Source organism: Hyperoodon ampullatus (genome assembly GCF_949752795.1).
Source record: "Hyperoodon ampullatus genome assembly, chromosome: 2".
In the NCBI taxonomy this organism is placed as follows: domain Eukaryota; kingdom Metazoa; phylum Chordata; class Mammalia; order Artiodactyla; family Ziphiidae; genus Hyperoodon; species Hyperoodon ampullatus.
In genome coordinates, this window is record NC_136915.1 from 152,314,966 (window position 1) to 152,368,675 (window position 53,710).

A 53,710-nucleotide genomic window follows, 5' to 3' on the forward strand; every position below is an offset into this window, starting at 1 on the left:
GCTGGAAAATTGTCCTGTTCCGTCTCATCAACACCTCCCGACTCCGCCCACTTCTGTCCCCCAGGGCCACCCAGGTTCGGGGCTCCCCGACTCTGCCAGGATTAAAGCAGTGGCTTCCTGGAGGATCCCGTGTCTGCAGACAGCCCCCTGCCCATCAACTCTCCACCCTGGAGCCAGAGAGATCTTACTCCCATCAGCCTCTGGCCTTCAGTCGTTCCCCAAGTGCCAGACACTCAAATAGTACCCCAGGCTCCCCAAGACCCAGCTGCCTGATTCTCCAGCCTCACGTCGCTCCTCTCTTGCCCTCCAACCAGTAGTACTGAAATACTTGTAGTTGCTCAACACAGCGTGGTGTGTCAAGCCTTTGTACTTTGCACACGCTCTTTCCTGTGGCCTGATCATCTCCCACCCCTCCCCCACCTTTACCCTTGCTCCTCATACTTCCTTCACCTGGCTGAGCCCTATGCATCCTTAAAAGTGCCAATTCCCCTGTGAAGCCTTCCCTAACCCACAACTCCTTCCCATGCCCCAGAACCCCTCCTCTGAATAGATCCAGTCCCCAAACACACGTCTCTCATTGTATTTGTCACTCAGAGTTGTGATCATTACTCGTGCTGTCCTGTCTCCTCCACCATCTGTGTACCTCTGTGCGGGACCGGGGTGGCACACTGTCTGAAAGTTGTTGCACCGAGGTAGCTCCCTCTCTGCACCATCACCTGCCACCTTGAGCAAGTCCTTTAAATGCTCTGAACTTCCGTTTGCTTATCTGCAAAATGGAAAGACGTGAGAATCGGAAGGGGGCACACACATTCAAGAACTTTATAAACAGCTAAGGGCTATGCACGTGTTTTGTTTTGTTTTTTTGTAAATTTATTTTATTATTTATTTTTGGCTTCACTGGGTCTTCGTTGCTGCGCGTGGCTTTCTCTTGTTGCGGCGAGCGGGGGCTACTCTTCGTTGCGGTGCGCAGGCTTCTCTTGTTGCGGTGGCTTCTCTTGTTGGGGAGCACGGGCTCTAGGCGTGAGGGCTTCGGTAGTTGTGGCTCATGGGCTCTACAGCGCAGGCTCAGTAGTTGTGGCACACGGGGTTAGTTGCTCCATGGCATGTGGGATCTTCCTGGACCAGGGCTCGAACATGGGTCCCCTGAATTGTCAGGTGGATTCTTAACCACTGCGCCACCAGCGAAGTCCCTATGCACGTGTTTTTAATGCATTTTCTTCCTTCAGACTAGTGTTTCCCTGCACTTGCCTGTGTGGAAATCATAAGATCAAAGGAATGTGATGTGACCTTTTGGTAATTTCTCCACCTTGGGTCCAAGGAAAAGCTGGTGGAGAGTAAACCATTAATTGTGTCTCACTGCAGCTCCTAGTCTTCTCGGAAGCTCTGGGTTAATCCTGGGGTCAGGAACCTTGTTTGGCCAGGGGAAACAGTGAATATGTGTAGGTCTTGGGCTGTCTCCCTTTCTCATCAGTGCTCGCCACCAAGTGCCCACCATTCCGTCCACCAACAGAAGAGACCTCTCCCCACCGTCCCGTGATGAGGTCTGTGGAAGTCACAAACTGAAGGTCCAATCAACAAGGATGCTCTGACCTAACAAATACTCTCCCTCATGTGAGGTTTAAGGATTTGGTTTTGGAGCCCCAAGAAGAAAAAAGTTCCTGCAGATTTGGCATGGAGAAACCCTTCTGAGCAGGGCATTCAAAAGTCTAATTAGTGGCTGCAGGAGGACTGGATGCTGGACGTTCCAGGAGTGAACGCTGGAATTCCAGGTGGGAGCCTGTTTCTGGCTGCATCCCGGGTCATGCCAGAGGCTAGAGGTAGAAGCCTGGGAGCCAGAGCCTGGCTGCTCTCGAGATAAGGCCAGCTAAGAGCTGTGAGCTCACTGAAGTTCGAAAACCGGCTCCCAGCCCCCACCCCTCCCTCCCCTCAATCTAGTAAAATTGATGCTCATCTCTGTAGTTTTGGAACATGATGGTAAGGATGCTGGTGCCTCGGGTTCTTGTGCTGGTCCTATCTCAGGCTTGTTTGCTTGCTTCCTTCGCATACTACAGACAGGGCTTTGCATAGAGAAGTGGGCTGGTGGATCACTGTTCCGCAAAGATCCCATTGTGCGACTGGAGCAGGTTACCTTCTCTGAGCCTCAGTGTTCTCATCTGTAAAGTAGGCATATTGTTCCTTCTTTTCCTAATAACCAAGTGTTCTTGTACTTTACCTTAAATAAATGTACTTTAAAGATGCCAAGGCTTTCTGACATCACTTTTGTGCATAAAGAAAAGTGAAAAAAAGAGAAAGGCATTGGCAGTAACTTCATCACAACTGCCACGGTGATTGTAGGACCATCTTGATTTCAGAGTTAGTAAAATGTGAAAAATACAACATCTGTGTACCTACCATCTTGCTTAAGAGACAGAACAATTCCCAGCAGCACTAACAGCCTTGTGTCAACCTCCTTGACCTAGCCTTTCCACCCTAGAGAAAACTGTCCTCAATTTTGTGTTTACTCTTCCCTCAGTTTTAGCTACCGTTTTTTTTAAAACGTGTACCCTATGCAATCCGTTGTTTGGGCTTGTTTCAGAATGGTTCCATGAGTGGAATTGTATCCCATTCTTTTGATGTTTTTAAAAATCATGAGTTGATCTCTGCTAAAGTGTGTAGCTCATTTATTTTTCACTATTGAATATTCCAGTCTCTTCATATCCTACTGTGTTAATTCTGCTGATGGAAATTTGGGCTGTTTCCTGTGTTTTGCTGTTAAGTTATTTTTGCTATAAGCATTCTCAGAGTTGTTTCTTAGAACATGTGTGTTTCTCCAGGGTATATACCTGGGCAGGGAACGGCTAAGTCTAGATGAGAGTGCTTGCTGTTCTGATTGCTAGCTCATACTGCCACCCTTATTTCTGTCCACTGAATAGCCCGAGGGGACATGAGTCCTGTTCTGGCTGTGTTTACAGACCTTCAGGGGGAATAAGCGTTTATAAAAAGAATAGGGGGATAGTGAAGGAGAGCTTCCCAGACCATAGTCTGACTTTGAGCCATGGCCCTGGGGGGCAAAGCCAGAAAGGAGTGGAAGCCAGATGGAGCACTGCTGTTGGCTCTGAGCATGTGTGTGAGGTGGGGCTGCCCTTGCCTGGACACTGGGTCTCAGACTGTGGCACAGCTGACATCACAGAATCCACTGTGAGGCTATGGCTGGGCTTCGGGACCTAGAAATTCAAACAAAACACTGCAGGCATTCTCAGATTCTATGGTTTTTTATTTAAATTGCAGTAAGGAAGCTGAAATGGGCTCTCCAGGGGTATTTCCCAGAGCCCTGGTCCCCTTTGCAGCTCCCAGCTCTAGGTCCTATTGATGGGCTTCAGCAGCCACTGGCTCCATGGTCTCAGATGTCACACCAGTGATTTCCAGCCCTTGGCCACTCTCTGCTGTCTCTATGATGGCCTCCATTCAGGTCCCTTCCACTGGCTTCGTCAGGTTTCTCACATATTTATTGTGTGATGAGGCCCCTGTCTTTGCTGTAAATCTGGCTCTCATATTCCTTAAGAAAGAGCTGATCCTGCTGAGTGTCTTGGTGGTGGGACCTGAACTCGCTGAAGATAAGCTCCTGCCCGATTTGTGCGAGGTCCTGGACTCACTGGTGATGGGAGCACGGCTGATGCCTTTGGGAGCAGTGCCCTGCTCGCTGCCCCCCGGGCTGCCGTGGCCTTTGGCCTTTTGGTCATCTCTAGTGGCTCTGCGGCCGCCTGAGCCCGGGCCAGCTGCTTTGGGGATTGTCTTGCTCCCCGCTGCCTTGTGGTGGCTTTCCACGGAACTGCAGAGCGAGGGGCTCGTAAGAGCTCTGTCCTCTCCCCAGTGCTCCCTCCTCTCCCTTCTTCCCTTGTGGGCCTGGGACACTCTCTGTGAGCTGCCATCCTGTTCACTCACTTTGCCTTCCTGTGGCAAGCTTGAGACGAGGGTCCCCTCGTCCTCCTTGTCGGCTCTTCCTTTGACAGTCTTGCTGGTAGGTTCTGCTCCGACCACAGTCATGCCGGCCCCTGGGGAGAGGCTGGTGGACGTGCTGGAAGCATACTGTGGATTGTTCTCAGCACCTGCCAAGGCCGTTTTCCCGCTCCTCAGGGATGTTCTGGCAGTGTCCCCAGTGGCTATGTTGGTTTTGCTTCCTCCAGGCCCGTCGCTGGCTGTGGCTGCTATGGCCGTGCTCTGCTCTTCAGCGGCAGGAGACTTGATCACTGCCGAGCTCAAAGCACCCGCTGCGGTGCCTCCTGCCACCCCTGCTGTCTCCACCTTTGTCGTTGCCCGCGATGCGGACGCTTTGTCAAGCCCTGTAGTAGGTTTTGCTTTCGCAGTGGCCACATCGGGCATGGTATCGGGCTTGTGGGAGTCCAGTTGGATCCCTTCGCCCCCCGCAAAAGCTGCAGACGTGGCCCCGGCCACCTCAGGGCACGTGTGGAGGCTGCTGACGCTCACCTGGTCCTGACGCCCCTTTCCTTGGAAATCCTCCACGGCCGGGCTCCTCCCGTCCTCCTCCTCCTCGAACACAGGCACGCAGGTCATGTCCCAGACGGGAACGGCATAGGTGTTGCTTTCACTGTCCACTGGTGGTCGCAGGAGGTCAATCAGCTGTTCCCACTCGGCGAAGAGGTCTTCCCGCGCGTCCAGAGGGGGACACAGCTGCAGGTAGAAGCAGCGGCCAGTGGCAAGCTTCACGCGCAGCTGTTGTTTCTCACGATTGTGAGTGGAGATCCTCACAAACTCCAAGGGAAGGAGCCTGGTGAGCTCTAAGGTCTTTGCAGCCTTGTGGCTCTTGCCCTTGGTGGCCTGGCTGCGCTCGGCGTGCTTTTCACAGCCGGTGGTCCGTCGGGCCAGCAGCATGATGTCTGGGAGCGGGAGGACGGGGCTGGTGGATGTGATGCCCATGGTCACCATGCCGCCCCAGTTGTGCACGTCAATCGCTTCTCCCCTCTTTGTGACCTGGATGAAGTCGCTCTCGAATATTGCTGCGTACTTGAATATGTGGTATTCGCCCTTGTGCAGTTGCTGCTGCAGCTTCCCCGTGGTGGTGTTGAACAGGTCCACCCAGGTGCTGCTCCGGGCCGTGTGATACGGGAGCAGAGAGTCCCCACTCATGGCTGTCTTTGATCACGACAGGCAGCACGGTTAAGGCGGGTCCCTGGCTCTTCCCTCCCTCGACCTCACTGGCAGAAGAGCGAGCTGCGATGCTCCTGCGTCACACAGGCAGCCCTATGGCAGGTCTTCCAAGCCCGCCCCACAGGCCTCCACGTTTGCCTCAGGGTCTCCCAGAGGCAGGGGTGTGGGTAGGGGCACAGATGATCACAGTGGGGATGCTGTAGGGCGCCTGGAGCCCAGGCTGACTCTCTTCAAGTGTGTCGAGAGGTACGGTAGGCTCCCCCTCCGCCTCACCTCACTTCTGCTTCTGGGTTTTTATCTCCCCAAGAAGCTGTGGTGAACTTCAGTCCTAGTGAGAGAAGTAACCACTTTGTCAGCCTAACCCCCTGGCACAGCCTATTTATCCTCTGATGCCCTTTGTGACCTATCAGTGTCACAAAGCCCTTTGTGACCTATCAGTGTCACAAAGCCCTTTGCCTCATCCCCCAGCTGCCCCCTCAGGGCAGGGCCCCCATCCTCTCTCAAACACCCCATTGCCCCCGCGGAGGACAGGCCCATCCTGCCAGGGACTCAGGTGCGTTACCAAAATAAAAATGTCTTCAAGTGGGAAAGTTTTGTGTGGGTCCTTTTTCTTTTCCTCCCCCAAATTCAGCTACTGGATGAAATCTATAGGAATGTAAGATGATGGGATCAATTTGAACCATTTAAGCTCATGGTTTAATTGTATCGAATAAGGCAGAGTTGGCAGTGGCGGTCCTTAGTCTGTCCTTTCATAAAATCTCAGTAAACGTGGACGATGTTGATTTTTAATAAAAACATTAAAATTTGCTTCTCCTAGGCACCATGCTGCATTCTTCACATATGGTGGTAAGAATCCACTGAATGTGGTACTGTTAACTACTCTTCCCAGTTTACAGGTGAAGAAATTGAGGTTGTATCTCCTGTTTAAATTCCCAGGGCTAATGGTAGCAGAGGCACTATTTTAATGTAGGTCTACCTGATTCTAAAGCCTTTGTTCTGAACCACTACAGTACTTAGCCTCACAAAGAAAGCTTGGCCCAGCCAAATGTTTTCAAACTGGACTGATTTAACTACCTTTAAGAAGACCTATTTGGTGCATTATTAGAAGTTGCATAATTAATTTTAATGTGTGTATATATGTTATGGAGAGAACCCAAGACAGCAACTGGGCTGATGTGTGGATTAAGTTATCCAGGGGATCACTCAGATCCTCCCTTCCTTTATGCTTGTGCCAACAGCCTGTGTGTGGAAACCTAGTTATTCTTATGACATGTCCTCCCCCAGTGAAATGGGGGGTGAGTAGCCTGAGATGTAAGCTTTGATTCCAAGAGCCTGCCAGATGCTGTCCTGTAGTAACCTCCCTACCAGGCAGAAGTGGTTTGGAAGCCTTGACACCTGTGGGGAGCATGTACCATTAGACATCCTGCCTCATTGCCACTCCCACAGAGCTAGTCACAGCATACGTGATTTGTAAATTGTGACTTGAAAGTTCTGAGAAAGGCCCTTGCTCCCAACTCTCTTTTCTCCATTTTGATGTTATGCTTGAAATCCCACCATAGAGATTCATTCCTTGAGGGTAAAGGCTATCTTTCTGTTAAAATACACACAACTGTCCCTCAACAGATGACTGGATAAGCAAAATGTGGTCTCTACATACAGTGGAATATTATTCAGCCATAAAAAGGAATGACGTACTGATATATGTTACAACGTGGATGAACTTTGAAAACATTATACTCAGTGAAAGAAGCCACATATTGTATGATTCTATTTATAGGAAATACCCAGAAGAGGCAAATCCATAGAGACAGATATTAGATGAGTGGTTGCCTAGGGCTGGAGGGAGCAGAGAATGGGGAGTACAGGATTTCCTTTTGTGGTGATGAAAAATTCTGGAACTAGATAGTGGTGATGCTTACACAGTATTGTGAATGTACTGAATGCCACTGAATTGAACACTCTAAAATTACAGTGGTGAATTTTATCATACACACACACACACACACACACACACACACACTCCTGCTCATTTAATAGATGGGTTAAGAGTAGTTATCTTTTCATTGTTCCCTCTCCCAGGGGAAATCATTCAATCTTTCACCATAAAGTATGTTGTTAGCTGTAGTTTTATTTCAGAATTGCCCTTTGTCAAGTTTAAGAAGTTCACTTCTATTCTTAGTTTTCTGGGCAGTTTCATCGTGAAGGATGATTGATTTTTTTTCAAATGCTTTTTCTGCATCTATTGAGCTGATTACTTGATTTTTTTTTTTTTTTTTTTTTTTTTTTTGCGGTACACGGGCCTCTCACTCTTGTGGCCTCTCCTGTTGCGGAGCACAGGCTCGGGACGCGCAGGCTCAGCGGCCATGGCTCACGGGCCCAGCTGCTCCGCGGCATGTGGGATCTTCCCAGAGCGGGGCACGAACCCGTGTCCACTGCATCGGCAGGCAGACTCTCAACCCCTGCCCTACCAGGGAAGTCCCCAGTTTTTCTTGTTCCAAACCTTCCCAGTACATGTCTCTGCTATACCAGTTGTTATGCCAGTGAATGGATATGATCATGCTCTCAGAGGTTGGGCATCTAGTCATCAGGTGTTCCTGTTCAAGTTGCAGGTAGGCCCTGCCCACTGTGTGCTATGTCATTGTCGCTAACGATCTGAGCTATGGTTACCAAAGGGAAAGGGTGGGGGGATAAATTAGGAGTTTGGGATTAACATATACATACCACTGTATATAAAATAGGTAGCCAACAAGGACCTATACTCAATATTTTGTAATGATCTATAAGGGTAAAGAATGTGAAAAAGAACATATATATATATTTGTATATATAAAAGAATATATACATATATATATATAACTGAATCACTTTGCTGTACACCTAAAACTAACACAACATTGTAAATCAACTATAGTTCAATTTAAAAAATTAAAAACAAGCAGAAAACAACAACAACCAAACCCCCAAACCCATAATCTGTCTGGCCTGTGTTCACTTGAGTGTCATGTAACACAAAATACACAAAGAAATGAAGTACAGAGTTGGCTGGTCCACACAATTAGCACAATTCTCAATTGCAAAAGAATTCTGAACAAAAGGGCCCTTCTCCTTTCCAGTCCTTTCAGTGGGACACTGCAGCTCACTTCAGAAGGCTTCTTACCACCTCTTTGGAAAATTAGCCAAATCTCACAACTCTCTTCATAGACCATTTCGCTTGCCTCCCCACTGCACCCCATCTCCTGGGGAAAAGAGAACAGATAGTTGGAATACTGGAGATGAAAAACAAAAGCGTTTCCCTCAACTGTCAGGGAGTCCTGAGGTGCCTGGGGCGGGAAGATGAACCGATAATCCTCTCTGGTCCCTAGGATTTTGATTCAGGTAAAGCAGGAACCAGGCCCTGGTTTGACAGGGACATTGTAGTTGTTTGGATTTGGCCTGAGTCAGGACACTGGGAATCGATGCCAAGGACAGTGAAACATGCCAGACATTCTTCGATGTTCACCAACTGGTCTGATCACTTGAGCTTTGAGAACTCAGTTTTCTCCTGAGGGGTGGTTAGGCCATATTCTCATCCTCTGCATAGAGATCTGCATCCTGAAATCCTAGTCTCCTGGGACTTGAAACCCCTGGGGAAGCAAGGAGAAGGGGACAGATTTGAGAGATGAGTGAGAAAAAAAGGGAGGAAGAATGTTCGAGATGAGAAAACAGCTCATCCTCTGAGGCATGTTTTTTCCTAATCAGGAACTGAAAACTGAGGCAATTATATATTGAGAGGATAATTCTCTTTCAATTCCCTAATGTTTTCTTCAAGTGTGCTTGTTCCACTTGAATTATTCAGATAATTTCCTGAATATTATTATTAGGTCCATTTCCTCTGTCTATCCAGACCTAAGTTAGTCTCCTTATGGAATCTATAAAGTCCTGGGCATGGACTCTGTCTGTAGCTGTGCAGGAATGGTCCAGAATCCAGGTCTCCTCACCCAATACCTGTCTCTCAGCTACCCTCCAACACTCGCCCCTCACCACGCCCTCCTCTGAAAGAGAAGTTCCAGGGTTAAGCATCCAGATAGAGATCTGTCATCAGTGGTCTTTGATGACTGCATTCTTAATTCGAGGTTAACTTAGTATTGCTGTCACAGCTGCTTCACTCCCCTCAAAGCTGGCAGGCTGGCCTGGAGTTTAAAGAGAAAGCATATTATGGCCAGGTTCCCAAGTGTCCATAAAAGAGGAAGTCAGAGGATCACAGAATCTTAGAGGTAGAACAGGCCTTGGAGAGTGAAGGGTCTGCTCTCCTCTTTTCATAAAGGGGCTATGGCCCAGAACAGGCAAATGGCTTGTCCTGGATCACACAGCTTTGCCAAGTGATAAACCTGGACTTAGGGCCAGACCTCAGGTCAGTAGTCTGGTGCTGCTCCTCATCTTGCTCTTCTTTTAAGAAAAAAAAAAAAGAAGAAGATGCCTTTAAGGAAAAGGTGTTTCCCTGGAGAGTGTGGGAGGGGCTCCACTTCACAGTGGCTCTGAAGCATCTCTCCACCCTCTCCTAACTCAGTAGCTGTGACAGAACAGTGGGGACCTGGCTGATGTCCCCGGTTTTAGTGTCGCATATCAGCTTGTTTAAAGGGACTTTATTAATCATGACTAATGTCAGAGGGTATATGGCTGTGTCCCCTTGTTAGTTTTGGGGAATTTGTAATGTAGGATTAAAAAAAAAGATTTAATATTGTGCCGTCATGTTTACATGCCTGCCTGAACCATCCATCACTGCCTGGTAGCGGCAGGTGACTGTGTGCCCAGCCTTCTCCAGGGAATGCTGTCCTATGACAAGCCCTCCTCTACCTCAGGGTCACTTCTTGGGTGGCTTTAATTCTCCTCTGCTTCCCATAGTTGCTTCCCCCGCAGTGCCGCGACCCCTGGGGAAACTCTGTCTTAAGTCCTAGGGACAAACGCTCCAGCCCCGCGGGGCTCCCAGGACATGACAGCGATCGGATTTCGCGCGGCGGCCCAGCTCCCCCTACTCTTCACCCCTCCCGCCCGGGAACCCCGGGAGCCAATCAGAGCGTCGCGGAGCTCCGGGTTGTAGAGTCCCGCGCCCGGGACCCGCCCCTCTTTGTTGCGGTGGCCAATGGACGCAGTCGGAACATCGGCGGCTGCCCGGGTGACTCGCTTATATGTCACAGAATAACATTAGAGGATGGGACATGGAATGAGGCGACGGCCGCAGCACCCCCAGCAGCTCCCTCCACCCCCGCCGCCCGGAGAAGCCGTGCAGCCATGAGGCCGACCGTCCAGAGGTAGGGTCCGGGAGCTGCTGTGCGCCCTTCCCGCGCCCCGCCTGCAGCCATTTCCCCGGGGTGCCTGGCGCTGGAACTCAGGGAAGGGGGCGGGTGGAGCCACTGCCACTGGAGCCTGGGGGCCGGGGCCGCCCCTCGTCCGCCCAGCTTCGGGAGGGCTTCTTGGAAGAAACGCGGCCGCTTTTGCAAGCCGAGGCTGTCTCTGGGCTCTCGGGGCAGCCCCGGGCGCTCACGTGCCGGCACGTTCTGGCTCGGCTCGGCGCTCGGCCACATCTGGCGACCAAGGGACGTGTGGAGCCTTGCGGGGACCTCCTGTTCCATCCCGCTGCACGCGCTGTCTTTCTTCTCCCTACCCCGTCCACTCCGCAGCCTTCACGCTCCTTGTCTTTCCCTCCCGCGGTTTAGGTGGGTGTGAAGCTTTGTGGCAAAATTCAAGTCGCCTTTCTAGGTAATGGCAGGGCTGGAAGCTCGTGTACAATTCCCTGGTGGGTGGGGGGGCGTCCTGTCCGCGCGCGGGGGGAGCGGACAGGGAAGTGGGGACACTTCGAAGCCCCCCTCCCGTCTTGGCCACGGCCCCCTCCTTGGTTCCTCCGGGTGTCCACTTACCCGTGGTATGTGCTGGGTCTCACTGATTTCAGGCACGGCCCGTAAGCGGAGTTCCAGCCGCCGCTGCCCCTTCGCGCGTCCTGCGGCAGCCAGAAGCATGGAGAAGGCCGCCCCCGTGGGGCGCTGATCCCCGTACCGCGCCCGCGCGCACACGCCCCCCGCCGCCCTCCCCGCCTCTGCCCCACCATGACCGGCTCGGCGGCCGACACTCACCGCTGCCCCCACCCCAAAGGCGCCAAAGGCACCCGGTCCCGGAGCAGCCACGCGCGGCCCGTGAGCCTCGCTACTAGCGGGGGCTCGGAGGAGGAGGACAAAGACGGCGGGGTGCTGTTTCACGTTAACAAGAGCGGCTTCCCCATCGACAGTCACACCTGGGAGCGCATGTGGATGCACGTGGCCAAAGTGCACCCCAAGGGGGGAGAAATGGTGGGCGCCATCAGGAACGCCACCTTCTTAGCAAAGGTTAGTGGCTCCGAAGGAAGGGGGTGGTGTGGGCAGTGATGGGACCATTTTGCCTTTACGTAGCAATTTCCATTTTCCTGGTCCTGCTGCAGACTCCCTTCCCCTCCTCATTTTTCTCAACAGCCTCCACCCCCTTTGCTTAATTGAGATGTTTGTCTTGGACGTCTTAGAAATGGGGGAGGGAGAGAAAGGGGGCTTGCTGTCCTGGGGCTGTGTGGTCGGCTTGTGCCAAGGTTTCTCAGAATCTGGAGCCAAACTCTTATCATTTACTTAGCTCCGTGTACATCCTGCTTCAATGAAGACTGTAGCCACCAAGTAGCACCAGTGATGCCAAGAATGCATAGGCCCCCTAGGGATCCCAGCCCGCTTATCCTCTTTGGAGTCTCTTGGTCTTCCTCTGTCCCCCCTTTGCAAATGATTTATTAGGCTATGAATGAATTTACAATCAACCAGTCAGACTTCTCTCAGCGTGAATCATTCCTAGACTTTTTTGCAAATTTTTTTTTTTTTTTTATGACAGTGACTTTCACCTCTGAAGCTTGCAAAACAGTCAGCTCTCTCTTTTCCCAGCTTATCTGGGCTCTGAGAAAAAAGAGTTTTAACTATGGCTTAAAAGGGACTTTCCAGGGCTTCCCTGGTGGCGCAGTGGTTGAGAGTCCACCTGCCGATGCAGGGGACACGGGTTCGTGCCCCGGTCCGGGAAGATCCCACATGCCGCGGAGTGGCTGGGCCCGTGAGCCATGGCCACTGGGCCTGCGCGTCCGGAGCCTGTGCTCCGCAACGGGAGAGGCCACAACGGTGAGAGGCCCGCGTACCGCAAAAAAAAAAAAAAAAAAAAAGGGACTTTCCAGTACACATGAGGAATGAATCTCACTGGATAGAGAAGGAGGCTCAGGAGTGAAACTCTTTCTACCTTGGAGAGAAGCCAGTGAGCCAATTGGGTTTGGTGGCCAAAGATAATGTTAGTAAGATGGAGGAAGATGTACAGTGGTCGCTGTATGAAGCACGAAAACGCAAACTGGAGGAGAAATGCCGCAGAGCCTGGGGGTTGGAGCATGGCAGATGGTTTCCCATCCATCCTGGGGACACTGATATGGCCAAGAAGATTCCTGGACAGGTCTAGGAATGCCAGACCTGAGACCTGGAAGGCCATCTGGTCGAGCCCCCAGCCTGGAGCATCTGGTGACCTGAGCATCTGAGCCTGCAGGCCAGAAAGCTGTGTGTGCCCTTGGGAAAAGTGACAGAGCCTGTAAGCTTCCTGCTGTAGTTGGTTACGGTGTTTTAGTAACCAAAACACTGGTCAGTGGGATCTTCATTATGCCCAGCGAGAATCTTGCCTGCTTTTGTGTCAGCTATAATTACCCTTGCTGAGTCCTCCTTGAGGACTCAGAGCCTGAGAACAACCCTGATACTGGAGTGCAGTTCTGACTTTGGAGTCTGTCCTCACTTAAGTGAGCCTCCTTTCTCATTTAGCACCCTTAGCACCTGATTGTGGCTTCTGATTGTGGCTTCATCTTTCTCCCAACATTGTGGGTGGGGACCCCCTTTCTCTGTGGGAATCAGACAATGTCAGGGTTGGTAGAGACCAATCCTGTACTTCTCAGCAGAATCCCTTCCTCTTTCTGAAGGCCTCCTGGGAATGGGGGGCTTGTCACCTCACAGGGCAGCTCCCAGGCCTGGCCAGATTTGGTCACTGGGAAACTCTTCTCTGAAACTGAACAGAGCTCCTCCTCGGTCACATGTCACCACTGATTCTTGTGCTCAAGAACCAAAGGGCGGCACATGTCGACTTCCTGTGCTACTCATAGCTCCCTCAAATGTTACGAGATGGTTCTCTTGGAGTAAGGAAAGGACTTGGAGTGAAAAAATCAAGGGACTGAATTCTGGTTCTGGTTGTGCTATACCTCTAGCTTTGTGGCCTAGGTCACTCACTTAAAATCTCCGGCCTTAGCGTTCTGACCTATAAAATGTGAGTAGATCAGATTTCATGTAAAGTTCTTTCCAACTCTCAAATCCCGTGGTGTTGTGACCCATTAGTCTTCAGGTTCTAGTCATCTGTGTGACACGTGCACTGGATTATTCTGCATCTTCCTTTAATCGTCTTTGTCCACAGATAGTTCCTTTCACCTTTTCTTATGTGTCATAGTTCCCAGATCAGCTCACTTTCCTCCTCCTCTTTCTAGGACAGTTGCTAGTTTGTCATCAGCCAGTCCCCGAAAACGTGAGCACAGTAAGAAACACAATATTCTAAATGTTGTCTGAGCAGCTTAGAACATAAATTACTACTTCCTGAGACTTGTACTTGATACGTCCGTTACTGTGGCTGAATTCTGCGTTCTTAAAAAATGAGCTTGCTTTTCTTTTTTTTTTTAATATAGCAGCCATATCATATTTGTACTTTCATAGTAACCGGAAGGTTACATAAGAACTGCCAAGCCAGGGCATCCCCAGGCTGAACATGGGCATTGGCTTTTTGAACCTCAATAAAGAGCTTCACATTTCTCTCCCTTACACTGCATCATAATGCTTGGTTCTCCATCCTCAACGCCCATCACAGCATCCCCTCTCTCCCTGGTCCTGGCATTCCCCAAACCGTGACCCCTATGCAGGCCCTGGGATGGGAACAGCTTTGAAAGTTCCTGTTTCCAGGAGCCACTCCTCTCTGATTTGAGGGCTATTCCTGCACTCAGCTCAGCAGACTTTTTTCCTCTGGGGCCAAGTCCTTTTCTCCTTTAATCAGATCAGTGTCTTGCTGAGGAATTTGTACAGAAGCGGGGTGGTGGAGTGGTGGTGGAAGGGTTGGAGAGTTTCAGGGAGGTGAACCTTTTTTGGCAATTGAATTGTGGACTGAGAAGCAAAAGAAGTGGCCAGGGGAAGGTGTCAAAGTCCTAAGAGGAGGACTGAATGACCCTTTCTTTGACCGCAGGACATTTTGTTAGCAGCCGTGGTAATTTCTGCCCAAAGATCCAGGTGCCCCCACTGGGGAAAGGAGGACAGGTGTCACCTGCTCTGCAATCCTAAATTTGTGACTGCAGGCCTCTCCCCTGGTGGTTACTGAGTCTGAAGTTAACAACTGACTAGGTGAAAGCCAGGGTTTTTCAGGGACAGTGCAAGAAAGCAGCACGGGTCAGTTGGAGGATAGTAGAGGTTGGGAAGGGAGGGGCAGAGAGGATGGCTGGCCCAGAAAAAACAGCTGGGCCGACTAGGAAACAGCACCTCCTGCTTCTCAAGTGGCTGGAGCCCGGCTCTCCTGGGGCAGACAGCCAGATGGATTGAGCAGGAAACACCAAGCCGTTTCTTGCAGACACCATGTCTTTGTGGCTCATTCTTACGCTGATCCCAAATTGGGAAATAATTCACATTTAGAGGACTCAGCTTTGCGTGAGTGAAGAAGAGTGAGGGCTTTGGGACCAGACTTTGCTGCGGTCAGGGCTCCACTCCTACCCCCTGCTGGCTCACACAGGCAGTGCACTTTCTTCCCCTGTCCTGCGTTCAAAAGCATCCATCCCTCCGACCTTCCTGCTCAGCCCAAGGTTGTGACCACTGGACCAGGTCACCATCAACAGATTCCTGGCTGCTCCTGATGCAGGGGCCTGGGGCCCATCCTTGGCCCAAGAGTGATGTTCCATGCTCGCCCCCCGCCCAACGTTGCCAGAGAAAATTCTGCTTGGCACCTGCACCGTGTATATAATACATATTCAGAGCAGGGACGGCAAAAGGCTTCGCTTTCTCCTTGTACTTTCTTGTTAAAGACTCCTGGTGCCTGGGGCTCTCGATGCCTCCCTGGCTCCTTTCCTGGCTTCTCCCTTCTTTCCACATGGTGATGCATGGTGATGATACACACTCGTGTCCTTCCACATCCCTTCTTGCATTCTTCTGACAGGGCATTGCACTTGGCAAGAATGGAGTGAAAGAGAGCCTGTCCACAAAAGCTTGCCTGTGGTTTGTTTCATTTTTCTTCTTGAACAACCGTATTCCTGTCCACTCCCCTCCTTCCCCCCCATTCCCTACCCTCAGGGACCCCACCCCCTAACTGTAGGCACAGTGCCTGTGTGGAGAGGGTGGTTTTGATGTGTGCCCCCTAGATTCTGCCTTCATCAGCTGGGCTGTGGTTTGAGATAGCTGGATGCAGGTGGCAGGAGGGAATCTAGAGGGCCAGGGCCAAGGGAATTCTAGGTTGGAGTCTCAGCTGAAAGGGGGCAGGAAAATAAGAGGAGAGACTCTCAGGACCCCAGTCAGGGAGGAGGAGAAAAAAAAGGAGTGTGCCCTGGTCTTTTCATAAAAGGTTGTACCAATTAATTTTCCCATCATGCCGTATGAGAGCATCCTCACCAGCACTGAGTGTCCACATTTCAGAATATCTCTGCTAATTGGAGAGGCCAAAAATGACATTTGCAGTGGCTTTAATTTGCAGTTCTTAAATTGTTAGTGTGCTGGAACATTTTTAAAAAATATTTATTCACTATTTGCATTTCTTCTTTTGTGAATTGTCTTTTCATGGCCGTTAAAAAAATTGTGGTAACATATAATTTACCATTTTAACCATTTGAAGTGTACAGTTCTGTGAATTAAATATATTCACATTGTTGTGCAACCATCACCATTTCCAGAAATTTTTCTTCTTCCCTGACTAAAACTTTGTACCCATTAAACACTGAGTTCCCATTTCTCCTTCCCCTCATCCCCTGACAACCACCCTTCTACTTTCTGTCTCTATAAACTTGACTACTATAGGAATCTCACATAAGAGAAATCATCCAATATTTGTCCTTTTGTGACTGGATTATTTCACTTAGCATAAGGTCTTCAAAGTTCTGGCATGTATAGCATGTGTCAGAATGTCCCTCCTTTTTAAGGCTGAATAATATCCCGTTGCATATATGCTACATTTTGTTTATCCATTTATCTGTTGATGGGCACTTGGGTTGCTTCCACTTTCTGGGGCCATTTTCTTTTCATTGAGGCCTAGAGAGCTTTCTTATCACTTTGTATGAACTCTTCATGAATTAAGGATATTAACTCTTTAAGGATATTAATTAAGGATATTAATTAAGGATATTAATGGTCACCACGTGTCCACAGGGGAAGTGGATGTTTTCATCCTCTTCCATCAGGCTGAGAAGGCATCTTGGTGATGCTCCTGAGTTGAGTGTCTGGGGGCTCAGGCCCTGCTGATTCTGTTTTCCAGTTACTGAAAAGTGGAGACCATTCAGGCTCCCCCATCTAGACCTCTGAAAACACACTGTTGATGAATAATGATAACACAGCTAACACTTACAAACACCGAGTGCCAAGCCCCAAGTTGTCTGCTTTATACATTAGGTCATATAATCCTCGCAACCAGTTCAGAAGGTTTGAAGTAGGTGATATCCTCTCCTATTTTATCAGGAAGGAACTGGAGGCTTAGAGAGGCTGTGCAGCTTGCCCAGGGTCCACAGCAGTAGGTGACAAAGCAAGGACTCGTAATTATACCCCAAGGAGCCTGCCTGGTTTATAGTCCATCATCCTGTGGGGCCTTGGCAGCCCGAGATGCTGGTTGGGAGCTGCCCCAGCCTGAGCCCCAGCCTGAGCCCCCGCCAGCTGTCCCAGACGGCAGGGTGGGCTGTAGCCAGATGACATCATCCCCTCAGCAGTCTCGGCTTTTCTCCCACCGCAGCCCGGCTCCCCAGCTGGGGTTTGGGGAATGTGACTGCAGCCCCTGTACTCACTCTTAGCTGGGGCTGAGGTAACCAGGCAGCTGTTTTTAAAAGCCCTTGGGCGCCACTGGGCAGCTATTCTGAGGACCGGCTGCCGCCTGACTCCCCCCATCATCTGGCTCTTGTGGATTCCGCTGGGCTTGGGGGGGTTGAAATAACTTGGTGGTCGGCCCCCAAAGCTGACTCAGAGCCAGGGCACAGGGCACTCCGGCTTCCTCAGGGCTTTGGCCAAGGGACATCCCTCTGGGGATCCCTCAGGTGGCTGGTGATTCTCCGGGCGTTGTCCCATGCTTGCCAGGGTAGAGGTATGCTCCTGCCTTCATAAACTGTGTCGTTTGCCACCTCCCTCTTGTACCTGGCCTAGAGCTTGGAACGCTGGAGGTGCGAAAGAAATGGTTGTTCTCAGTCTCCCCTGCTTCCTCACTTCTCTGTGAAAGCTCTGGCACATTCTTATGCAGAATTCCAGGTGTGGGTAGATCAGTGGATGTTACTGCCAAAAGCAGGGACAAGCGTCCTCATGTTTGCTAGGTCGGAAACACCAGGACGCGCTTTGTATTTTGACTCTGGGCTGGGCGGGGGTGTTGTGGGATGGCCGTATAAGCAGATGTTCAGATGGGAACATTTTGCTCCCAAAAATGACTCTCCAAGACAGGAATGTGATTTGAGTTGATATGTTGTAAACAAAATGTTTGCAGAACAGCTGTGTGAGTGTGTGCACACAGTCTCACATTCTCTCTCTGTCTTTCACACATGCAGTCATGCACACACACACACACACACACACACATACACACTCTGCACCTTGGCTGTGAAATAGGATGTGTGACTAGTTCCCTTCTATTTTAAGTAAAAGCAGCAGAAGCTGTAGAAGTATGAAGAGCCTCCTGCTTCAGGCCCGGGGGACCCCCTAGCCCTCCAGCTTGGCTGTGGGGCCTGAGCTTGCAGAGCTGGGGACAGAACTGGGGACCGTCCGTGGGCAGCGTCTGGCGCTGGTGCCCAGCCAGGCTGCCCAGTGCTGTCCCTCAGTCTGTCCACCAGTGGCTTCACCTTCCATCAGCTAAGTACTAAATCCCCAGGGCCTCCCTCTCCCTGTTGTCTTAGAGGCTGGAACTAATCTGTCCTGCGGCCCCTTCTGCCCCTCCCTAAGCGGCTTAGTCCTCCTCTCCTTCCTGCCAGAGCTACAGACCCACGTGGCGGAGTGTCCCTGTCACCAGCACCCCTCCCCCCCGCCCATCAGAGAGGCTGAGGTTAAGGGACTGGGTAACACGGAGAAGAAATAAAGCAGAAACTGCCCCCTTGCTTCCCAGGAGGGACTGGATTGGAAGCCCCTGCTTGATCTCGCTCTTGGCCTGGTCGGCCGGGTTGCTCAGAGCTGGGTGGTGTCTCAGCTCTAAATTCCCGAGAAGAGGGACTTACCTCCCCCTTTTCAGTGCTGGCCGGCTGTTGCTCCCTTCCGTTCCCAGCCGGGGTTAGAACTTCATACCCTCAGCTGGTGAGTGTTGACCAAGAGGCAGACTAGGAGATGCCCAGGCAGACTGGGCAGCCGGGTGGGGTCAAAGGGTAAGATGGCTCATGAGTGAGAGGAGCTGCACTTAGCTGGGAAGATTCAAGGCAAGGAGGGAATCTTTCCTAGTGCACTTGGGGCTGGACTCAGGCATTGGATGTGATGGGCATTGCAGGGGGTGCTGTTGAAGAGAAATGGCATGTGTAGCACCACGCCATTCATCTTGTATTCAGTGGTGCCCTGGAGTGGACACATACAATGGTGACACCAGCCATGCAGCAAAAGTGTAGTCGTGCAGTAGAAGTGTAAGGATTAATGGAGCACCTCTGAACCCTCCTGGACCAGGCCTGGGGAGGCGGGGGGACACTATAGGACATGGTCCTTGGCCTCAAGAAGGGCTGAGGCTCCCATGGGGAGGCAGGCGGTGTTCATACCACAACACACAAAGGGTCATAGAGAGCCGCTGCGACCCAGGGCGGAGTGTGTGCCAAGGGAACGCAGAGAGAGGACTGGCCGGTCTGGGGAGACCTTGTCCAGGAGGCACCCGTTGAACAGGTGCCCAGGCCAGTGTGGCCATCTGCCTTCAGGACTAGCTCTGCATCTCCTTGATAAAATGATCTCTCTCTACTTCCCTGCAGCCTTCAGTACCCCAGGTTCCCAACTACAGGCTGTCGATGACGATCCCAGACTGGCTCCAGGCAATCCAGAACTACATGAAGACACTACAGTATCCTTCCGACCAGGGTCTGAGCAGACCCAGCCCGGGGACAGGCGTGATGATCGCAAGCCTGGTGGCGGCTCTGTCCCCATCTGGTCAGCAAATGCTGTCTGAGGTTGGCGAGGCCGGGCACGGAGGGATGCCTCGATGTGAGAGTCTAGAAGAAGTGACACTGGAGGACGTCACTGCAATGATCAGACCCTCTCCGTTTAAGCAGGGTGTGGGCCGGGACGGTAAAGGGCAGTGAAGCGGCGGTGGGCAGCACACGCCCCTCTTCCTTCCATCTACGCTTTCTCCACCTCCTCCTCCTTGGTTATCCTAGGCTCCCTCCATCTCTCTTCCTGTAGCAGCTTGCTTTCTCCCTCTTCCTTCCTAGTCTTTTTTTTTTTTTTAGTATATCTGTTTATTTATTTATTTATGGCTGCATCGGGTCTTAGTTGCAGCACACGGGGTCTTCGTTGAGGCGTGCGGGATCTTTCGTTGCAGCGTGTGCTCTTTGTTGTGGCGCGCAGGTTTTCCCTCTCTAGTTGTGGTGCACGGGCTCCAGGGCGCGTGGGCTCAGTAGTTGTGGCGTGCAGGCTTAGTTGCTCCGTGGCATGTGGGATCTCAGTTCCTAGACCAGGGCTCGAGCCCGAGTCCCCTGCGCTGGAAGGTGGATTCTCAACCACTGGACCACCAGGGAAGCCCCCCTCCTAGTCTTCTGTTCCTTTTCTTTCCTTTCACTTTTTGCCCTGATCCTGACCACTCATCATCTACAAGAGGCCCACCTGGCGTTGCCTTTGGCGGCTGGTGCCCTTGGTCCATTCTGTATGAGTGAATGGGGCCCTGGGCTGGGGGCCGTCTCCCCTCATGTGAGTTTGAAGAAGAGCTGAGAAGTCCTGTGGGTCCAGGCTGGGTGCAGACCAGCCAGTCTGTGGCCCCTTTTCTCCTCCAGTGTTCGCAGTCAGGATTACATCTGTTCTGAGCGCCCATGTGAGCTATGTTGTAAGAACGAAGGGGCAGGGTCAGATGGTGCCCTTGCCACGGCTGGTGCTTTATCAGGGATGGGAGTCAGACGGGAGCCGGGCCAACAGAGGAGGTGTGTGTGAGTGGGACAGGCCGTTTGCCCAAGCGAGTCAGTGAGCATCTCAGCTAAGCCAGCATCGGACTCCCTGCCGAGGCAGCTGCCGCCATCCTAGCCCCCAGCACATTGTTCAGGAGGTCTGCTGACCTCTGTCTTTCCTCCCTAAAGGCATAGAGCTTAGCAGAAAGGATTTCACAGGGCACTGCACACATGTCCCACATGCCTAAGAGGAGGCCTCCCCTCTCTGTGCTATAGGCAAGAAGCCTTCCTGTGGACTTCTGTGTTTTCCCTGAAGGGAAGGGTCCTACCAGATGAGAGCTGCAGCTCATTTGGGTGGGCAAATTACTTGATTAGCCTCTCAGTTCCCACTTCACGGACTGTGCACTCCCCTGCATGGCATCTTCCTCGTAGAATCCTGAAGCGATATTAGAGAAGATAACACCAGCCTCCAGGGGTCAGGCGGACAGTTCTAGCCCACAGAAGGCTGATGTTGGTGCTGATCGCTGAACTGGGACCGCACTTGGGGAGTTCCATGTGGCCCAGAAGCATAAACACCTGCCAGAGTCGACCTGGACCCCAAAAGCTGAGCCTTCCTGGATGTGATCGACTCCTCACAGAACGTTCCAGAAGGTGACAGAAATTAGCATGGCTCCCCCCTTCTATTTAGGACATGGTCTTCACAAGGATCATCTGGCTGGAGATTAAAGAGGACGAGCCTGGCCGCTGGGAATGCACTGATGGGGCAAATTTGCATGTGCTTTACATATCATTGGCTCATTCTCCCGGAAAGGCTGCAGCCCATTCTCAGTCCTGAAGGATCTGCGTTTTCATTTTTCCCTTCACTGACCCACTGTGATGTTCACTGAGCTGGTTCAGTGACTGCAGAGAGGGCTGGAGAAGGGAAAGCACCACCACGCTACTGGGATCAGGCTCCAGGTCACCTGGCCATTGGAGTAACCTCTTTGTTCTACCTCCTGAGCAGCCTTTTATTTAGTTCCTTGGGCCTTCCTACTGCTTTGTCCTGGATGCAGTGACTGGTGCTAGGGTATGGGGACCGATTGGGGCCAGCCCTGACCACAGATGTCCTCAGCTGGGGAACAGGAAAGGACAAATCCTGCCTTCCCTTCTGACAGCCTCACAGCGTTGACCAACTGGAGTGCTGACCTTGCACTGGGTTCTGGAAAGAGAAGTCCCCACCCCCGAGCTCTGCTGTGAGGGAGCAGAGGGTGAAGTCTCTCTCTTCAGGCAGCGTTTACAGGAGGCTGTCCTCCCCAGCTCACTTTCAGGGGCCCATAACTGTAAGGAACAGAGAAAGAATGGTCAGGTAGTTTTTTATTATTTTATTAGAGGTTTGTCTCACTCCATGCACTAGATGTATAAACTAGATATATGAACAGGGGGAAAATTGGGCATATAAAGAGAACTTTTGCCAGTTGCATGTTACTTTAAATATACAAGGAATCTCACTATTTGAATGAAATCTTTGGTAAAGTGAAAAATCATTTCACAGTGAGGCTACGTAGCCCTTCATTTTTCTCTCTTATCTCTAGGGTTTTGTATATTGTATTTTTTAAAATCTGGTCAAGCCTATATCGTTATTGGTTATTCTTATGGCTCATGCTGGTAATTTCCAAACGGTGAGCTTGTTAAAACCATCCCCTGGCCCTCACCCTAGAATTTCCAATTCGACAGTCCCAGGTGGGGCGACTCTGACATCAGGGGCTAAGACCATGGCCCGAAATCAGAATCTCTAAGGATGGAGCCCAGAATCTGCTTATACAAACTCTCCAGGTGATCGTTACATATGTTTGTGTCTTAGCGGCCAAGCACGTCTTTGCCCGGAGAGGAATCCCGGGAGGGTGTGCAGTGCCTTGAGGTGATCATTGCCACTTCCTGCAGCTGCCCATACCACTGCAGGGGCACACATCTAACCTCATACTTCCTGCCTGGGCTAGAGGTTCATGCTTCATTAGCACCTTCCCAATATGCACTTTTTCTATAGGATTTTGTTTGAGGCAGGAAAGAGAAACATATAAAACAACTTTTGTTCAGGCTCAGAAAAAAATCAAGATCCGGTCTCAGAGAGCCCAGTATCTGAGAATCTCCAGTCTCCTTCAGAACAGAGAGCCCGGTATCTGAGAATCTCCAGTCTCCTTCCGAATGAGCTGGTGCGGGCTTGTCAGTCCCTGAGACCTTGTGGGCAACCAGCTAAATCCCAGTTTGTGGAGAATGCTGTCATCTTCTCAGATCTAGTAATCAATGTCAAATATCAGTCCAGGCATGAAATGAAAGTGCTACCTCCACAGTAAGCTCTGCTGCAGAGTCTGCGCTCTCGAGAAACCCTCCTACCATCTATCCACCTTCCATCCGTAACCCTTCCATCCTTCCTTTCACCCATCCATCAACCTACCTTTCTATCTGTCCAGCCCACCAACCAGCTTTCCATTCATCCATCCATCCACTCTTCTGTCAATTCCATCCTTCCTTCCTTCCTTCTATCCACCCCTCCATTCACTTATTCCTCATTTATTTAATAATATTTGCTAAATGGAATATGTTGGGCTTGTGCCAGGCTTTATGGGTGACACAAAGATGATAAATGGTCCCAACTCTCAAAGGGCTTGTCGTCTAGTAGGTGAATTAAGACATGGAGTCAACTAAACAAAATACAGAGCAGATTGAAAATAGCTATTGTATAGATCCAAGGTGCTTTGGGGCCTAAGTTAGAAAGTAGATTTCTAGGGCAGGACAGAGAGGAGGAAGATACTGTTGGCGATCTTCTGGCTACAGGCCACCTTCTGGAAAGCCCCCACTTCCTCATCCCTTTGAGAAATCCCTCTGCTGGATTACTGGGACCTTTGGAGTTTTCTGTCACTTTCCCTTTACATACTTCACACAGATACAATCATACAGGGACCCAGTTCTTTGAAATTAGGAAAATGAGACCGCTGAGTGGGTAAGTGGTGCATGATCTGTGGGCCAGGTGACCATGCTCCTATCTGAGAGGGGCCATCTTTCTCTCCCACTCTCTCTCCTTCATCCCAGTGCTCAAATATTCTGGTCTGTAAGGGGTAGGGGTGCCCCGGGCCAGGTTGGAGGTGGGGCTGAGCTAAGCTCAGTGGTGGAGACTAACTCAGGGGTGGGGCAGACCTGTGAAATTTGTTTTATGTGGCCTTTTTCACTTGCTCCATTGTAACACCCGTGTCCTGGGTTAGTGCGAGGGTGCTGTGGAGTAAAAGCACTAATCTCCCGGAACTACGTCTTGCAGAGAGGAGTGGAGAATTTAGGAATTTAGTTCCACCAGGTGCGGATGTGCTTTGCGCGCCTCCTACGAGGCAAGTTCTGCCCTTTCTCTCTGTACTCCTGCATGCTGCCTAGTGTGGCGATGGGCATGCCTGGTGGATTGGCACACAGACCGACTGCATAATTGAATAAGTCTGAGATCCTTTGCTATGCTCTACCCTACAGGTTAATGGAAACAGCGAAAGAAATGACTCGGGAGTCCTTGCCTATCAAATGCCTTGAAGCTGTCATCCTGGGCATGTATCCTTTAAGTGACGTAAGCTTAAATTTACTCCATAGATGATGGCTTCACTGTGGGGCTGCTTGTGCCTTTATCATCCTAGATCCATAGAGATGATGCCTGTTGTCTCCTTGGAGGAAAGTGTCAAGCCCTCCTGGTGCTTCTCTTGAACTTTCACCATCTGGAGTTGAACCAATCAGAGCTTGGACCATCATGAGTGTAACGTGTGAGCTGAAGCCTGCATCACGGCCAGCTCCCAGGCCAGACGCATTAGTCACAAGGAGAATTACAGCTTCAAGGGACTAGTGAGAGAGTGTGTATCATTATTTTTTGCATTAATCTGGCATTGCAACAGGAAAGACCCTCCAGGGAAAATGGAATTATCCAAAGCCATCTTCAGGGAAAGTTCTATGAGTGGATTGTGGAGGAGACCAATGGCGTAGTGTCCTGACCCTACAGGACATAAAGCTGAAACAAGGGTCTGGTCTCTCCACACTTTCTGCTCCGTTTTGCACCAGACTCCTGGATCCTCAGCCTGAGGGGGAATATGGTCCAGAATAACTGTGATGGCACTGACTTATTAGTGGTAGTGGCAGTAGAATATGATCTGGTAGAAAAGCAAAGAAACTCCCAGTCCTGGGGCGGACGGCTGGGGTGAACCGGCCAAGGGAACACAGTAAGACATGAGCTCGAGAGGTGATACCAGGTTAGGACATGTAGGTCCTTGAATGCCATTCTGAGAAGGGTAACTTTTTCCAAAGGCAATGGGCAGCCCGGCCGAAATCTCTGGAGCAGAGACAGGACATGATGAGGTGTGCACTTTAGAGAGGTAGTTCTTGGGGCCAGTTGAAGGGCAACCGGAGAAGGGAGCACTGCATCTGCAAGGCCAGTTAGGAGCTGCCTCATGAGGGCAATGTTGATGCTTGAACCATGGTTTTGGCAATGGGAATGGATTTGAGGGGACCGTTTCAAGAGATCCCGAGGAGATAGAATTTACAGGACTTGGAGGCCAGAGAGGTAGAAGGAGAACCAGGAGAGAGAGCAGATACAGAAGGACTGGTGACTCAGAATCGGACTGGGGACAGTAGGCTGGGTCTGGTCTGTTCTCCCGGCCCCCTGGACATCTTTGTGGGGAGGGGAATTTCCACCCTTCTAGTCTGCAGAGCGCTGGCTGGCCGGATCTGTAACAGGACTGTCCGCAGGTGCCCAGGCTGACGTCTGAAAAATGGAAACTTGAGCTTTTTGGAGGCCTTTGCCCAGCCCTCCAGTCAAACCTCCTCCCTGTTCCCCACCAAGGAGATGGACCGCATCTGGGAGCCCAGCAGGAGGGCAGGATGGGGGTGGGGGTGGGGTGCAGCAGATGGCTCCAGGTCCCACCCTTCAGAGGCAGGAGTCAGCACAGCTGTTGGGCAGAGACTCCTGCAAGTTTAATGGGGTGAACAATTGTCGGGGATTTGCTGGTGATGGGTGAGGGAGCCCATCACCACGGGCACCAGCTGCCTTCAGACCCTGTGCTGACAGAGGTCGCAGGGCCCCTGGATGGAGGTCATCTTGCTTCACACGGCAGTCCCGTACACAGTTGTCTTGTCCCCGAGCAATTCTATCAATCCAAGCCGAAATTAGCTTAGGTTACCGGAGTTACCAATAAAACCTTTGGGGTTGGGGGGATGGACCTGTGGCCAGCCTCTGGGCCTGTCCGAACCAGAGGGTAGCGTGCTCTGGGTTCTCCTTTGTTCTAACCGGTGTGTCATTTCAGAAAAGTGGAGGGAGGGGGGAGAAATACAGCTGAACTCAGGGAAATGTGACTCTTGCACAGACAAGAAACACAGCTGAATTCTAAAAGTTACGGCCTCTTTGTCTTTGTGTCAGCAGCCCTGTGGCCTGCTTTGCTCCCAGGCACAGTGAAGGACGGACTTGGGTCATCGGTCGGCCTCCCATGGGCCCTTCCACAGGTCCTAGGGGACAAGCGGTGTGTTGCCAACTCTGAAACAGGTCAGCTTGGCTGCTGCTTGGAAGCTGTGTCCATGGGCTTGTCCTTGTTTTCTCTTGTTTGACATGAGCTCTGAGTTCAGGATTCATTCGCGAAGGGCCACTTCTTTTTTTTTTATTTTTTTAAATATAATAGTGTTTATTTTTACTTGTTGACAGTTTGCTTTATTTATTTATTTATTTTTGGCTGTGTTGGGTCTTCGTTTCTGTGCGAGGGCTTTCTCTAGTTGTGGAGAGCAGGGGCCACTCTTCATTGCGGTGCACGGGCCTCTCACTATCGCGGCCTCTCTTGTTGCAGAGCACAGGCTCCAGACGCGCAGGCTCAGTAATTTTGGCTCACGGGCCCAGTTGCTCCGCGGCATGTGGGATCTTCCCAGACCGGGGCACGAACCCGTGTCCCCTGCATCGGCAGGCAGACTCTCAACCACTGCGCCACCAGGGAAGCCCCAGGGCCATTTCTTTTGATCTTGCTTTTTTGATCATGCTGGAGAGATAGACTTTTGGTTCCAAATTATTTTCTGAATCATGGCAGCTCTTTAGGGGGCCTCACTGGCCCTGGTGGGGCTTAATCATGGTGCTGAAGTGCTATGGTTTATTCAATAACAGGTGTGTAATTAGAGGCAGGGGAGGCATAGCCCCAGCAGGCTGGGTACTGGGCAGATCTTCCCCAAGCTTGGGGCACTGTTGCTCCCTTTTCTCTAGAAAAGCTCAGGCTACTTCCCAGCCCTAATCCATACCTCTTAGTCCCCTCCCTCTCCGTTCACAGAGGCTCCAGGTCCCAAGACTTTACTGATTTGCTGTAGTGATGGAGCAAATCCAAGTGATTGGTGACTTGTCACAGGATGGACTGGTGGTCCCTCCAGTCCCCTCCCCACTCACTCTTCTCCCCTTGGCTGTCTCTACCTGTCCTGTGGGACTCATTCTGGTCCCGAGGGCTCTTCTCTGCTCTTCCTGAGGTGGCAGGGATGCCTCTCTCACAACACACGTCACATGGGGGTGGGTTTTTTTCAGTTTGAGATAAAATTGATTTAGGGCACCGTGAAAGTTTAAGGTGTACAGCATAATGACTTGACACATATATTGCGAATGCGGGGTTTCTAAGAATAGTAAAATATTCATAACAAATTTACCATTTTAACTATTTTTAAGTGTACAATTGAGTGGCATTGAGGACATTCACGCAGTTGTGCAACCATCACCACCATTCATCTCTAAACTTCCTCTTTCCCAACTGAAATGCTAAACCCATTAAACACAGGGTCCCCAGTCCCTGGCAACCACCATTCTACTTTCTGTTTCTATGAATTCGACCACTCCAGGTACCTCATAAAGTTGAATCATAACAGTATTTGTCCTTTTGTGACTGGCTCATTTCACTTAGTGTAATATGCTCAAGGTTCATTCATGTTGTAGCATATTGCAGAATTTCCTTCCTTTTTAAGACAATAATGTTCCATTGTATGTATATACCACGCATTGTTTATCCATTCATCCCTTGATGGACCCTTTGGTTATTTCCACCTTTTGGCAATTGTGAATAATGCTGCTGTGAACATTGGTGTGTGAGTATCTGTTTGAGTCTTTGCTTTCAGTTCTCTTGGGTATATACCTGAAGTATCTGAAGTACAATTGCTGGGTCATATGGTAATTCTACGTTTAGTTTGCTTGAGGAACTGCCGTACTGATGGTATTGTGTCCACTTTGAGTCTGTCTCCCTATCAGACTTCCAGGGAGTCTTCATCTTTGGCTCTGCAGCCCTACCTAGCAGTCTGTCTGGCACAGGAAACACTCACCCAGTGTTTATTACACTGACTTAACTGAGGAATGCCCTTGTTCCAGCCCCAGAGAACTCACCCCAGAAAGCAAGTAAGAATTTATGTAAGAGGACTCAGAAGGATGTGATTTCACTCCCTTACTGCCAGTTTATCTCACATGATAAAGTGAAGAGAAAGCAGGTAACCATTTTTATAGAGAGGAGCCATCTGTGATTTAATTGAGGATAGAGGACAAGGCTTCTTTCTTTTAAGGGTACTGGATTAGCCCCACACCCAGTGCAGACCTTTTTAAAAAAAAATTTATTTTTACTTAAAAGAAATTTTAATGTAATTTTTAAAGGTTACTTTCCATTTACAGTTATTACAAAATATTGGCTATATTCCCCATGTTTTACAATACATCCTTGAGCCTGTCTTATACCCAACAGTTTGTACCTCCCACTCCCCCATCCCTATGTTGCCCCCCCAACTCATAACCACTAGTTTCTTCTCTATATCTGTAAGTCTGCTTCTTTTTTGTTATATTCACTAGTTTGTTGTATTTTTTTAGATTCTACATGTAAGTGATATCATACGGTGTTTGTCTTTCTCTGTCGAGTACAGTCTTTTTAAACGTAAGGAAATGTATCCTAACAATCTAAGATTCATCCTTTCAGCAAGCACTAACCAGGTACTTCTGTGCGCCAGGCCTGTGCGATGCCCGGGGATACCAGGATGCAAAGCACAATTCCTGCCATTACAAGATACAAACGCACACGTGTGCGCGCTCATACACACACACACAAAGCAGGATGAATAAGCACCAAGTGCTGTGGGAGTTCTTGCAGGGGGTGTGGGAGACTTAACCCACACTGAGGAAGGTCAGGGAAGGTATCACACCCAGGAAGTGAGGCTGTTCCAGTCAGGGTGCAGCCTGTGTAAAGAGAGAAAGCCCAATAACATCCTTTTTTAAAAAATAAATTTATTTAATTATTTTTGGCTGCGTTGGGTCTTCGTTGCTGTGCACGGGCTTTCTCTACTTGCGGCGAGCAGGGGTTACTCTTAGTTGTGGTGCACGGGCTTCTCACTGCAGTGGCTTCTCTTGTTGCGGAGCACGGGCTCTAGGTGCATGGGCTTCAGTAGTTGTGACACACAGGCTCAGTAGTTGTGACGCACGGGTTTAGTTGCTCTGCGGCATGTGGGATCTTCCTGGACCAGGGCTTGAACCCGTGTCCCCTGCATTGGCAGGCGGATTCTTAACCACTGCACCACCAGGGAAACCCCCAATAGCATCCTTATCACTCATGATTCTTAGGAGACCCCAAAGATCTCTGCCAGGTTTAAATCCTCCACAATATAAGACTGATGTGTGAGTGAAGCCATAAAAGAAGTTATACTTCGATGGAGACATGAGGTCGTGTACAGTGGGTTTAGTAGCTTGTTTTTGAAAGTTTCCTGGGTCACTTTAGTCTCATGGCCTTGTAATGTAAAGGTCATTTAAAATATTCAGTTACATTTGACTTCATATTCTGGGGGAGTATGTGCTGAGGGCAGTGGGCACAGATCTTTGGGTTCTTCATGGTCTCGGTGTATCCTTCAAAAATGTCACAGGTTGGGAGTTCCCTGGAGGTCTAGTGGTTAGGACTCCGTGCTTTCACTGCTGAGGGTGCGGGTTCAATTCCTGGTTGGGGAACTAAGATCCTGCAAGCTGCACTGCAGGCAAAAAAAAAAAAAAGTCACAGGTCAACTGTAGGTCAGTGTGTGAGCCCAGAGTGTGGGGGAGATGAGACGGTACAAAGGGATGAGGAACAGGGGCTGAATCATGGCAGGACTTTGCTGAGGGATTTGGACCAAGTCCTGGAGAAGATGAGAGACACTGAAAACTTAAGCAGAAGAGTGACATGTACCAAATTTTGGCTTCAATAGATCATTCTGGCCACTGTGTGGAAGGTAAATTGGAGCAGGGGCAAGAAATGGTGAAGACAAGTTCTCCGAGAGTGGAGAATGGTACCCACTTACTGAGCACTCACCGTGCACAAGCCACCATGTTAAGAGCCTGGAGTGTTATGTCCCTTAGAAAAGGTCCGGAGACACCAACGGTCTTCAGCAGAGTGTATTTGAATTTCCAGTATCCCTCTCCAGAAGAGTTGGGTCTTTGAGTCTCCACGGCCATGCCAGGGCTGTCCAGAGACTTTGAGGTGGACTTGAGGATGTGGTGCCTCTTGTCCGTCGTTGCAGCGTGTGGAGTCAGTGGGGGTAGTTACTTGAAGCTGCACCATGTGGGGTTGCTGGGCCCAAACCGAGTTCATGGTAAGAGGCTGGGTGGCTCAATCCAGACGGGCCAACACGTGGAGAGAGCTGAGCTGTGACACCAGCTGGGTTGGGGACTGAAGGGAGCCTGAGGTTCGGATGCTGCAGGCAGCTCTCTGTGGTACCCAAGGCTTCTGGCATGGGTATGCTGGAGCCAATGAGAGGAGCAGACAAGGCGCAGATATGACCCATTCTGACACCATTCTGTCCCTTCCCATCCTGTCAGTTGGTCTGTGTCTTTTACATCTCCACTGCCTTGCCTAGGCTCTGGTTGTCATTTCTCCCAGCACCATTGCAGAGGCCTTCAATTCCTGGTCTGTCCCACATACTCCAGCCAGAATTAACGACTGAGAACATCAGTCCAATGGCAGAAACCAACTTTTAATAGCTTATCATCCCCTGTAGAACACCAGGGGAGGATAAAGTACGTTGTTAATGGTTTTGTTTGCATTTATTGATTTACTAAAGAAGATGGCAAATCATCCCTCTTTGTCCCATATTAATTTGGTTTGGTATGCATCATGTAGCAGGTACTCAGAGATATCCAGTGAGTCCTTTATAAGAGGATCGGTCTGGAAAGGTTAGGTCTTGGCCTGCTCAGAGGCAGAGGGGTGGACCCACTGACCGTATGGGCTACTTTCCTTTCCTGGGAGTCCAAGTGCTGGTGTCCTCAAGCCTCCTTTCTCTTCCTTGACTCAGATTCTCTAAGATACTTAACCAATGGACAGCCTTCCATCGAGCGATTCCCCATCAGCTTTAAAACCTACTTCTCAGGAAACTACTTTCACCATGTTGTGCTGGGGATTTACTGCAATGGCCGCTATGGCTCACTGGGCATGAGCCGAAGGGCTGAGCTGATGGACAAGCCATTGACCTTTCGGACTCTGAGTGACCTCATCTTTGACTTTGAAGACTCCTACAAGAAATATCTGCACACAGTCAAGAAGGTCAAGATTGGGTTGTATGTCCCCCATGAGCCTCATAGCTTCCAGCCCATCGAGTGGAAGCAGCTGGTCCTCAATGTCTCAAAGATGTTGAGGGCTGACATAAGGAAGGAGCTGGAGAAATATGCCAGGGACATGAGAATGAAGGTAGGCTCAGGGGAGGCAAATGAGCAATGCAAGAGAGTTCTTTCCTTGTTCTCTCTCTCTCTCTCCCTCCCTCCCTCTCTCTTTCTCTATTGCCACGTGCCCTGTGTTTCTGAGATGGTCAAAAGTTTCTTGACGTTATCTTGCTTAGTAGGCACCCTGTTAAAAAAATAACATTCAATTTTTGACATGGACAATTTAAGTCTCTTTGCATTTACTACTTTAAAAACTAGAGCTAAGCTCAATTTAGGTGTTGCAGCTGAAGCAGAGTCTTGGCCTGTAGTTCCTTCTGTGAGTCAATCTAAAATGTTAGTCATTTTATACTAAGGCTCTAGTTTTGCTTTATTCTGTTTTGTCTTTATAGTAAGAGTGGTCAGTCATCTCAGTTTCCCTGAAACTGAGGGGTTTCTGAGGAAATGAGATTTTCAGTACTTAAAGCCAAGAAAGTCTCAGGCAAGCCAGGATGAGTGGGTCACCCTGCTGTAAAATCTATTTCAGAGTCCTGTTTTATCTCTGCTTTTTTTTTTTTTTTTTTTTTTTTTTTGCGGTACGTGGGCCTCTCACCGTTGTGGCCTCTCCCGTTGCGGAGCACAGGCTCCGGACGCGCAGGCTCAGCGGCCATGGCTCACGGGCCCAGCCGCTCCGCGGCATGTGGGATCTTCCCAGACCGGGGTACGAACCCGTGTCCCCTGCATCGGCAGGCGGACTCTCAACCACTGCACCACCAGGGAAGCCCTATCTCTGCTTTGCTTTGTAAGTTGCAAAGCCCTCTGGCATAAAATTCTGACCTGGAGTCACAAAAGCAAACAAAGGAGCATGCGCTCTGCTGGCTTTAATATAAACTACGCTCATAAGCCCCTCCTCCTTCTACCATGTCACTTCCAAGGTGACAGGATGCCTGTTTGTCCCTGCTCCTCCAGAGCTCGTGGAGTCACTGAGAGAGAAAACCTGTGTGTATGCTGAGACCCGCAGGGGCAAGGGATTATGCCGAATTCAGGCTTGGTTGCGTTTAGCACCTGGGGACTTCACTCGGCAGCACCTGTAATGGAGATTCTGGATCAGCTGGACCCACTCTGCGCATGCGTGTGGGGTGGGAGGGTCAGAAAAGGAACAAGCTGGCTTCTGGGGCAACATGGTTGGGACTTTGCCTTCGCGAGGGGGGAATTTTCTGAGCAACCAAACAGCCCCAGGAGGCTGAGACATTGGGCTCTGTTCCTCTCTCTGCTGTGGGGAAAGGAACACAACGAAATCCTATCATCCTCTGGGAAGTGGTACCTCTGCTTCTTGTCAGTGCAGCATGAGAGAAGCACATCTGTGTGTCAGGAGGAGGCCTCCAGCTCAGGGCCTTCTAAACCCCGGGATCATGAACGGGCAGGGGTTGAGATGCTGGGCTGTAGGAAGGCGCGAGGGCGGGGCTGTTAGGAAGCAGCGTGGTAACTCCTTGTAATCTCCTCCAGCTCCTGAAACCTGCAAGTGCCCACTCTCCAACCCAAGCGAGAAGCCGGGGAAAATCACTGTCCCCCCGACGGAGGCAGGCGAGCCCCCCAAGACGGCTCGGCAGGCGAGACAAGTCGTGAGTAGTATTTCCTCTTCCCCAAATTAAGGCCCAGCACACACGTTTGAGAGGTTGTCCTGGCCCTTGGGGATGAAGTTGTGTCCTGGGCTCGGCATTTGAACCAAATGGTGATCTCCAAGAGATCTGCTCCTCGTTCGGTGGACATCTCTTATGGAAAAGGATCCACCATGCACATCACCCCCAGTGCTCTTACCCTCCTGACTGTCAGATGGAGACGCAGTTGGAGGGATAAGCCCCAGATGGTGTGAGATGGAGAACAGTGCGAAATCCCGGCAGCCTGGAAGGAGCATTGGCCTTATAGAGTTAGGAAACCCATGTCTAGAGGCAGCTCAGCTGCTTAAGGAGCTATGGGGCCTTAGGCATGTCATGCAGCCTTTCTGGGCTCAAGTTCTCCCACCCCAAAAATGCGATTGTTAGAAGTGATGAACTTGCCTAAAACCTTAGCCTTCTGTGCCCAGCAGAAAGCGTGATCGCCCTCCATGGATGGTGGCATCAGAAATACCACTAGGCTCATCCTCTTCCCTGGTTGCCTGTATCCTCCCCTGTTTTAGCCGTGAAGCTAGTGATTTCACACCTGCATCTTAGTTCAAAATGACCCACTTAAGAAGTGATGGATTGGAGATGCTGAGGCTACCCAGAGTAACCAGTGATAATCCACTGGCAAATATGTGGGTCATAATTACACTGGGAAAAACTACTACTTTGATTAATACCAGCAGCATGCTGTGTCTGTCACATGGGTTCTCACCGTGCAGGGGACCGAGTGGTACAGGGCACAGAGGTCAAGCTTGGGCCCTGGCTCTCTGCTGCCTATTAACCTTGCAGCCTGGGCAAATCCTTCGGGAGCCTGAGTTTCCTCATCCGTCAAAGAGGATAAAAATGCTTTTCTTGCCTATATCACAAGGTGCTGTAAGGGTCAAGTTAGAAGACGTAATGAGAGCGATTTGTTCGTGGTGAACTACTGTACGCAAGCATATTATTGTCACGTCAGTTCTGTAGGGGGAGAAGGTAGAGTTTCAAGGTTTTCCTTTTTAGATGAAGAAAACAGAGCACAAGAAAGGTTTGTCGTCTTTTGCCGTGTCGTGTAGCTGGCCAGTGATGGCACTGGGGCTAGAACCCAGGTCTCTTGACTCTGGGAAGGTGGCGGGGGAAGGGAGCATCGGTTCTGTTTTTGGAAGAATAGGACAGGACCGCGTATTGTCAGTTCTGAGGAAGGTTTCCCGTTCATCTCCCCTCCACCTCCCACTGCCAATCCCAGGCTTCAGCATCGACAGCCAGGAAGTCCTTGGGCAAAATGACTGGAACCCAGGGTTTGAAAGGGGAGGAATGACAAAGCAGGAGGGTCAGGTGCTCCTGTAGCTGAAGGTCAGTCAGGGTGGTTTCAACATAGGTGTGTCCTTTCAGGGAGCGGGATGGCTTCAAGCCTTTCATACATGGCCTCTGACCCTGATGCTGACGAGCACCGTTGACCCTGACCCTAACCCTGTGTCTCCTCCTCTCTGATTCTAACATCCATCCATTGCTGTCCTTGAACAAAGTAGCAGTTGTCTCACAGGACTATGGACATGTAAGCCCTTTCCAGAGGGTCATTTGGCATAGAGTGAGTGACCCAGAAATGGGAATCTGGTGGCTCCTGAAGCAGGGGAGGGGGCCCTTTAATCTGATAGATTATCCTTTCTGCCCGTGGAGGCCTGAGTCCTTTCCTGAGGGGCTCCCACTCTTCAGCAAACGTTGAGCAGTCCATAAAGCCTTTCTCTCCCCTTGAGACTCTGGCATCCAGGGTACATGAAACCCTAGGCATTCTGCCTGACGGGTTTATGCACAGAATGGCAGCCGTTGGTTTTTAAGGCGATTCCTGTCCGGGTCATTTTACTTGGATCCACAGGAACTTTGCAGTCCAAAATATACTAAGTTTTTCACCAGAAAAAGTTACTGTGATTGCCCAGGGATGGTAAAGCCAATAAGATCTTAGAAACTGGTTGTAGAGACAAAAGTCAGGATGACAAGCTGCTGGTGATGGTGGTGGTATTGGTGGTGGTTTGAGTGGGGTAAGAAGGTGAATTTGAGTTTGGACTGTGGACTTTGAGGTACTTCTTAGGCAGCCAGGGAGCGGGGTGTTTGTTGTAGAAGTTGCTGAAAATGCAGATCTGGAGTTGGAGGATGTTGGGAAAGAGAGATCATGCTTTTAGAGCCATCTCCTCAGAAGTGACAGTTGAAACAACAGCTGGATACATTTGCAAGGAAAGAAGGGAGAGACAAGTTCCCTGGTGATGCTGATGCTGCCGGTCCAGGGACCACACCTGGAGAGCCACCGTTTGATCAATCAATGTGGGAGAACTGATTTGGGGCTTGACTTTAAAAAAAAAATCCAGAACGTCAAGATGAAGGTCCTACATCTGCTGAGAGGGGTGGATGAGGCCATTGAGTGTGGTTCAGGGGCTCAGCCCTGCCGGGTCCTGCCTGGGCCTCTGGATAATGAGGTTGCTGGGGTGAGGCTAGAGGGTGTGACCGGGGCCTGGCCCCCCACTGAAGTCACTCTGGGAGGAACCCAGCTGGTCTTTCTCCTGTGGGCCAGATAGAGAAATCCTGTTCTCAGTCATCCCCCTGGCCATGCCCCTGCTCTAACTGCAGCTACTTTGTCGTGCACCCAAGGCATGCAAGCACACCGGTGCCTGCAGAGGACGGCTGTTAGACTGCCTAGGATGTGAGCGTCAGGGCCACCCTCTAGTGTCAGGGCCCACCCTCCTGAGGCATGGGAGTGGGCCTGGGAAGGGGGAGAAAGCCTAGGGAGAGGGCGGTAGTCACTGGGGGGTCAGGAAGGAAGACGTGCAGGGACATGAGATTCAATTCCACCTGCCTCCTTCATGCCCTGAATTGGTCCCAGCTGTAGCCGAGCAGGCCCCAGGAGCACACAGGTGACGGCTCATGGTTCAGTGAAAATGTAAACTTTCCCGAAATGGTGAAGAGTGGCCGCAAGCAGCCTCTGAATCCCTTGGACTCATGACCCTTCTCCGCAGCCCCTTCTTCTGGGCAGAGCACTGGTTCCCAGGAGCCTTCCTTCATGAACTCCTCCCAAGGGTCAGAATGTGGGGATTTTTTTTTCCCAATTAGGGCCAAGTGACCTTGGTTGTTTGCCCATCAAGGGAACCTAGGTGGCTTGTGGGTTCTTATGGACAATTTGATGCGAGCAAATCCAGGAAGACCATGGTTATTCTTGGTGGTGGAAGCCCCTGCCGCTTCTTTTCTCCTAGTGTTTGGAGGTCAGGAGAGGAATCTAGAGGGCAAATATCTTGGCTGAAGTTTCACAGTGGATGGAGGAGTTACAAGGAGGGAAGAGTCTCTCCCCGGTTCCTCCTAAACCCTCACTTGTGGGTTACAGGGCTAGGTTAGGGATGACAGGGGCCACCATGTCGGAAGAGAGATGCAGGAGATGAGAGTAAAATGAAGGCTGTGAGAGGTGGGGACCACGGGAAGAACTGAGCACCAAACCCCTCCATCCCCCTCCGGCTCCCAGCCCCCGCCATTGCAACAGACTAGAATCCAGGACAGCCTGGTACCTAGAGGTGTGTCTGGAGGAAAGCAGCTTCTCAGCTTCTACCCATGGCCTTCACCAAGCAGGCTTTTCTCCAGGTAATCTTGCTTTTGGCTAGGAAACGAGAAAGTGACAAATTTGATTATGACCCCATAACTCCATCAAACTCTGGGCATCCTACTGTAGCATGGTCAGGATTAGCAAGGGTTTGGTGATTCTCACTGTGTTATTATCTCAGCATTACCTACGGCCATCAAGTCATTTCTAAATGTGTTGGGGGTGCCACAGTGAAGCCGGGGAGTGGCCCAAAGGGTGGAAAATTACCATAACAGGCAAGAGGCCCATCAGCTGTGGGGACCCAGCCCCTGTCTGTGCGTGGATAATTTTAGTGGCTTTATATCCTCAGCCACCACCTCCCTGCAGCTGGAGCTACTTCCAACCCTGCATTCCTCTCCATTTTTGCACTTGTCTGAATAATCCTTCTAGGAAGGAGGATCAGTGTCACTGGGTTGACAGAGAGTCAGCTGAGTGGGAGGAGGGCAAGTAGCAGTGACTACCTTAGTGTCAGCTGAGACGAAGTTTCAAGAGAGAAACAGGGACTCCTCCACCCCTCCACCCACGAGTCCTTTCTCCTACTAGCTGCTCCTTTAGGACTGTTTAGAGAAGCGTCCACACAGAACAGCCAGGTTGTTTCCTGAACTTCTTACAGAGTCAGGGAGATGGAGGTTGAGATCTAGGTGTAAAAGTCCTTTTGCGAACTTGAATCAACTCCTCTACAACTCTGGGCCTCAGTCCCCGCTTAGCTCTTCACTGAGGGGTGGTCACAGAGGTTCTCAACAGGAGCCAGGGTGCCCCCTGGGGGAGAAGGGTTAGAAGTGCAGTGGGAGGGGGGAGGGTTTTGCTTATCAACAGTGATAAGGCTCCCCATTAGGGCCTGGGAGCCAAGATGGTCAATGCCCTGCAAAGCTATGGACCATCCTCCCCCATAAAGAGCCATTCCACCTAAAATGCTTCCACTGAGAACCCCAGATGCTCCCTGGGGTCCTTTCCGTCTCTGACAGTCCACAGCTCTTGGCCTGCTGACTGTAGCCTGAACCCGGGGGAGTGGGGGTGAGTGGACAGTGGTTTTCTGGCTGGGCTGCCTGTGTTCGCATGAAAGCAGCTCCTACCAACTGGAGTGACCCCGAGGAGCGTTCTTCTGAACTGGGGCAAGAGTCCCTCAGGACCCACGAGACCATCTTTGTCTTCTCTCCCCATCTGCCTCCTTTTTTCCCCTCTGTCTCTGCTCTCTTCTTTGCTGTTCACAATTTTTTTTTCCTTTTCTTTGAGTTCCCTTCTTTGTCATCTATCTCGAGGGCACTTCGTGCCTCCAGTGGGCTTTATTCACCCTGCTGGAGACCCTCAGGGTCGCAGAGGTTACTCAGCCCCGTGAGAGTTCTCCTTCCACTGCTGGGCCACAGCTGGATGAGGGAATTCCTTCTCTGTTCTATCACCAGGCTCATGAAGATGCCTCCAGGCAACTGGTTAAGTGAGGCCCTCAAGTCATTTCTAAATGAAATCATAATGTAGTCATAGGAGCAGTTTGGTTCCATGATCTAATCACATCGAAGATATTTTGAATGGGGCCCAAGAAGTCATTCTCTATAGACCCCAGAGGAGAAAATCTCCCCAAGGGGGGAAAGGGGAAAATTGCCTTCACGTGGAACGCGGCAGGGGCACAAAGAGGGAGAGAAAACTAGGAAGGTCATGGAGGGAGAAGTAAAACCTCCACGATGAGGTGGGGTTTCTTTCCAGGAGCCCAGAGAAGGTAGTCTCCAACTCAGAGGCCCACCCTGCTTCGTTCCCCAGGGGATTTCATATGGTCCAGGGTCCCCGGGGATGCTTGAAGAAACCAAGAGGGAGTGATGGGCCTTATCAGGAAAGACTGCCTCTGGCAGAGTGAGCCAGGAGCCTCCAGAGCTGACGACTGAAACAGTCGTGCCGGGTTGGGGTTCCTACAGGGGTTCTCTGCCATGGAAAGGGGAGGTGAGATCAGAGCCTGGAAGCTGTGCCCTGGAATCTCAGTGGCCCCTGGCTCTTGGTCTCTGGCCAGAGCTCCTGGCTGGGGAGGGCTTAGAAGAAAGGGCAAAGGGCCGGAGGATCTCTTCGGAGCCACATCTCTCTTGGCTCAAGCCCGTCTGTTCACATAGCAGCCTCAGCTGTCTGCCCTGTCAGCTGCCAGCTGGTGCCTGCGGTCCTGGGAAGTAAGGAATGTGAGCGAGGAGCAGGACTGGCTTTGAAGGAAGGTGACAGGTGGGCGGGAACCACCCAGTGTTCGTCCCTGAGGCGTACCCGCATATGGGCCATGAGTCCTAAATCAGGGCCTGGCCTGACCTGACTGCTGCCAGACTAGACCAGAGAGGAGGGCCTGGGGTCTCCCTGAACTTGTGAATGCTGGGCCAACACCATCCCTGATGGAGTCCGTTCCACACCTTAACACTGAGGCCCGAGAGATGAACATGGCTCCTTTACCATATATCCCTTTCTCGAATCCAGAGCCCACAGGGATCACAGCTACACGGGTCCTTGCGAGCGTGTGGTGTGTGAGGACGGTGCGTGTGAACACGGGCACGTGCACCCCCACCCTGAGGGGCTGTGACCTCAGGGGAAACAGGAGCAAGAAGCATGAGCAGCCCGACTGGTGGTCTGTGGGTCCCCATCAGGCGGCCCTGAACTGGACAGAGCTGGGCCCTGTCCCTGAATCAGTATCTCACACTCGTAGGGGAGAAGCAAGCGGTAAATTTCCATTGGAAGAAAGGGGGATGGATTGTGGCTCCACTGAGCTGCCATCTGTCTGGGTAACCCCAAGACTTGCAAGGTGCTTGGCACAAAGTGCTGCTTGATACATTCTTGTGAATGAGTTAAGTAGCAAGCAAGTTGCAGGAGCCCTGCTGTCCGGCTGCCACTCAGGCCCTCTGACCCATCCTGCCCGGTGACAGCTTAGGGGCTGGGGAGTTGGGACGTGAGGAGAGGAGATGCCCCAGACACAGCCCTTAGTCAGAGGGCCAGAAAGGGGACTGGGTGGTTTTAGGGAAAACCCTGTAGGCTTTTCCTCCACTTACTGCCTCTTTCCCGAAAGCCAGTGTCACACAGACGCACGCCGACTCGTTCAGCCCCAGGATATGACGTTGTCCCCGCTTCTGTCCCCAACATGCTGCCATCGCTTTCTGGTTCTGATGCTTCTTGCGGCTTCAACACCAACATCCAATCTAGCCGAGCTCTTCCTCAGCCCTGAGGCTGCCTCAGGGTTTGTGAAAGACACTATGTGCCACCTGGAGATGGTTCACTGTGCCCGAACTGTCAAGGTGTAGTTAGCGAACACTAGGGTGTGTGGTGAATAGCAGTGGCACGTCTCACCTTCTCCGTGGAACAGTTGCCCTGTCCTCCCCAGCCCACCTCCCCACCTCTGCACAGCTCCGCTGCGGCTGACTCCTGGGATGCAGGCCTGAGGGTGGGGCTGAGGGTGGACCTGGGACCAGGCCATCACGCAGTCACCCTGGTTCACCCTGGATACAGTTGAGGCTGGGATTTTCCATTTGTGCTCGGAGAGGAGCGCCCCCTTTTCCATCCACAAAGTGCATCAAAGGAAACCTGAGGTCCCTACCCCGCTTCCCCTAAAGTAGAAGGTGCCCGAGAGCTTTCCAAAGGAGCATCCTTTGATTTCTTTTGCTTGTTTGGACTGGGGAGGGGTTTGGAGAAATATATTGTTCTAAAATAATAACCCTGGATCTGATGTGAGGTTCTGGGCAAGCAGAGACCCGGCTGAATCATCATCCTGGTGCTTGTGTTTCTTAAAAATAACCCCCCTTGCAATATTCTAATTATAGCCAGGGGAGCACTTGGAAGAGGCCTCTCCATACTCAATAGCTCCCCCAGCTTTGGCCCTGAGATGAGCTGGCAAGGACTGAACAGTATTTCTGGCTTGGCCCACGGGCAGGTGGCATGCTGTGATAACCCACTTCTGCCCTTCGCCAGGCCAGGAAATTGTAGCCAGTGTTGCTGAGAAAGAAAAGGGTTTCACCTTACGGATAGGTCACCAGGAATCTCAGTTTAACTCATTTTCTGCCAGTGTTAACCTGTTTTTTTCCCTCTTCTGGGTTCTGGGCTCTTGGGGGGAGGTGGGAGGGGTGGAGATACAGAGGAAGGAGACAGCTTAGTCCCTTTCCATTAGAAGCCCCCAAGCTGTCTGTCGTTGCAGAACCACATTCAGCTGTACAAGTAGGCAGGTTCCCCAAATAGCTTTCGGAGATAAGGTAAAGCCTCTCTTACACAGAAAAAAAAAAAAAAATTCTTCCTACTTGTTAATTCTTCGAATGGTGTCATGGTGGCTTGAATTCCTGGCTTAGGGCTTCGTTAAAATAAAAATATCCCATGACAAACGTAACAGAATGAAGTCCTATCAGCTGTTTACACGTTAGTCAGAACTAGACCAAAATTTATTGAGGGGTACAGGTGCAACAGTGGGGATTCACAGATGAATTCACTTGATCCCTGCTCTGAAGTTGTTTGCAGTCTCTGAGGCAGGCACAAGGATTATGAGCCTTTGAGATTCTTTAGCAGATGTACAAAAGGAAACACCAGCGCATACAGAGCAAGGAGCAGTGTGCTGTGGGGAGAGGAAGTCAGAAAATACTACAGGGGAGAAGTGGCATCTGGGTTGGTTCTTGAAAGGATGACGAGAAGACAAGCAGGAGGCATTCCAAAAGCCAAGGTGCAGAGGCAGGAGTGGCCTGATGTCATCTTCAGATGCTTGGGAGGATACTTTGCGTGGGGATGGGGGTCAGTTTGCATCTTGGTCAAGCGCATGGGCTCTAGATTCTGGGGAAGAACTCTGGTTTCCACCACTTGCTAATAACCACACGACTTTGCTTTGAGCAAGCTTCCTAACTTTCAGTGCCTCCCTTTCTTCCTCTGTAAAATGGGTAGTAACACTATCAGTGCCATGACGTTATGGCGAGAATGAATTCACCCATGTAAACTGCTTAGAACAATGCCTGGCCCAGAGTAAGTGCCTAATAAATAAAAGCTATTTATAACGGTGGTTTCTCAGCACGTGGAAGGTGTGGGGAACTGGTGGAAGTGATAAGGAAAGGTTTAGAAAAAGGAGGCCAAAGAGCCCCACATTCTTTCTTTATTTATTTTTGGTCACACCGCACGGCTCATGGGATCTTAGTTCCCTGACCAGGGATCAAACCCAGGCCCCTGGCAGTGATAGCGCTGAGTCCTAACCCCTGGGATGCCAGGGAATTCCCATAAGAGCCCCTCATTAAAGTGCATCTGTTTTCAAGGGTGCTGAGAGCAGAACATGGGAAAGGTAAAGGGAGAAATTTGCAGGGCACAGAAAGTTCAAAAAATATGAAAATTCTGCTCCTCAGGGCTGAGGGGCTCCAAAAGGAGGAAGCCAGGAGAGTGGCCAAAAAGTGGCTTCTGAGGAGGTGGCAAGCGTGTGGTTTGTGCCTGTGGCCTGTCGCTGCAGTGACCCCAGGGAAGCCCTCGTTACAGGGCTGAGTGGGTAGGGTTTGTTCTCTCCTTGACCTACCCTGTCGCCTGTCCTGCCACTGACTTTCCAGCAGGTGCTGTTGGTCAGCGGACCGAGGGAGAGAAAATAGGTCAGTGCAGATTTATCCCAACACCTGAGAAATATGAAGCTAGGGTCTCACTAGCATTATTCTCATATAGGAAGGGCGGCACCTTTAGAGTCTCGGAAGGAGGAGAGGTGTGACTTGGTGTTGAGGAAGATGCCAGGCCAGGAAGAAAGCATGTGCGAGAAACGTTCGGAAACTGGGGTGAGCTAATTGGTAGGTGCTGCAAGGACCGTGGAGCAAGGGATTCTCTTGTTAAGCACAAGGGATTGCTAAACTTTCAGAGGCAACGGGAGATCTAAAGAGCTGCCATGGTGGAAAATTATTTCAATTGCTATAGGGAGTGATCCCTACTGAATTCTTTTCTAAAGCAAGGAATGCACATGGGTACTTCAAGCTTATCCTTTGGCCAATGGATTTTTTAAAATAAATTTATTTTATTTATTTATCTTTGGCTGCATTGGGTCTTCGTTGCTGCGTGTGGGCTTTTCTCTAGTTGCGGCGAGCGGGGGCTACTCTTCGTTGCAGTGCGTGGGCTTCTCACTGCACTGGCTTCTCTTGTTGCGGAGCACGGGCTCTAGGCACGCGGGCTTCAGTAGTTGCAGCACGTGGGTTCAGTAGTTGTGGCTCGCGGTCTCTAGAGCACAGGCTCGGCAGTTCTGGCGCATGGGCTTAGCTGCTCCACGGCATATGGGATCTTCCTGGAACAGGGCTCGAACCCGTGTCCCCCGCATTCGCAGGCGGATTCTTAACCACTGCGCCACCAGGGAAGCCCGGCCAGTGGATTTTTGACTACTGAATTTTCTAAAAGTGGGGCACACTGCGGAGGGGGGAGTAATTTACCTTTCTAACCACATTTGCCTTAGGCTGATGCTAACTTAAGGGGAGTCCACTTGAGGGAGAAAGTCTCATATTAGCTATTTGTAAAGACAGCACCCCGCTAGGCAAGGAGACAAAACAGACTTCTTTCAGGCTTTATGACAAAACGAACAAGATATTGATACCTATGGACTGTGAACCTGGCTTGTCTGCAAAAACCCTAGTTCTCCCCACATTAGTTGGCCAAGGACGAGGGCAGAAATACAAGGTTAAGTTTGAATCCTCAAGCAAAAGCGTGCTCCCTTTAGCCGGCAACTCAAGAATGGCTCTTGCAGTGGTCCCTGGGAGCCACTCTACCAGGCCTGAGGCAGTGGCTCTGTTTATAGGGAATGGCTAATCTCTAGGGCATGTATGCGCTGGAGGACACCATTGCCCTGAAGGTCAGAAGCCTTAGGCTCTTTAATACAATGAAGGGTGTAGGCAAGGAAGTATTGGGATTTCTACCCATAGTCGACCATATTTATCAGCATCATCTGTGTATCCTGGGCACCATGAGAAGATACACAAAGGAATGAGAGGCATGATTCCTGACCAATAAAGCAGGGCACATGGTCCAGCTGAGAAGTAAGCCCTGTGCAATGGAGACAAGAAAGGTTACAGGTTATTTTAGTAGTGCCAAGTAGCAGGTCAGGGAAGGTTTCTGTACCACTTTGGATAATCTAGTTTCAGAGGGGATGATCATAGACTGTTAATGACTTATCAGAAATGGGACATCTCTGAAAACAAGAAAGGGAGGGAGGGAGGAAGAGGGGAGAGGGAGGGCCAAGGAGAGAGAGAATGAGAGTGAGAATGTGAGGGGTGATAGAATTTGTTGCCGAAACTAAGCCTGGTGTCCTTTATCGAGCAGTACCCTAAGTAGAAGCTAGCTGTTGATTTCTCGTTGTAGCAACGCTGAATGAGTTGGACCACATACATTCCAAGGGAAAAACAAATTTACTGCTAGGAAATCTTTCGGTATAAACCAGGAAACTTTTAAACAATTATATTTTCATTTGGTCTCTCTTTTTTTTAACACTTAATGTTCAAGTGTAACCTAAAAATGTCTTTGATCTTCTTGTAAAAACATGAAACTTTTCAATTAGAACTCAGACATACTGGTTTACAATCTGGGTTATGTCTTACCAAAGAAGGTGAGGAGGAGGCTCATTTTAAAAATGGAAAAAATTGTGAGATAAATCATGAGAACACTTAGGTATGATTTTATATTGGGAAGTCACCTAGGAAGTATCTTTAATGAAGACAGATGATGTCCAATGAATGATTTCTTTCCCCACCTTGAAGTACTTTCTTACGACTTCCTATAAATGCTTGGGTGTACTGTCATATTGGAAAGTGCTTGAGAAAATGTATTTAGGGAAGAGAGGTGATTTGCCACTGAATGATTTTCCACATTGACCTGCTTTTACAGATGAATTCTAAAAGATTCATCCTGATTTATACCCTCAAGCCTGGAATAGTGACTGAGAATCTCCACAAGAACCTGAGTCACCTGAGACATCTTGTAGGTGCTGGGCTTCCCCAGGGCACCGACACGAGGGGGCCAAGGTTTCTAGGAGAATTTGGTTCAGATGTTCAGTTCTACTGTAGTCAAACTTTTTTAGACCCTTGCAAGGTTTACAGAAACTAGGTTTCAGAAGTTACAGTGTGACCAAATTCAGGCTTAAAGCTGAACAAACTCATTCAGCAACCTGTAAATTTTCTTGGAACTCTACATTGAAAGCCTATTAAAAGGTTCCTTAAAACCTATAAAGGTGGACTTCAGAAACAAGAGGTGGAGTTGGGAGCCAAGGCTGGTGTGTGTGTGTAGCGGGGGCAAATACCAAAAGGGTAGATGTCCCTGACGATACTGAATGATCTTTCTGTCCCTTCCCCTCTCGCCTACCGTCTTTCTTTTACCCTTAGGCCTGCACTGCCTGAAAAGAAGGTGGCTGATCTCAGCACTCTGAATGAAGTGGGCTATCAAATCCGAATTTAGGCCAGCAATACAGCCAGCAACAGGGCTTCTATGGTGCTTCTGTCTGCACTTTACCCAGCATCTTCAGGAGGAACTGCAACTATTTATTAAGAACTTGTGAATTTTATTTGTAAGGGTTCACTTGGAATAGACTCTGAGTGGGTGGTAACAATTAACTTTGAAAAAATTCATGAAGGGACAACCACGAAAAGGCTAAGTAATAAACCCCACTGCGGTCAGACTGTCTCCCTCACTCCGGATAGAAAGGGTAAGACCATAACTGTAGTTTTATATTTTCCCATTTACCTACATTCTTTTACTTGTTTTAAACATCAGTAGTGAATGTTCATGAAACCCTCCCTCCCACTTTTGATATAGTAAGGTAAACTCAATCAGTATTAATGTCTTTTTCAGCAATAACAGCGGCAAAGATTGGTGGGTTTTTTTTTTAAGCAGTCAATATTACCTCAGCATCTTGACATCAGATATGCAAATTTAATGGTGTTTTGTTTTTTTATATTCTATTTGTATTGTTTCCCCAGTATTTTCCATGGGGATCTCCACAAGGTCTGGAATTTTTTTCCTGGTGCACACATGCGATGAAATTTAAGGTATTATATATGCAAGTGTTCTACTAAAAAAGCACTGAAATTCTTCTGGCAATACGGGAAACCATTTTCAGAACCTTGGAGTCACTTCTTTCTTAAATCTTTCTTAAAGCATTCACTGACAGCAGTTTTTGTTCTTTCAAAACAAGAAAAGCACGTTCAGAAGCTAGTCTATGTTCTGTCACTAACATTTAAACTTTGCAGAGTCCAGCAAAAAGCACACAGGGTCACGAACTGTTACACAAATTTAGCAGTATTGCAATTACCTCTGACAGTAACACACTCAAAGGCACAGGCCAGGAGTGAATCAGTAGGTCTTGAGAACCAGCTAACCTTGCTGATCCCATTTCACCTGATTTCGAAACTCTAAATCAGGCCTCGATTCTGAAGGACTCACTGTTGTTAGAGATGTGTTCTGATGTCTTATATTAAGACCAAATACAACACGATGTGATTATTTTCCAGTACCTTGCTTTTAGGTACCACTTCATGATGCTTAGGAACTGGTATTGGAAAATACAATGAATTAGAGAAGCAGAACCTTTTTTTTAATGGAAAAGTCTTCAGGTACAGTGTTACACCTTATAGTGTGATTTAGTCCACGGAGCACAGTATGAATATCCGGCCTGCATATGGTAGTTACAGTGTAACTTCTGGCTGCAGACCACACAGAATAACTCTAACAGCATACCAAGTCTGTATGTTATCAAGAGTACAGCTTCCGTTTCATTTGTTTGATCTTAGCAACCATGCCAACTCATGAGACCAAAAGGCATATCTTTTTTTTTGTGCGGTATGCGGGCCCTCTCACTGTTGCGGCCTCTCCCGTTGCGGAGCACAGGCTCCAGACGCGCAGGCTCAGCAGCCATGACTCACGGGCCCAGCCACTCCGCGGCATGTGGGATCTTCCCGGACCGGGGCATGAACCCGTGTCCCCTGCATCGGCAGGCGGACTCTCAACCACTGCGCCACCAGGGAAGCCCCCAAAAGGCCTATTTAAGTGAAGTCTGCTAGTCAACAAAAGTGTTATTTCAGTCTCAGTGCTTCCCCTTCTGGTTTTCTTTGACTGAAGTGTACATCTCAGTTAGATTAAAATACAGCGTAAGTTAAAAATTCAGAACTTAACCACTTTCCTCAAGAATACTATCAGTTAGCAGAATTTAAAATGAGTTATCTTTAACCTTCACAAGATGAACCCATTTGCAGCCTCATGGCCACATGTATTTAGATGTTTGCAGTCGCCAGTGAATCATTTCATTCTCGTTCTAAAACAATACTGACCTAGCTCTCTCTCTAGATGAAATACCATCATCTGTTTATCAATCTGAAAATATTATATCCAATAAGTAGACTACTTATAACATTGCAATCATTCTAAGAGCTTGGAATAGGATTTTCTAAGTATTAAGTACTGTCCAATCTAAAATATGGAATGCCAATAGTTGCATAGCCTCTTGTTTCCCACAGAAAAGGGGAAAGGAATAGGAATACAACCTGTTTCTAATATGCTGATGCATAAGCCTTAAAACTGCCAACTGGCTTGATGATTCAATTAGTAACCTGATTTATTCCACACTCATTTCTTGATTTTAAGACTCATTTCCCCAAAGCAAGAGTTAGTCACAGAAACATGAAAATTAATTTAAAATGTTCTTGGTTGTTATTCTATTTTTATTGCCTATGGAGTATGTTAATTTCTAAAAGATATGAGAAAGGCACCAAACTCTGACATTCTAGTGAAGTAATTTAATTGATAAGGCAAGAAAAAAAAAGACATGACTTACCCCCTAGAACTGATTTTAAAACTGGCTATAATTCAAAAGGTAAAAAACAAAACTATGAAGGGATCTGAAATCTAGTTTTTAAAGTTATTAATGCAAGAGAAATTTTATGCTTAAGCCATTATGGCAATACATGCAAAGTTTAAATGAATGACAGAAATTTTGATTCTAGAAATGTGCTGTTTTGAGTACACTTTATTTCAGAAAGTGATATTTAGTATTTTCTATACACTCTGAAATCATGAGCATTTCACTTTTTCTAAGTCAATTGTTTCATAAGGATTTTATTAATAGATATTGGTAAATAGAACTTTGGAAATCCTAATTCAGTATTCTTACTATACCCGAGGCTTTTGTAAGCTATAGTTTTATGTACAACCTTGTACAGTTTTTTTGACATGCAATTCAGAATCTTGTTTATTCTTTGGACTTTGTTCTGGCCAACACATTTTTTTAAAATCTTTTAAGAAAAACTGTGATTGTTTTAGTGGGTATTTTTCTAAGTAAATGAAAACTTGTATAATGGTATTTTAGGGAATGCCAGATAAGTGCATGTTTCAAGTTAATGTTTTTCTCATCATTTGTATGTTTATACACAGCATGGGACTTTAATAAAACCATCCTGGAAACTCAAGGATTGTTTTCCTTCTAAAAATATAAATGGTGTGATTTTTTTCTTATTCCTCTTATTACATACTTGTCCTAGTAAACTAATTTATCACTCTCTCACCCTTGTTGTCGTTCACAATTTTCAGACTCTGTGTTAAACATCACTCTATTTTGGTGTATCTTAATTCACTTATATTTTGGTATCACCCTAAGTAATAAAGGCTGAAAAGGGTAATGAAACAGTTTAGAAGAGGCAACAAGTCAATTACACAGCTTAGTACATCTACTACAAAATCTTCAGCCACAGATGTACTAGTACAATAATATATTAGGTAACTTACAGGGAAAAAGTGCAAATGACTTGACGTGAATGTTTCTCCAACCCCTTGAACTCTCTGGATCTTAGTTTTTTTTTATGAAAGCAAAGGGTTAAAAGCATACAGCTGCTAAATTCAAAAAAAGATGATTTCAAACATGCATACTGATAGCAAAAGCTACAGTAAAGCCAAAATTTCATTACTCCACAATATATCCCTTTCCATTTAAAACTTAAATAGCACAGGGAGTTCCCTGGAGATCCAGGGGTTAGGACTCTGCTTTCACTGCCATGGCCCAGGTTCAATCCCTGGTCAGGGAACTAAGATCCCGCAAGTCGCAGGGTGCGGCCAAAAAAAAACCCAACAACAAAAAACCACACACACACACACACACTTGGACAGCATAGCGCTTGAGACTGGGAGATTTGGTTTCAGCAATTAACCAAATTTAAATTAATTTAATTTTGGCAGATAAATACAAGGATCCAACAGAGTTATTAACTCTTTGGACCAAAAAAAGTAAAGACAAATGGACGTTAATTTTAGTGGAGCTTTTATTTATTTTTTATAAATTTATTTTTGGCTGCACTGGGTCTTCGTTGCTGTGCACAGGCTTCCTCTAGTTGCAGCAAGTGGGGGCTACTCTTCGTTGCAGTGTGCAGGCTTCTCATTGTAGTGGCTTCTCTTGTTGTGGAGCACGGGCTCTAGGCGCACAGGCTTCAGTAGTTGTGGCTCGCACGCTCAGTAGTTGTGGCACACGGGCTTAGGTGCTCCGCCGCATATGGGATCTTCCCGGACCAGGGACTGAACCCATGTCCCCTGCATTGGCAGGTGGATTCTTAACCACTGCACCACCAGAGAAGTCCCTAGTGGAGCTTTACAAAACTATGATGTTACATGGACCCTTTGGCCTCCAGTACACAAAATAATACTTCATTCTATAAGCTAAAGTAGAAAGCAATTTTATGGATTAACTCCATAAAATTGAAGCGCATGAAAAGGGCCTAAAATCACAATATATTAATCAGGATACAAAAAATTAAGTTTTCATAGAGGTTTTCAGGGATGTTTATCAACAATACCTATGTATAAAGTTAGTTAATAAATTCACACAACACAAAGCAGTAATCAATGAACCTTCATTTTTCTTTCCCCAATACTAAAAGGGGATAAATATACTATGTGCTGTTATTATTTGATGATGACAATATCTGCTAATTAGAACATACAATCTTCTGAAAACTGTTACTACGAAATGAAAATCCTAGAACTATAGTTAATACTGTGAGAGAAAGCGAGACATTAAACAGTTAAAAGTACTTGCTTATCGCTATAATTTTTACTAGGCAAATCCTTGTAACCCACATGCCTTTTGGGGGTATTTATCTGGTTTATTTTTTTAAAATTGTAGTAAATACTTTAGTAGAAAAACTTTTAAAGTCCAAGACTATAAAGTAGCTGCTGCTTTCTAATTTCAGATGAAGTATTCTATTAAGAAAACCCACTGTAAAAACTTGTATAATTCAGTATAAAATTACTACTTAGTAAAAATGTACATAATTCTTTGATCCCAATGTCTAAAAAAGAGAAAATTTTCAATTATGTTTAAATTTTTTTGATTCAAACACTTATACAGAGCCAACTACAGCATTTTTTAGGCCTGCTCTTCACCACTTTATAAAAAAAATCGGCATCATCTCACACTGCTGCATCATGATGAAACATTTTAGAAACAAAACCACGACAGTTAAACCACAACAAAACAAAACAGTTAATGTTACTACTTACGAGCATTATGTCTCCAAGTTGATCTCTCTCTAGAGTTTTGCTGGCTTCCTCTTATTTCTAAGGCAAAATAAAAATAACCTTATAGCTGCCACTTTGTTCCAAATATAAGTTTCCTAATAAAATAAATTTCTACAGGATTAGTTAAGTAAAATAAAATATCTTTCCGAATCCAGGGATCTTTTCTTGAAACTGAATATATAAAAAAAAAAAATTACTAGGGAAACACAAGGCATAACCCCAATCTCTGCCTCTCCTAGGTATCCTGCAATGGTCTATGACAGGATGGAAAGTGGGCTTGTGTAAAGCACTTCATCCTACTAGTTATGGTGACCTATATTTCCCCAATAAAATGCAGGTATATTACATGGCTCAGGATAGTAATAAGATGAATTAAGCAATTTGTACAATTTTTAAAAGCATTACTGAGCCCCCTCAAAAACAAACTACAATGGTTGGTTGGACACTTGTGAACCTGATGATTTCTGAGATGAACTACTTAGGACTCAACAAACATGATCCTCATGATGAAATCGGGCCTCTGCAAGGGAAATGAGTTGTGGTTTGTAAGAACTCAAAGATATTTTGGATCCACTGTAAAGCTTGCCAAAAACATGAAATGAAATTCTTTACTAAGAGGACTAAAGAAACTGCACTATATTTAAAAATCACCGTCAAATTTACTGGAATTTAGAATAAATATTTACAACTCTTTTACAATAAAGAGCGTTTAGATCTCACTTGTCAGGAAAATATTTTTTCATTATCAAAAGAAGAAAATTGTTGTAAACTTGTTTCTTCTGCTACCTGTTTCAAGCATTTAACATAACCTCTTCAGAAATTCCATAGCGTAAAAATAAGTAACATGCAAACTCTTAAGAACTTTACATTCTTTGAAAAAGAACATAAATGGGAAAGCACAGTATATATGTAATCAAAGAAGAGTCAGGGGCTTCCCTGGTGGCTCAGTGGTTGAGGGTCCGCCTGCCGATGCAGGGGACGTGGCTTCGTGCCCCAGTCCAGGAAGATCCCACATGTCGCGGAGCGGCTAGGCCTGTGAGCCATGGCTGCTGGGCCTGCGCATCCGGAGCCTGTGCTCCGCAATGGGAGAGGCCACAACAGTGAGAGGCCCGCGTACCGCAAAAAAAAAAAAAGAAGAGTCAGAGCTCAAGTCTGAATTTAGCCAATAAAGGCAGATGATCCGAAGAGTTATTTTCGTTTGGAAGTCCATTAACAGTCCATAAGTCTTGTTCTGTAAGAAGTGACAGTCTAGCTAGAAGTTTCAAGCCACCAACCAAAGCAACTTCGGCTCCTACATTAAAGAAACATATACATATTTAGTGAAACAACAGGTTACTGTAAATCATACCAATCTTTTTTTTTTCTTTTAAAACAACAATGATATATAGCTTGACACCCTTCTGCAAGTCTAATATGAAACAGTTTTTAGAATATGGTTAAATTTTTATTGTGACATAACCTAATTATAATTCTCTAACAAACAAGTTTCAGATGCTTGTTTTTTTCTATTTCAGATTTTTTTTCCATTTCAACTTCTGCAAATAATCTTTAGAAGAAAATATCAATGCAACACATAAGATGTTAAGAATAATTTGAGATTGACAACTACCTAAGAAATTCACCCATCAACGTTTCTGTAGCTGTATAAAATCAGACCAAGCCACATCTGAGTAGGACGTTTATGAGGTGACTGCAGAATAAGTTAGTATAGTTTGGTCCCAGAGACTCAGTACCCATGGAAAGAGGATGTGCTCTTAATGTCAACATTAGTGATGCTGGTCCATGGCACACTTCCGCCACCTAGTGAGTGTTCTTCAGTATGACAACTACCAGAACCTTATTACAAATTCAAAGCAAGCTTATTTTGCAGTTGATCTAGTAGAGAGGAGTAAACCACCTCCTGAATGTTACTAGTAAGGTTACCCTTGTGAAGGAGAAAACAAACAAACAGATGGGAAAAGAAAAGTAGCACTGAAGAAAGAAAAAGGAAAAGAAAAAAGGGGAAAATCAGGAAAAACAAAATAGCTGCCCACATTTAGGATTTTCAGTTTTCTGAATATATTTTTGACTTCCAGTTACTTTTTTTTTTTTTTTTTTTTTTTTTAAATTTTTATTTTTTTTTTTGGACACAATGTACAGCATGCGGGATCTTAGTTCCCTGACCAGGGATTGAACCCGTGCCCCCTGCAGTGAAAGCATGGAGTCTTAACCACTGGACCACTAGGGAATTCCCTTCCAGTTACTTTAAATGGCACTTTCTTCTCCATGTTAAGTCCTTTGATTAGTATTTAAAATCTTGGGCTTCCCTGGTGGCGCGGTGGTTGAGAGTCCGCCTGCCGCCGGTCCGGGAAGATCCCACATGCCGCAGAGTGGCTAGGCCCGTGAGCCATGGCCGCTAAGCCTGCGCGTCCGGAGCCTGTGCGCCGCAACGGGAGAGGCCACAACAGTGAGAGGCCCGTGTACCGCAAAAATAAATAAATAAATAAAACCTTGTTTTCATTGAATCATACAAAGAAGAATGTGTTATCACCTTTGCTTTTTGAAAACACATACATTATAGACTTCTCTTTCCAGGAAGAACCAATATTCCAGGCTCAACATGACAAAACTGTCAATTGTTGGCAGTAAAACAAGGCCCTACAATGAAGGCAGCATACTTCAGTAAAATTTAAGTACAAAACTGTATGATGTTGCTGTCACAAGAAAAACATAAATGTATGGAGAGTAAAACCAAAGGGCGATATGAAAATTCTGTACTCTACCTCAGAAGCTGACTGGGACTGGAGGATAGAGCTGAGGATATAATTCTTGGGTAATAATTTGCTTTGAGGGGTTCTACTGCCTCCAACTTTTGCAGGTGATAAACTGATTTACTCAAATATATCACCAATCTGCCAAATATATTACCAATTTAAAAATATTTTTAATTTCTAAATCTAAACATCTAGATGTTTAGCTAGCTTTCTCAGCTTTAGCTACTTTGTTCTCAAGCAGAATTTAAGATTACATGCATTCTTTACCTGGCTGCCCAGCAACACCTTCCTTTTCAGCAGAATAGAAAATATAATCCACAGTTATGGCACTTCGGGAATGACAGGTGGTTACTTCTGGAATTCCAGTGTCAGGAAAATAATGTGAATAAACAGATGACAAGCTGAAATGGTGCTGTAACTTTGAAGATAATCTAAATTGAAAAGAAAAATTATTTAGCATCCATCAAGTTCTTCATGATTTTTATAATTCCTCCTATTTAAACCACTTTTTCACTTAATTTCCAGACAAAACCAGACATTAGGACAAGCTTTATTTAAATAGACCATATCACAATTTTGCATTCCTTTATTCACGCAGTGATATCCAAAACCCATTAACAGAGCTGTGATACATGGGGTGGGGTGCAAGTGGGGAGCTCAATACTTAACCGACTACTGTGACTTTTTTTTTTTTTTTTTGCGGTATGCGGGCCTCTCACTGTTGTGGCCTCTCCCGTTACGGAGCACAGGCTCCGGACGCGCAGGCTCAGCGGCCTTGGCTCAAGGGCCCAGCCCCTCCGCGGCATGTGGGATCCCCCCGGACCAGGGCACGAACCCGCGTCCCCTGCATCGGCAGGCGGACTCTCAACCACTGTGCCACCAGGGAAGCCCTAATGTGACTTTTAAAATTAATTATAACATATTTGAGAGCCTTCACTTGTGAATGAACACATATTCTTAAACAATTTATAAGTTTTTTTTTGTTTTTAAGAAGGAAAATTAAAGTGGCCTTTAGGAATGCTATTTAGAACTAACAGACTTCTGATGTCAGAGGGGTTATATTTTACCATGACTGTTCTTGGTATGGTATATGAGATAATTTTGTACTGCATCTGGTTTTTTTTGGCT

The 53,710-nt window shown here is 48.3% G+C and overlaps 3 protein-coding genes across 5 annotated transcripts in view; 1 reads left to right on the forward strand and 2 right to left on the reverse strand.

The window, feature by feature from the left end:
• Positions 1-3,444: 3,444 nt before the first annotated feature.
• LOC307066466 (Golgi-associated RAB2 interactor protein 6-like) lies at positions 3,445-5,124 on the reverse strand (the record flags this gene model as incomplete). The annotated part of the gene is made up of 2 exons (XM_079723633.1): positions 3,445-4,053; positions 4,348-5,124. The coding sequence occupies 2 exons, from the start codon at positions 5,122-5,124 to the stop codon at positions 3,445-3,447; spliced, it is 1,386 nt and encodes a 461-aa protein (XP_079579759.1).
• Positions 5,125-11,225: 6,101 nt separating this feature from the next.
• Positions 11,226-44,729, forward strand: VASH2 (vasohibin 2; the record flags this gene model as incomplete). 2 transcript variants are annotated; one of them, XM_079728056.1, is made up of 7 exons in its annotated part: positions 11,226-11,501; positions 19,340-19,428; positions 23,382-23,438; positions 23,951-24,025; positions 30,768-31,149; positions 32,604-32,719; positions 44,657-44,729. In XM_079728056.1, 7 exons carry the CDS (start codon positions 11,226-11,228, stop codon positions 44,727-44,729), a joined length of 1,068 nt encoding a protein of 355 aa, XP_079584182.1. The 2 variants fall into 2 exon arrangements, with proteins under 2 accessions (XP_079584182.1, XP_079584183.1); XM_079728057.1 differs by lacking the exons at positions 23,382-23,438; positions 23,951-24,025.
• A 6,239-nt stretch (positions 44,730-50,968) lies between these two features.
• Positions 50,969-53,710, reverse strand: part of ANGEL2 (angel homolog 2) — a gene marked incomplete at both ends in the record, with an annotated part of 16,270 nt that continues 13,528 nt past the window's right edge. For both annotated transcript variants that reach the window (XM_079725281.1, XM_079725280.1), the window contains 2 exons: positions 50,969-51,120; positions 52,850-53,013. In XM_079725281.1, the coding sequence (XP_079581407.1) occupies positions 50,969-51,120; positions 52,850-53,013 (316 nt within the window). The remainder of the gene's footprint in view (positions 51,121-52,849; positions 53,014-53,710) is intronic.